Source organism: Dipodomys ordii, unplaced genomic scaffold (genome assembly GCF_000151885.1).
Source record: "Dipodomys ordii isolate 6190 unplaced genomic scaffold, Dord_2.0 Scaffold13, whole genome shotgun sequence".
Taxonomy (NCBI): domain Eukaryota; kingdom Metazoa; phylum Chordata; class Mammalia; order Rodentia; family Heteromyidae; genus Dipodomys; species Dipodomys ordii.
The window spans coordinates 5,860,132-5,930,230 of record NW_012267229.1 but is presented as its reverse complement, the minus strand read 5'-3'; the positions used below and the strand labels follow the sequence as shown (position 1 = coordinate 5,930,230).

Sequence of the window (70,099 nt, the reverse complement as noted above, 5' to 3'; positions counted from 1 at the left end):
TCGCTCTTCTCTGTTCTGAAATTCTTTTCTTCTCTTTCTTTTTTTGTTATTTCTCACCTCTGGTTTTTCTCTGAGTGTTCGTCTTTTTGTTGTTGTCGGTCTCTTGGGGAGATTAAGCGTTGGAACTCGAACTCTCTTTTTGGTTGGAGAGAGCTGTGGCGTTTCCCTACTGCCCCGTCGCCATCTTGGTCCCCCCTCCTCCGAGTGTCAACTCTTAAATAAGACATTCATATATGTTCCATATGCACGTGATGTGTTGTAATCCAAGGTAATTTTACACATCTTTAATTTAATGAATTAAATGAGCTTTCATAGTAGGGAATTTTCTCCGTGTGATGTCCCTGTCTTTTACATCTTGGGCAGCCTTTGGTCTTGGTGGGGCTGATAAAACACATTGGAAATGAGGATAAGCACTGATTTCCAGCCTGGACCTGGATGTTTAGAGACCTTACATTTCTGCTTTGTATGTTGTAGCCCTGCCAGTACCTTGGAAATGAGTTGAAATCAATTTGCTACAGGATGAGCAGTAAGAGTTACCTGTCTCCCAAACACAGGAGAGAGCCCACCAAGGTTATCAGAGGTGTGCACCTGATCTGTAGATGGCCACATGTATACAAGGGAGTCAGCTGAGACCAGAAGAACTATCCAGAGCTGAGCCATAAATTTAGAAGCAGTAATACCTACTTGTCATCCACTCGCCATTTTTGATAACCCCCTGCTTTGGGGCTGTGCCAGTTCATGAAGATTTTTACAGCTTCTCAATGCCTTTTGGTTCATTTTAAGTTAATTTACTTTTTCCCTATGGAAATCACTGTTTTTATGCTACATTTTTGTTAAATTCTTATTAGTTTTGTGGTTTTTAATGAGAATTTATTTACAAGTATATTTTCTGTGGCATCAAGCAAGCAAAATGATTTCTGGCCATTCTTGTTTTATTCCTTAAGCTAACTAACTGGTAGAAAAGAGTGGAAACAAGTAAAGAATGGGGAGAAAAACGAAAAGTAAACGCAAAAGTAACTAAATCACTAACACATGGTGGAACTCACAGTATCAGAAGATATCAAGATGATAGAAATAAGTTCAAATATAACTTTTCTTTAAGCAATTCATAAATTAAAATGATCACAAACTGGGTAAAATAGCAACAAATATATGTTGTATACAGGAATTGCTTTAAAGTACAAATATACACAGATCAGAAAAATACTGCTAAAATTTGAGAGTGATATTAACATCATAAATGTTTGACTAATAAAGATGTGTTGTATACATAATGAATAAATGAAAGAATCCCCATTGTACAACTATTTAAAGATTTTTTATGCATAAAAAAGAATTCATAAAATTGACCAATTAAGACAAGTTAGCAGTTCTACCCAATTTTTCCTAGAGAGAATCACAAGAAATGAATAACATCTCTTTGGGGAGTGAAACTTGAAGTTGAAAAGCAGGAAGTTTGCGTTTTATTTCATTCTTTCCTAAACTGGATTTTCTAGTCATACTGATAATTGGTTTTGCTTTTTTAATGTTCTGATTTTGGCGGGAGCTGAGATTATATATTCTGTTATGCTTCAGCTTGGATATGGTTTGAGTGAGTTCCTAACATTTTCTGTTCTGGAAGCTTGGTCGTTCCATAGTGTAGTGATGGAGATGGGCAAACTTTAAAGATCTGGAAACTACCACTGTGATATGTGTCTTTTTCTGAAATTACAGTCACCTCAAGTACAGAAGTTTGCAATGTTATTTTTTAAGATGACATTATAAAACGCAGGATCTGGAGTCCAGCTGACTTGTCTTCAGACTTCAGCTCCGCGTTTCCTAGAGTGACCTGAGTCACTTGCTGATATCCCTGGGCAGGTATGTTCCCTCGCGTCAGCGAAAGGATGGTAAGGAGACCTACATCCAAACACAGTGTGCGGGTAAAAGACAATGGGAACATGGATCTGGGGTTAAGGAAGATGGTGCTCAGTGATTGTGAAGTATCTGGTAGGTACTCAAAGCATGGCAGACCCTTCTAAGAGCATGGCCATCCCTTTCCTTGCACATACTCTGACACACACCTCAACATCCTATCTTGTTAAAAATGGAAGGAATTTTAAAACTTTGCTTCTTAGCAGAAATATGATAGACATTCACAAATTCTTCTATACTGATAAAAATCTACCAATCTTTTCAATGTGTTGAAATTTTCTCTATTCAAAATGTAATCCTCTATAAAATTGATGCATTACCTTTTGTACTTTACTCAAACATGTACTGACTTTGATTTTATAACTATCTTCTTATTTCGAAGTCAAGCTTTAGACTTCTTCACATAGGTATGAAAATTTCGTAGGCCTTCCACATTGTGCTTCTGAACCTTAATAAATTCAAATAAAAATCTCTGGCTAACATTGTTATCATTTCACTTATGTCTTATTGTTAAGACTATAGAACATTGAATTCTATGTGTCTCAAAATATATTTAACCAGTTTTATTATTATGTGATATTATTATATCCATATTTCCCTACTTTATGGCATTGCAATATATAATCTTTAATATAAATCTCTTTGTAATATGATAGGATTATTACTTTAGGACAAATTCCTTGAATGGAATTCAGCATAAATGGAATGAGTGAAATGAATCACTTCATTAGAGTGTGTGAATATCAATAATTGTTCGAACACATATGACTTATTTTTCAAAATATTTGAAACAACGCTCTGATGGAGCAAGTGATTTAAAGTCACATTTTAAATACAAGACTCTTTATTAATTTACTTTATTGTTGTTAAAAAGGTGATGTGCAGAGGGATTACAATGACATGAGTCAGGTGATGAGTGCTGTTTCCTCTCATACAGTGTCTTCTGTTCCCTCCTGCTCTCCTAGTCCTTCCCTCTTGTCTCCAGCTATGAGTTGTATAGTTCACTTTCATCAATGTCCAGTGAACTCCACTGCTGCATTTTTCACCCTCCCCTTTTGAAGATGTTCACTCGATTACACCATACATAAAGTATAGAAGGTAGAATCATCAAAAACTAAAAAAGGAAAGAAAGATAAAGAGGTCTCTTGCTTCTACTGCACTGTTGGTGTGAGTGTAAACTAATACAACCACTCTGGACAGCAGTCTGGCGGTTTCTTACAACACTAAACATAGACCTTCCCTGGAGGATACAATAAGGACCCCTGCACATCCATGTTCATTGCCACACTATTCACAATAGCCTTACAGAACTCTTGTGGGGAATTTTTATTTCTGTAGGGTATCAAAGATCAAACAGATCAGTAGGAGCTGGAATAATTCATGCTATCCTATCCTCAAATATTTCTAGTTTTCTCATTGACACAAATATTGTCATATATATGCACATACTGGAAAAAATGAGAGGTAAACTGTGGTATTCTGATGCACCTTTCCCTGTACTTGTGTTGTCCTGACCCTTCACACGTAGTTAAATCCCTTTCCTCAAAAGTATCATTTGTCCCCCTTTCAAATGACATTCACTTGAAATGAGAAAACACAGTAGGATATTGTTATTTACTTGTTCCCAGCTTGAAAGCATCCCATTTTCAGTCTTCTCCAATAAATTCACACCTTAGGTCAATACACAAGCTTACATCCAAGACAAATATGTTGGTTTTATTTTGTTATTTTAGTCTATCCAAGAAACAAACTCTAGAAGAGTTATGAGAATAATTACAAAGTGGTAAAGTATGTTTTCAATAGACAAATTTTACCACTCCACATTACACTTTTTAAAAAAGGACAATAATGAAAATATATATTTTTTAAAACACATAAAAATACCAAGGATAGTTGCAATGGCCCATACCTATAATCTGGGAGGTAGATATTCCAATCTGAGACCAGTTCAAGCAAAATAATTTAGTGTAACTCCATCTAAACAATCAAGACAAATGTGATGGTAGTGTATTCCTGTGATCCCAGGCATGTTGGAAAGATGCACTAACAGGAGTTATTTCTTGCTCTAGGAATGTGTTAACCCTGTTGAAGATCAGGGGGCAGTAAGGACCCAGATATCAAAGCATCAGAAAAGAGATATTGCTCATTTCTAATCCCAGAATTCAGGAGGCAATAGAAATAGGATAATTGTAAGTGTAAAGCTATTCTAGGATATATGGGGAAGCCCTTTTTCAATAAAAGAATAAAAAAACTGACCAAAATAAATAAAGAAAACAAAGAAAAAAATTAAATAGAGGTACCCAATTAATACACTGGATACATGCTTTTTTTCAATTTAAGGAAACACAGAATTTGCTTCAAATGTTTCAAACTAAACAATATTATATTTCTGTGATACAAATAATATGTTACGAGTAATAGAACATCTGTAGCTCCTAGAAAATAAAACACAATTAGGGATAGCATGAGTGATGTAGTCATTATATTTATGTTGAGTTTGTTTCTAGGTCATTCAAACTGTCATCTGTATATGAATAACAGTGAAATTCTTATAAACAGAAATACCCAGGAGGCAAGAAAAGTCACAACACTCCAAAACCACATATTTGGGGGCATCATAACCTTGAGGGGAAAAAATAGGTTTTTCATAAGTGTAAAAGGTCAATTTTGGAAAGGGTAAATGTTTTATTCAATGCCATTTGTTATGAAAATTTGTTGAAAATTAGATGTCCTCAAGAATGAAATGGAAAAAGTATGTCTTCAGAATGCAACACCAAACCCAACATGAGCATTTTTGCTATTATAGCTAAAACTGGCTTTTGTCTTTGATGGTCTCAGCATAGTCCAAGGAATAACATTCTTCTCTACTAAACTGAAGGACTGTGTGAAAAGTGGTTAGTTGTGATTTTTCTCTCCACCAGGAAAAGTACTTATCACCTATATCAGATTCTATATTTCATCTCCTTTGGCTATTTGGGAAGCTTTTCCCATTTCCTCATTATATATCCCTTAACTTTTAATAACTGTTTTTTAGACACCCTATAATTTGATGTGTGTGCCATCCTGGGGCTTGAACTCAGGGCCTAGACACTATCCCTGAGCTTTTTTATTATCTTTAAGGCTCGCGATCTACCAATGGAGCCACAGCTCCATTTCTGACTTTTTGGTGGTATTGGAAAGAAGAGTCTCATGGGCTTTTCCTGTATGGGCAGGCTTTGAACCATGATCCTCAGATCTCAGTCTTCTGAATAGCTAGAATTATAGGTGTGAGACCCCAGTGCCTGGCATCAACCTGTATTTCTACTCTTGCCTACTCACATCTTATGAATCTTAAGAAGCAGAAGCATTTACCAGAATTAATAACTCCTCCCAAGATTGATAACTGCAAGTATAAATACTATATATTCCAAAGAAAAGTAGAAAATAGTGAAAAAAACACCACAACTCAGAAAATGGAAAATATCCAAAAAAATGGCCACGTTACATTTACACATTTGTTTACATCATTACTAATGATTACCTTATAAGCAGTTAAGTGGTAGCAAGTTTTTATTTTTAAACTTTCACCCCTTTGTTTCATCTTTAAGTCAAAATGTTGGTTAGTATCAAAATAATTGGTCTGTAGAGATAAATGGACTAAGAAATTTAAGAAATATAAGTGCACCAAGCAGCACCAGGCTCTTCAGAAAGGCAAGGTAGACACAAGGGTGAACTAGGCATAAAGCATTTTATAATGACCAATTCAATCCCTAGGAACTTCAGGGTAAACTAGAAAGAACAAAACAACAAGATGTAGATCAAATTCATTGTGGGAAAATGTGACATAATCCTTCTGGGGGCAACCTGCAAAGTGGAATAGAATACACCTCACAAGGGACCTAGAAAGACAGATGAGAGCAGGAATGGTTCACCAGCTTCCTTATCTCATGTGTCAAGAGTTGTTACAGGGTTTTCATGACTTTGAGATTATCCATGCTTCAGAATGGTTGAAGGGTTCCTGGAAAGCAACTAACGAAAGGCAGCAGAGAAGGCCCAGGAGGGAAAGTAAGAGAGAAGTGCTTCACTCACACAGCCGAAGGTGTTCAAGAAGAGATGAGCGAAGGTGCAAGAAGGGTGGATACCAACTCACAGAGGCATGTACACCTCACTTAAACCTGTATGCTCTAGAAATCACGAGCACCGACCCACACACACCCTTTTAGACACTAGTTAGAGAAAGGGCCTCTCATCCAAGGGGAAGCCACAGACAGAAAGGATGGAGAGTAGAGGAAGCCAGGGCATCAGGACCAAGCTCTCACTGTGATTCAAACACAGACCAACATCTGGGGGTAGAGGGAGGTGTCTTTCTCTGTGTGTGTTTGGTATTCAGCTGCTGCTTATTATAACTTGTGAGCTTTCACAGAGTAAGGCCCTCTGCTTGCCATTTGTCCATGCATAAATTAAGTAACTTTATTGCTTTAGGTGCTCTGTGTTTTACGTTCTTTAGGGAGAACCCTTGGGATCTTTTTTCTGCTCACAATTTGGTTTAGTTGGGTTCTTCCCCATCCTGGAGACATTCACTTAACAGGTGTGCATGGGTAGATTACTATCTCAATCTTTTTGGAAATGGACACTACAGAATAATAGGAAGGATAAGGCATTTTTATGCCCTCTATATGGCAGAGCAAACTCATCCACCACCAAGGAGAGATGCAAACAGGGCAGGGAGGGCGGAAGGGATATGAGTAGTTGAGGTGATAAAAAGAAGGGTGTTTCTCTTCCAGAAATTGCCATCAACCGGGCAGCAATAGCTTCTACTATACACTTTGTGATAATTTTGCTGAGGTTAAAACCTTCCAACCAAGTGTTTATACAAAAACCACAGTAACAACTTTCTTCTAGCAGCTAAAGAAAAGAGAAGTTAACTCTAAGGAGGTGGAGATAATTGAAAACATCTATGAAGCACATTTGTTCATCTTTACAGACAACAGTCTTCAAACTGTCTAAAGCTTCCCTATGAGAATTCTCCTTTACCATAACTGGAGAACTAGCGAAGCCAATGTGCTCATTGCTCTGGCAATTGGACTATGTTATATAACAACTTTTCAGCTCTGAAATTAGAAATGAGCACATAGAAGCCAATGGGAACATATTTGTTTAATTGCATTAATCATTGTTCTGGTTTACTACTAGGTTGGAGCCATTCAGAATTCAACGCTTTCACACAGGAAAGCCAGATGACAAAGTTTGAAAACTTGGATGGAATGCCATGGATTTGACTAATAATGACAGAAGGAAGACAGCAAAGGACTACAAAGGAACTAATTTCAGTGGAATAACAGATCAAAAGCCTTACCATGGGTCTTCATTTCTTTCCAATAGAACTAGGAAGCTCCCCACCCCCACCCCCACAAAAAAAGAGCTATGAAGCCCTCTTCCATGCTTTCAGTAGACTGAGTAAACTGGTCTCATTATCCATCTACAGATAAACTTCCTGCTTTCACATAAATCAAACATCCCCTTCATACTTTCAGAGTCTCATAGAAATCTCTCCAAAGTTCCAACCTGGCTTACCTTAAAGGAAGCACCCTGGACCAGTTGTGACCCCACCTCTAATTACTCATTCTTGCTTGGCATGGAGTCCTTATTATACTCTCATTAACATAAAGGAAAAGTTCTTGTTGCCTGGCAAAAACATTAATATTCATAGTGAACAACATTCAGTATGACTATTGATTGAAATTCTGCTTCTAAGTTTTCTCCTGTGCTCTTGGATCTTCTCACTTTTATGACTAAGGAAATTCATTTCTCCTTCTAATTCTGCCTTATTTCTTGTTTCATGGACTTCTCTAACATACACAGTTGATTTGTCTAAATTGTCTTGAATTCATTACCTTCATTTTTTGTTTCTAGGCATTAGCATTAACATTCTTCCTTTCGCTAACAAGATGATGCCTTGTGTTGCCTCTTCTGCTCTCAAGACTGATAGTTCCATATATTTCCCACTTTCCTTTTGAAATGTATAATTGTTATTTAAGGTAACTTTGTGATGCAATGAGACACAGAGCTTTTTGCTCCAATCTAGTAAAAATGTTACAATGACTTTCTTTCATGACTGAATAGTATTTCTCTGTATGCATGTACTTCATTTTCTTCATTCATTTATCAGGTGGAACTTTAAGTTGTTTATACCTCCTTATTTTTTCTGTACAGAGATTTGATATCAGAGTCTCAGTCTGGCTAGGCAGGCACCCTACCACTAAGCCATACTTCTTGCACTAGTTACTTTTGAGGTAAGGTATTGCTTCCTGCCCAAGAACATACCTAGACTGCAATGTAGCTAGGATAATGGGCAGATGTTACTACACCCAGCTATGAGCTGACAAGGGATTGCAGTAGAGCTGGCCTGGATCTTCTATAGTTTCAATCTCAGCCTCCTGGGTAACCAAGATTGGGAGCTTGAGCTCCTAGCACTTGAAAGGTTTTTATTTTTTATGTTTATTTTTTCTGCTTCTCAAAGACTGTGACCAATAAACGTGGGAGTGCAGCTATCTCTTAAGCATGCTAATTTTATTTAGACATATATATATATATATATATATATATGTATATATACAGGAGTAGGAGTACTAGACCATAGAATAATTGTGTTTCTAACTTTATGAGAAAACTCAATTGAACTGCTGTATGCCGGTGATAGGCAAGGGGTCCTTTATTGGCACATTTTTACTGTTAGTTGTTGTTATCTTCAGGGATTTGTTTTTTTGATAATAGCCAGTTTGGGATTTTCTCAGTCTTTTGTATTTCCATATGTATTTTCAGGTCAGCTTGTCAATTTCTGCAGAAAACACACTGATAAGGATGTGCTGTATCTGTACATCATATGTTAAGAATATTGCATCTTTCAAGCTATTAACATGGGCTTTCTTAGTATTCATTTGGCCATCATTTTTTCCAGGTGATTATTTTTTTTTCTTTTTCTTTTTTTTTATTAGAGTGAAAATACCATATAGAGGGGTTACAATTACATGGGCAAGATAGTGAGTACATTTCTTATCAAGCATTGTTGCCTCCTCCTTTGTTTCCCCTTCCCATCCCTTCCCCTCTCCACTCTCCGACTCCTAAACCCCCACCACCACTAACCCCCCTCCCACCCCACCCCCCACCTCACCAAAGTTGTAAAGTTCATTTTTCGACATAATGATTTGTACATCTCATTGTTGCAATGGGTCCACCTGTATCCCTATTTAAACAGTTTGTTTTTTCCCTTCCCCTCCACAAATTATACCGACATCAAATACAGTGAAAGCAGAGCTTATACCCTAGGGGAGGTACATACAAAGCAACAAAGAAATCATCTTATAAATATGTTAGAAACAATTGCAAGAAAGAAAAAAATTTGAATCCTATCTTGGGGTTCATTTCGCCTAACATCAACTTGTCTGACAGTTTCTGTTTGTCTCAGACATGTACTGGTTATTGCAAATAAGGGAAACCATGGGACCTATATTTCTTTGGGCCTGGCTTACTTCCCTCAATATAATTTTTTCCAAGTCTTTCCATTTCCTAACAAATTGGGCAATGTCATTCTTTCTGATGGAGGCATAGAATTCCATCATATATATCTACCACATTGCCCAGGCCCTGAGTTCAAAATTCTAAACAGTAAAATATTTTAAAAGCAAAAATAATAAAAAGTAAAATAAGGATGGAGTTGGTGTAGCGCAGAAACAGACAATAGAACAAGGTAAGAACAATGCACTTAACTGAGTGAGTTAAATGTTTTTAAATGACTGGAAGCAACCAGGTAACATAACAAGGGGTTTTGTTTGCTTGTTTTCTGTGCAATGATAAATTCATGTTAAATATTTATTTAATTTCAAAGGTAATTACAATGCAGACTTTTCCTGAACTTGGTGGTTAAGTGATCCATTTGAAATAATTACATTGATTATTGTCAACTTTTCATTTTATTTTAAATGTATCTTCTCTGGTAATAGCAACAATTACAACAGACTTGCACTGAATATATCTCCTTAGCATGATTCTGCTTCCTATTCCTCATTTGACACTGATTACCTCTGTGACCTTAAACAAATCTCTTAGCGTTTCTTACAATTTCATTTACTGAATAATGAGAGGATTGGACTAGCTTTCTTTAGTTTTTATCGCTTTTGACTGCTGGAGATAACTCTTACTTTCTATCCGAGCCAAATACACCATTTAACTTTATGAACTTGGACTTAAAAGAAATTGGCATGAGACAGGGGCCATGTCTGGCTGGAAAGGTAGCAACAAGAAGCCCGTGAATCATCATAAGAAACATACCAAGGAAATGGGTAGGATTAATAACGCTTTCAAGTAAAAGCAGGAAGAAGAAAATAAACTTGAGAAGCTAAAAGTGAATACCACAGGAAAACCCTCCCACCCCCACCCCCCACCCCAGCCGCAGGTGAAACTAAGAAATCTGGCAAAAAGTAAGCTGCTCCTGTGTCACTGATGATGGTGACCCTTGATTCCATTCCAATCAAACAATTGGATTTTTTGTCATAACATCTCCTGTAGGAAGAATGAAATGCTTTCTGGGAGTCTAGGTACATCAAGATGAACTTTTACAAAATAAACAGAAGAGGAGCTTAGCACAGAATTAAAAAAAAATGTCAAGTCCATGAAGCAATTGTTTTATTGACTAGTCGTGTGAAATGGAAGCCATGTCATGGTTCTTACTGTCAGAATTGGACAGGGTAATAGGAAAAGGACTAAAAAGATGCAAAACTAATCAGTCTACATTTCTAGAGTACTTTCCATTTTGGATTTAGTTCTGTGCTTATTTGACAACACACGCATGTTTTCTACTTGTGAGAAAAGATGTAGCAAAACGTCTAACCAATCTCCCAATCCATGATTATACTCAGCTGCTCCCAAATACATTTTCAGAAATAGCATCCCAGCATGGGCTGGGATGTAGCTCAGTGGCAAAGTGCTTGCCTAGCAAGGGCAACATCCTGGGTTCAATCCTCAGTATTGAAAAAGAAAAGACAAAAAAATGTAAAAAAAAAAAAAGAAATAGCAGAAAATAAAATGTAAAAAATAGCTGTCATTAAACTGAGACAAGTGTCATGAAGTATAAAAATACTGTGCTTGGACTTATTCTAAATTCAACTGAACTGAGTGGGCCTTTAAACAAATCCAATTACTGATTTGAATATTTGTTACATTTAAATTATTATAGCTACAAAAAGAAGCATTGGATAAGGATGTACTTAATAACAATATCTAATCAGCTTGAGGGTAGTCAGCCACTTGTTTATTCATGAAGATTTAATTTAAAAAAACAATTGTGTGTATACTTTTCCTAGGCATATTCCTTCATTCTGGTCTATGTAGCATATAAGTCATTTTAGAAATATACTAGTTGATTTCAGTTGCTGTGCCAGAGAATTCTAAATAAGACAGAAAAGATTCCACTTTTCTATAATTGCAAGAAGTGTACAATGACCATTAATTTCTTGATTTCATGCTAAATTGTCTAATCAACAACATGGACATTTATCCTGCATATGTATAGGATAGAAAGCTGGGAAGGAATAACTATCATTTAATATAAGTTTTTTATATAAATTTTTTGTAGGTAAATATGGCAAGCCAACTGTAATTTCTACTTGGACCATATTTACATTACATGGAAGGAATAAATACCAAAGATTTACTGAAGTAAAAGTGCCAGATGTTGATGAATATTTGGTAGGACCCCAAAAGGATGTTGTAATGAGTTGCTTTTGGCTGGAAGGGGCGCATCTCAAAAATGACTTAAAAATATGGTTAAGACCAAGTTAATTCCAGTTTCCTGAAGCCCTAAGTTCTTAGAGTTTGCTCTGCTAATCTTAGCTGATTATCAGACTGGCTCTTATCTAGCCAGAAGATGGTTGTGCCCTTCCTTACACTACAGCCTGCTACATTATTCCTATCAATCCATGGATACATGATCATAATTTCCATAATTAGTACACTCATTCTTCACACAATTCCTATTTTCCTTGTTGGTGAAAACACAAAATGTTTTCCGATCTAGTAATGTTGTTCCACATAAGATTTTTTTCTGTCTAATCATATTAAAATAGTAGATATAAATAAGTCAATGAAAGTCAAGTATTATCACTATTAATTAGCATCACCTAATACACATCTCCCCTGGGAGAAAGTAAAGAAGAGGAGAAAAAGAGATTCTTCTTCACTGGAAGACAGTGGTTCTTAGTAGAACAGCTGGGTCATGCTGGCTTCTCCTGATGGATTTATCAACTTATTGTGTCTGCGCACTGAACAAGTAGGAAAAAAGCAGGTATTTTAGTAATCACTGATGTGCTCATTTCAGTATGGTTGGTGCCCATGCTTGTCTAGGCTCTGCTTAACTATAACTCAAAGGCATTGCCCTTAGGAGCCTCCAAGTCATGCTTTCTCCCAATTTTTTTATTGTTCCATTGTTAGGCCAGTTCACAGCTTGTGCTCAACTAATCACAAAGATTTCTTCTGGAAATTCAGAAATTCTTGAGCTCTTGCTGTTTCCCTCTGAAGGAAAGGAAGGAGTGGTTGATTGGCTTGTTTACCCACATCTTCCTGGCTCACCTCTTTCAGTAGGCTGACTCCAGAAATCTTCATATGAGAAATGCATAGTCTGGAATATATACCCACTTCAAAAGTTTCCTGCACAGACCTCAGTGCACCTTGGTTGAGAACCAGTTGGTTTTACTGGTATGTTAAGTTAGGGCTTCAGAGTCGAGAAGCCAAATGCTAACTTCCTCAAATGCTGCCTTTTCTAGACTATGGTTCTCTCTTCTCCCATCCCGTCTCTTGTTTGTACTTCCTGTGGCAGGGTTAGGGTAGGACAGGGACAAGTCAATCATTTTGTTGCAAAGTCTCAGAATCTACCTATGAATCCTCTAGCTTGGGAGATGGTCTTGAGAGAGGAAAAGCACTGGTACCTGTGTGGTATTCTAAGAAATTATGCACACAAAACTTATTTTTTAACTTCTCTTGCTATAGGAGGCCCTTCTCTATTATATGTGTGCTTTATGGAGAGGCTCTTCTTCCAGGTACTCTGCATTTTAAACAAGATCCCCAAGTAATTTCTACATATTTTAACACATTTAAAAATCGTCATTTTTAAAGTTTGATCAGTTTTTGAGGATTCAGCCCCCAGAGAAGCTAATTAAAATTTGAAAGTAAACATACAAGGAAGTCGTATGTACTCTGAGAGGAAAATATGTCCATATATTGAAAGAGATTTGTAACCTCCAGGTAGAATTTATGAAATACCAATCTAAATATGTTCTGGTTATATCCCAAACTTTAAAGACTGAAGAGGAAAACATTGCAAGCTTTAAGGAAGAAATAATAACTTATAAAAAGCTATCTGGCAAGAGATATATCATGTTGATAAGAGCAGAAAAACCATCTCCTGAAGTCAATTTCTCAGATGCCCTCAGCCCTGGGTGCCACCCTTACTATCAGCCTCACAAGAGACCCAGAACTGGAGCTACTCCGGCAGATTCCTGGCCCACAGAAACTAGGGAACTTTGATATGAAGTTTTAGCAATTCGTATTTTCACTTCAAAGACCATGATGAAGAACTGAGAAAGTATGGAAGGAACTTTGCTATTGTTTTTATTATCTGATTCAACAACTATGTTAGAAGCTTTTTTCTCATCATTATTTTAGTCTTGTTGGTGTTGGTTTTTGTATTTTTTTTCTTTTTTGAGATAAAGGTTTTGCTATGATGTCCAGGCTGCTCTTGACTTCTGAGCTCAAGTGATCCTCCTATTTTAGTCTGTGAAGTATCAGGAATTACAGGTTTATGCCATCACACTTAGATCTGTTTTCTTAATTTCAGTCTTCTTATTTGGATATTTCTGCCTAGATCATGAGGTCTTAGCTTTACCTTCAGATTTAATCCCTGCTGTGTGCTTGAAAACTAGTCTTTAAATTCTTGCACAACTATAAATGACTTCATTTTACTCAGATAAATAAATAGTGTATTATTTGAGTATTGCATCTCTGATATCCATTCACCTTCCTTAGCAGTCTTTTTTTCTGCTAACCTCTAGCTTCTCCTGTTCTCCTCCAATAGATGGTTATTCTTTTTTTCTTTTTCTTTCTTTCTTTCTTTTTTTTTTTTGTATGCCAGTCCTGGGGCTTGAACTCAGGGATTGGGAACTATCCCTGGGCTTTTTTTTCCCTCAAAGCTAGAGTTTTGCCACTTGAGCTACAGTTCTACTTCCAGCTTTTTGGTGTTTAATTGGAGATAAGATTCTCCCAGATTTCCTAGCCTGGGATGGTTCCAAACTTCAGCTGCTTGAGTAGTCAAGATTATAGTCATAAACTACTGGCACCTCTTGATTTTTCTTTTATCTAGTTTTAAGTCCCTTTCATGCTACCTTATGGAAACTTTGACCCAGAGGAAGAGCAGATCTTGATCAGAATATAACTATCTCATATTCTGCTATATTCATATAACTGCTATATATTCTCTTTTTTCTTTCCTTTCCTTTCTTTCTCCTTCCTTCTTTCCTTCCTTCCTTTCTTTCTTTTTTCTTTCTTTCTCTCTCTCCCTCTCTCCCTCCCTCCCTCCCTCCTTTCCTCCCTCCCTACCTTCCTTCCTTCCTTCCTTCTTTCCTTCCTTCCTTCCTTCCTTCCTTCTTTCTTTTGCTTTTTTTTGTTGTTGTTGCTCCTGGGGCTTTAGTTTCAGGCTTGAGCACTATCCCTGAGCAGTTTTGATCAAGGCTAGTGCTCCAACACTTTGAGCCATAGCACATCTTCCAACTTTCTGGTGGTTAATCGGGGATAAGACTTTACCTCAATCTTTCAAAAATACCTACAAAAATATGGGCATTTTATTCCCAATTAAATGTGCCATCCTATAATCCATTGGCATGCCATACCAGTTACAAATTTACATTTCTATTTTTTCTAATCTAAATCAATTAATATGATGGTTGCTATGAAATAATCTAGTCCAAAAGTTTCTAGTAGTAAATGCAGCTTATTTCTGATTCTAACAAAAAGTTCATAAAGATATATGAGGGAAATCAATAGAATCTGTCTTATTTGTGAAACATTTTTCGGAATACCTATAACTAGGTAAGAACTATTTAAATTTACACCCCTCTTAAATAATTGTAATCTAAAGATAAATTTATATTTAATACCAGATAAAGATAGACACATGAATTCCAATAGAATTGGGAATTCAAACAATACACAACTCTGCCTCACACTGTGTGTTGATCTATTTGGAGCTAGACAAATATTTAATATCATTTTCCCCATTTTTCCTTTTTGCTAAGTTCTAATGACTTCATTGACAATGTCTTAGGGCAAAATGGTAAAAATTAAGTTAAAGTGTTTCTTTTCTATGAAAAAAAAATCTCTCAACTCTAGTTTAAAGAGTGAATCAAATGGAAAAGATAGAGGGGCGATTCTGATGAAGATGCATTGTATATATAAATGGAAATGTCAAAATGAAACCCCCTTGTACAACTGCTTTTGTGAATCATTAAATCACACTATTTTGTTAATATCAAATACATAAACAAAACAAGTTCAACCAGCCCTTATTCAAAATATTTGCACCAGTCGTTTCCAATTAATCTATATTGTTTAGATGTTACTAATCTCTTCCCTCTTCTCTTCTCACATAACTTTAGGAATTTCCTCCTGGATTAATAAGGTTCATTTTGACACCAACATTGTCTCCAAAATTGAAAATCACCCTTGACATGCTGTCATTCAAAGTGTTCATCTATTGAAGCATTTCACAAAAATCAACAATATTTGTCCAATAGATCCAAAATAGTGTTAATTACATTGTTATGTTTACTGTCTTTGTGGTTTATCATGGCAGGTCGTATGATTTTGATTCACCAAACTGAAGCTCGAGTTACTGAGTGACTTACTCACCAATTGCCAGACCCACCAGGTCAATAAATCAAACTCAAATGTGAGGCTCTGCCTACACTAAGAAGCAGTAATTCAAGAAATGATGCCTTGACTTAGTTAAAATAATTGAAGTTATATAAGAATTTAAGAGAATGAATAGTGTAGTTTGACAATGAATTTGCACTCAATATTTTCAATGCATCAAGGCTTACATATTCAATAAACAGAGCAAGCAAAGGAAATTCTTGAAAAGCTCACTAGACGGACAAAAAAGTGATACATGAAGAAACCAAAGCTTAGTTAAGACACAAAGTGTTGATAGAAATCTAAGCATGTTATTGGTATCTTGATGTTATAGCCTATGACACAGAAATTTTACTTGGAGTATATGTCCCAGAGAAATTCTTGAACTGATGTTCCTAAAGACAATGTAGAGACATGATCCTAACAGTCTTTTTTAAACAGTAGATGCTAAAAATATATCACACACTCATCAATATAGAAACTAATTTGGAGAATAAAATGTTGAAGGGGAAAAAATAAAGCAATATACAACCTTCTACACTTTTCACAAATCTCAAAACATGTACTAAATACATATTATTTACACACGTTTTTGAAAAGTTGAGAGTATGAAGTACAAAATTCTGAACAGACAATACTACTGAGATCAAGAAGGGAATAATGAAAGTGAATAGAAAAACACAGGGTCCAATAGTAAAACCAGGCTTTTCTTATTTTTTTCTTTTCTCTTCCTTCCTTCACTTTTTTCTTCTTTTCTTTTTTGTTTGTTTCCAAACTTATTTTCCTTTAGTCATAGTATACTATGTTTCTTTGCATTTTCCATATATTGTATAGTATTTGTGTGTGATAGTCCTTTAAATGTTTTTTAAATATCTGAGTGGAAGATAAAATAGCTGGATTTGAGGGAACATTACTTTTGATTAGAAGCTAATGCTATTTGAAAAAAATTGATAAGTTTTATATTCACATAAACCAACAAAAGCTGAAGATTTCACCTTTTAAAAAAATGAAAAGGCATGTAGAGGAAGAAGCAGGGTGTTATGGTGCATTTGTAGGCTTTGAAATAAAGCTATTTCCATGATCTATTTGCTCTAGATTTGCAAGCGGGTGTATCTTCTAGAGTGTGGACAAACACAAGACACTTCTGGGAAGGTTTGCAGGAATATACAGCACTTGGAAGTAGATGCCCTTTCCGTTTCACTGGAGAATTGATGGCTTTATTCCATTTCACCTTATGGAAATGCATCCTTGTACATTTGATCATCGCTGACAGTCTGCAGCTTGACTTTCCTAATCAAATCCCGAGCGAGAGCAGACGAAGATCCTGCCCCCCCTCTCCTCCTCCTCGCCTGTGACCCCCAGCCCGGCCACCTTAGGAAACGGGCGGTGGGCGTGGCTAGGCGGGCCCCGCCCCGCCGCGCACCTGATGGTTGCCCTAGCAACCCAGCCTTGCGTGACTGAAGCTCACAATCTGCCAAGTCTCTGCGATCCTATCCCGCCACCCCCACCCACCCTGAGCTCATCATCTGGTGCCGCGCTCACCCTCAGCGGGCCCAGGGCCCATGGACACACACACCCTGTCCTGCTGCCCGCGTGCCAGCCCGCCTGCTCTACCCACAGGGACATCATTCATTTCCCACAAGCTAAGGTGGGCTCCAAAAGCCCAAGGTGGTGGCTGGGATCCGTGCTGGGCAACAGAGGAAGAGAGCCCAGGACTCCCCCAGACATCCTCCTGGGCTGAAGGGCGCCTGTGCCTGGAAATCCGAGGCTCTTGATTGTCCAGACTACTAAAAGGTGAGAGGAGCATCTTCCACGTTACCACCTAGCCTTGCCTTAATAGATTTCTACAGCAGATAAACAGTCGCTTGTGGGTGGAGCCCAAACCCAGGTTTATTTATTCATAGCTAAGTCTCGGGCAAGCATGATCTAGTTTCCTTTTCAACTACCCTCAGGAAGTGGGTTCGCAGATGAAGGAACTGAGGATCCTATTTAGCAGGTGACCTATCATACAACTGGCTTGTGGAAGTAATGATGCAAAAAAGGAAGAATCGCCACAGATTTCTCCCTCCAATCCTACACTCCACTGCCCAAAATTGCCTTCCTCTAGTTTTCTTTCTAATGAATCTACTCTAGCTCTCTCTTAGACCCCACTTAGAATCTGATGATCCCTATGAATATCTCCCCATGGAGGAAAAAAAAAAGATAACTTGAACACAAACACAATAGCACCGATTGCCATATAATTTCAGGATATTCACATTCCAAACATGGACCTTGAGTCAAGACATGTTATTCAATTCCAATATCTTGTGAAATTGTCCCTACAGACAGTGAGTAGAAGTGACCCTGATTCTGGAGGGAGAAAGATACAGCTATGTGTGCATGTGAGGACCTTCCTACTGATTAAACTATATACACCTCATCATTTACAGGGTGCTTCCCAAGTCTGGAGGGCAGGACATTTTCTTTCCTCCTGGGGCATGAGTGTTAGCATTTGGTCACTCTTATAATTAATTGCAATGGATACTACAAAGGACCTCTCTTTAGGTGGTAGGCATACAATCTTTGGTAAACAGAGCCATTGTAGCTTGATTTGACAGTGTCTCACATACTGCCATTTTTTCTCCCTTGGGATACCATTAAAGTGTCTTACTAGGAAGTCTCTGTCCTCACAAATAAGATGGCATTCATTTGGTGTAAGCTATTTAGGAGCTTCTTAGTATATTTTATGTATGTATGGAGTTGACACTGCACCTCAAACCATAAATAGAAGCAGAAGTACATGTCACCAAACCAGGCCACAGAGGCCCAAGTTTTACTTGGAGAGTGTTTATACAAATGGTCTATCTTACAAGCTGCCTTCTCTAGTTTCCTAGTCTACCATATGTTATAAACTAATTGAAGGGTAGAGAGAGGCTACAGCAAGCAGGACAAAACCATTGTTAAATCAAGAAAAAATGCATATACATTTATACCTCACTCAGGAATGGATAGCTATAAGCTAGAACAGGTAAAACATTATTACTAGCATCTTAATGGTGATTATAAAGGTGTTTCACATTTTTATGCTTAAAAATATGTATGTAAAAATGATGGGAGTGGGACTCCTGTCTGGTCTTATGTGTGCTATATTTTAGGAGAATTTGTAGCATTTATCTATTAAGAGTGGATTACATGGGACAGTTGTGTAACAGTGGGGCAGGCTGGAAGACAGTGGAAATGATGCGGCCAAACATGGTAGAATGGGGGTTGATGTCAGGACATGTACTTGAGGTGAAGTTGACAAAATTTGCTGATGAATTTAAAGAGAGAAGGGAAAGACTCTTCTTTGGGACCCCTCTTTAAATGCAGAGTCTCACGACTTTCATGATGTGCCTTTCACTCTCAAATGAACTTGCTGTGTTTTTTTATTCAAGAAATTACTAAAAAAAAAAAAGAGCAAGAAACTCTATAAAGGAAATAAAAGAAACTCTTGTGTTTTCAATCTAAGAAGGCAGACAGATGGATGAACTATTATCAGGAATGGGAAAATGGAGGAGGTCAGGTGATATCAAGAAAACGGCTCTGGTGATTGTTTTCTTTGTTGTACAGAAGCTTTTTAATTTCATGTGATTTCCTGAGTAACTGGAATCTGACTCAGGAAGAGTCAGATTCCAATCCTGCATCAGGAAGTGTTTGGCTTATGTTTTCATGTAATACTTTCAGGCCTTACATTAAGATCATTGATACATTTTCAGCTGAGAGTGTTAGTGCTCACCTGCAATCTCAATCATGGGAGATTGAGGTCAAAGCCTGTTCCTGTGCAAAAAATTAGCACATGCAAGAAATGACTGAAGCAGAAAGGTCTCCAACAAACCAGAGGCCCTGAATTCAAGCTGAAGGACCCAACTACAAACATTCTTTGTTCCATTTTGAATAGCTATTTTTGTAAGTGATGGAGACAGAGATCTAGTTTCAGACTTCTACTTGTGCTTTTCTCAACACCATTTGTCTTTTTCCCTAATATATGTCAAAATAGATTGCTTTCTCAGAAATCCTTTGGCAAAACAGATTCCTATATATGAAAATGGAACCACGTAACTTGAAGGGAGACGTGGTGGTTTAAGATAGATGGGGGAGGGTTATGGAAGAAGCAATATTGATGCACTGTGCTTATATTTGATATGTTGAATTGAAATCCCTTTGTACAACTACTTAAAGATAAGAAACCATAAATGTAAAGTATCAGAAGGCTTTAGCTCTGTGGGCATATGTCCAGATCTTCTGTTCCATTGGTCTTCATGTCCATTTTTGACAGTATGATGCTGCTTTGTTATTATTTTGGTTTTGCCCTCACTGGGTTTGAGCTCAGGGGTCTTGCACATGGCTTGCTTACTCAGGGTGGCTCCTACTACTTGAGCCACAATACTTAATTGCAAATGGAGTCTTGTAGACTTTTCTGCTGGAGTGGCTTTGAACAGAGATCTTCTAGGTCTCAGCCTCCTGAGTAGCCAGGATTACAGGCGTGATTCACCAATGCCAAACTAAAGGTTATGACTCTGGATCTATACCATAGGAAGTCAGGTATTATGATTCCTCTAGCACTGTTGTTTTTTGCTTGGAATTGTTTTGAGAATTTGGAGTCTTTTGTGCTTCCATATGAATTTTAGAATTGATTTTTCTATTTCTGTGAAATAATGATATTGGGGTTTTTGATGAAGATTTGTTTGTCTGTAGAATGTTTTCAATAATATAGCGATGTTCATGATTGATTCTGCTGATCTATTAATGAGAAGTTTTTCCATCTTCTAATGTATTTTGTTTTCTTCTAGTTATATAATTTTCCCTGTACAGGTATTTTACTTTTCAACATTAGGTTTACTTCTGGGATTGATATTCTGATTTCTTCCTTAGCCTGTTCATTATTGGTATATAGGAAAACTACTGATTTTATATGTTGATTCTCTATTCTACTATTTTGCCAAAAGTGTTTATCAGATGTATGAGTTTTCAGTGACTTCTTTAGTGCATTTGATCTTAAGGTCTTTTAAAAGATCATACTTTCTGTTAAAAAAGATAGTTGACTTCTCGTTTCCTTCTTGCATTATTGCTTTGTCCAAAAAAATCAAGCACCCAGGCCAGTACTGGCACCAAAAACAACAAGCAAACAAACAAAAAAAAAAAGAATTGAAACATTATATTCAAAAGCAGGGGAGGGGAGACAAGAAAGATCAATAGAGAAGGTGATTCGACCAAAATGCACTATGCCACAATGGAAATGTCATGATAAAACTGCTTTGTACAATTAATGTACACTAATAAGAAACTGAAAGAAGTGGAGCTGTGCCTAACAGTAGTAGAAGGCTCGCCTTGAGCGAAAAAAGCTCAGGAACAGTGCCCAGGCCCTACGTTTAAGCCCTATGACTGACAAAAAAAAAAGAAGACAAAAAATGAAACTGAAGGCTAAAAAATAAAATGAGAAAAGGAAAGGCTACCCCAGGTATCATGATGTGCAGCCAGGTTTGGGACACTGTTGTTGATGCTCAGGGAGAGAATGTCCAGATTGTTATTTACCAGCTATGTGACATTGGGTCAGACAGGAACTTTTCTATGCTTCCCACGTTCAGATGGAAAGAGTGAGAGCACCTAACTCATATGACTATTGTGAGGATTAAGTGACTTAACAGAAGCTCATTTAGTAAATGGTTACCATCAATACATTAATACAACACTTGGAGGCTTAAAAACATGGCAGTGGACCAGATGTATACTGTGTATGTGTACTATGATAATTTTAACTTCTAAATTAGTCATAGCAAGAAATGAACAACTGTAACTTATAAGGAACTAGGACAATGGAAATGATTTTTTTAATGTTCTGAGTTCTGCTGCTCAGTCTATTACACAAATGAGAATTAAGAGAGTAGATGAGTGGATAATAACGTTTGAACTCTTTGGAGATTCATCAATGGTTACATACATCTGAAATATTATGTCAAAAATTGAGCTGAAAGTAGGCTTAGTCACTTAGGGAGTTCCTGAGGATTAAAAAAAAAATCAAGAACTCTGACAACTGAGTAAAATGTCTCACACTGTAATCCCAGTACTCAGGAGGCAGATTGGGAAGATAAAGTTTAAGGCTAGCCCCAGAGGAAAATGTTAGTGAAATCCCCACATCAATAAACTAGGAATGTTGGTACCAGCCATCCCAGCTATGAGAGGGAGGTAGAGATAGGAGGATCATGGTCCTAGGCCTACTGAGTGAAAAAACCAAGACCCAACTAAAAAGGCCAAAAGTTTTGGAAGTATTGCTTCATTGATACTATGCCTGCCTAGCAAGAGGAAGGCCAGTTCAAATACCAATACCACAAAGTAAGATGGTGAGGGGACTCCTGATGACCGTTCCCAGGCCATTGCACAACCACAGAGAGATGATTAGACAGCCAAGAGACTGAGAAGGAATAGGTGTGGAATGAGACCCAGGCCATGGGGACAGATGCTCTGACTGCCTAAACAGACGTATTTGAAGAAGGAGTATAGAGGGTCAAGATAACACTTTCCTGCCACAGAGAATGAAGGTGAGGGGGGTCCGTTTGTGGGGGAATTCTGTTACAATAAGAGGAGGGGAGACTAAGTCTGGTAAGAAGAAAACCACCTGGCAAACCAATGCTCATTACAGTGGAGGATTGTTTAGAAATATATTGAACTTTATGCCAGCTAAATATTTCTTTATATATAACTCTCATTTTTGAAGTTGGTAGTAACAAGTTATGATAAACATTCTACAGGCAATAAACTCTCTTCCTAGAGGTTTAAAAAATGTCGATACTTAATGATAACAAGGGTGATAAAATTAACCCTGTGTTGTTTGTTTTCCTTTTTTGTGTTGCTGCTGCTGCTGTAGTTTTTGTTTAAGCCCCGGAAACATTTTCAAGAAGCGGATCAAACATGGCTTTAGCAAATAGGAGACTTGAGAACCTGCAGGTCTACAAAGTTCTTCAATGTGTTCGCAACAAAGACAAGAAGCAGATAGAGAAGCTGACCAAACTTGGATACCCTGAACTGATCAATTTCACAGAGCCTATTGATGGACTTAGTGCCCTGCACTTGGCCGCTGTTGCCAATGACATTGACATGGTCACCTTTCTACTTGGGCTTGGCGCTCACCCTGATGTACAAGACCAAATGGGCTGTACGCCGACGATGAGGGCTGCAGAACTGGGCCATGAGTTGTCAATGGAAATGTTAGCCAAGGCAAATGCTGATATGACTATAGTTGACAATGAAGGAAAAGGTAACAGCGCCAGCTTTCTATCTAGCAAAATGCAATTCACTTTGCAGCCAGGAACTAATAAAGCAGATACCTTGATTTTTTTTCAGTTTTAATACTGAATTACACACTGTTTTTATATGAAAGGCTAGATTCTCACTCTTGTGTGTAAGGGTGGTACTGCCTCCTCATAATTGAAGAACAATTTATGTATATCTTAGGGAAAACATTCTTGAGAGTTCGCTCATTGAAAAAGAAAATTAGAAGTGAGTTAATTTGTGTTTGGTGGTTTCTTTTATGTGGCAAGAATGATTAATATCTCCTACATACACTAACATTACCACAACCATCCATTTAAAATATAAAATCTTAGAACACTTAGAAAGTATGAGGTCCCAAACTCAAACCCGAAGACCATCAGAGATGGAGAAACAGATAGATGATAGATGATAGATGATAGATAGATAGATAGATAGATAGATAGATAGATAGATAGATAGATAGATAGATAGATAGATAGATGGATAGATAGATAGAGGTAGGTAGGTAGGTAGTAGATAGATAGATAGATAGATAGATAGATAGATAGATAGATAGATAGATAGATAGATAGATAGATAGATAGATAGATAGATAGATAGATAGATAGATAGATAGATAGATAGATAGAGATATATGATAGAGACAGACAGACAGACAGAAAATTTTATTTGAACAAAAGATTCCACACATTTAGAACCTTGCATAGTACTAGGTTTAGGACTTCAGATGGATTTTATGGAATCTCCCTAGCAGTCTTATATAGAAAAGACTCATATTTGGGAGCCTGTGGTTACTAGCATAAACTCCAACTTTTAGTATCAGTTTTTTCACATATCTGGAAACACAGTGTTTTGAGGATTATTTGGTTGAATAGCTGTACGTCCAAGTCCCATTTCAAGACCATGGTCTGGGTGGTTTTGTTAGGCCTAAGCAGAGTAAGAGTTAAGCCAGCCTCATGAAAATCACCAAGATAACACTAGTAGTGCTTAATATAAATTGGTAGATTTAATCAGTTGTCCCAGGGAATTGCTACAAGTACAAAGCCATTAACATCAACACTAGAGAAATGAATCCCCTTTTACTGCAATAATGTTTGCTGACAGGAGTGAAATCTACTTTCGTAACTGTCTCCAGAGTTGAGACTTGATAGATGACTTGCTTAAAACAAAAGGAGAGGACAAAGAAAAAGAAAATTTATTTAATAGAACCACATAACAAAATAAGCTTCAGATGCATTTAGAGGTCAAATGTACTTGGGTTTTAAAAAAGAAAACAAAGAAAAAGAACAGGCCCTTAAACCTTTGTAGAGTAGAATTTCTCAGTTTATTCCACAGACCATGAAATCACAGGGTTGTTAAGTGCTGTTAAGCACATGAAAAGTTAGTTCTATTATGGAATCTATTTAGCGATCCAACCAATTGTACAATCTTAAGCATATTTTCTTCACATTGTTGGACCAATGATGGTATTATTTCCCATATTTATTTGATCATAAAGTAGGACATTAAAAACACTCCAAGTTTCATAGCATGTTTTGAAAAATTGTGCAGTGTATCAAAGTTTACTTTGTTGAAGTTTGAAACAAACATTTAAGTCACACTCAAAACATATACATATAAAACAGACATGCTCATTGAGAACTTTTATAGCATACAAATCTAAAAAAATGTAAGTTAAAATAGGAAACAAAGTTAAGTACCTACTTGTAATAAATACAAGAGACATTTAGTTAATTTACTAAACCTATCTATGTGAAGGACAGATGACTGGCTTGAGAACATCGCCAGACATAAGCACATGGAAACAAACTGAAAATATAAATTGAGAAAGATGCACAATCTTATTTCACTTATTAGCTGACTCAGCAGAACTCCCAGTTTGCCTGTGTCATACTGTCTCTTTCCCCTTATCAATGACCCTCGCTCACCTTGCAAATCCTTAGCTGATTCTTGCCAAAATGTTCTGCTTATTCCATAGTAATCTCTCTGCTACCAAAATCTTATTTACTGGAGACTGATGTGGCTCATGAACATTTTTTCTAAAGGATAAAACTGGTATTTAAATGCCTACATGGATCTTGGAACGATGTGAGATAGGTTCTATCTCACTAGGTCAAGCTAGGTCAAGATTTTAACTATGAATTGCTTTTGTCATTATTACAAGCAAATCCATTTCATTAGCATATGGCAGTTCTTAATGTTTCTCTGGAACCAGTATCCTTTTCTCAATCTTTAGATTCGGGTTTTTCAATTGAAGCAAGTTTTATTTTATTATATGGTATAATTTTCTGTTATCTTTATTCTTTTCTACTGACAAGTTCCATCTCTCTTTTTTTCCCCTCTCTAGACCATTTGAACTCATCTCAGTTACATTTTTCTTAATGTCTTCCTTCAGGTCTCTGACCATGTTGTTCACAATGTTTGCTCTACTTCTTTTTTTCCTGATTCTTATTTGACTTCCATTCCAGAGTTGTTTTAATTTTTTTTCCTACCATTTCTTTCTTAAGTTCTGCTGGCTGATTTCATCTTTTCCTTCTATTCATCTTCTTTTGTGTTCAGTTCTTTTCTTTCATGGTCTTGGGCTATCCTTGTACTTTTCTATTTTAGTGTCTTTTTCACCCTTCACATGCTGATATGCTTGTCTTATTGTTTGAATGAAGCCTCTTTTTGGAGTGAGAATACTAAAAGGTTAGTTTAGAGTTCATTGTTTACTCAGGATTTTACTTACCAACACTGTGCCCTGGGGTTAAAACAATATCCCTGACATGCAGAAGAGTTTTGACATGAATATATTGAGGGTCTGTATGTTGTAGGTCTTAAGTATGAGAAATGTAATGTTTTCCTCTCTTCAATGTAACCAAATCATTTGTCAAAATAGTAGAGACATTTTCCATCTCTTTGTCTTTTCTTTACACCAAGATTCTGCTCCAGACAAATGAATTCAGAGGGAACCCAGGGTGCCACCAGGAACCCTTGGTAGCACCCACCCTGCAGATTCCAAGAAGGGACTGTAGGAGCATAGTCTGTAAAAATACTAGACCCCGTGGTTGACCAGAACTCCCCAGGCCACATCCTAACTTTGCTATGTCAACAGAGAAATTAAGTATAACTTTGTGCTGAGGAATCGAACCCAGGGCCTCATGCATGCAAGGCAAGCGCTCTACCACTGAGCCACCTTCCCAGTCCTAACATTATCTCTATCAAAGATTTCTCTTTTGCCTTTCTGTCTTGGTTGTTTCAGAGGGGAAACATGGCAGATGTGCCTTTCCCTGCCATCTCTGTAGATATAGATTTAAAAATTATATATTTCTTATATATATTACGTATGCTGTTGATGAAGTAGTTTAAGGGGCTTCTATTTTTCTGCAGGTGTTTTGTTTTACTGCATCTTACCCACTAAGCGGCATTATCGTTGCGCTCTGATTGCCTTGGAGCATGGTGCAGATGTCAACAATGTTACCTATGAAGGAAAACCAGTATTTCTTCGAGCTTGTGAAGAAGCACATGATGTTAAAGATATGTGCATGACATTTTTGGAGAAAGGAGCCAATCCAAATGCTTTCAACTCAGTATGACTATTCCTGTGATTATAAACATTTCTTTATTCTATTATGGTTCTATTGGTATAATCTTTTGCATTTAAATATAGCAAAGTTATCTTGTTAGTTTACAGACTATTCACTTCATGTTGATTCAAAATGCATGGAGATGATTGTATTCTCATTATCTTCCTAGCTTCATGACTTGGCAGTCAATTACCTAATCATGCATACTGTCAAAATGTCATTACAGGAAATAGTAGAAAATAATTACTAATGCCTAAGAATAGTTTACTCTTCTGGAAAGAAAATAGGTACTTCTGCTATCTCTCATGGATGTGTGGTTTCCTCTCAACTGGGTATTTGGTTGCGTTTTCTTACACTTTCACCTCCAGACATCCACAAAATAGATTTTATTTTCACTAGAAAATAAATGTGATCCAATTTTAGCATATATTTTCTTTTTTTCACTTTTGCTCATCCTTCTCTGCAAGAAGCATACTTTTTTAGTATGATATTCTCACAGGATCATGCAGAATGATGTTGACGGTGATTTTAAACTTCCACATTCTAGACATTGAGCATTATAGTATTTACTTCATGTTTCCTCTTTCTTTTTTGACACTAAAAACCCCTTGGAATAGGGTAAAAAATATAAATGGAAAAAATATATATATATATATAAATGGAGATCAGAAATGGAGAACAACTTCTACCTGGGGTGAGGGTAATAGTTGGAGGAGAGAGTGTGAAGATGGAGGAGAGTGAGGGTGGTCCAAATACTTGATGTACACGTGTGAAAAACGGAACAAGGAAGTTTATTAAGTGTTGTTTGGAAAGGGAATAATGGAGAAGAAGGAGGGTGATAAAAGGGATGAGACTTCACCAGGAATAATATATGCATATATGGACATGTTGAAATGAAACCCTTGTGCAGCTCATTGACGCTAATAAGAACATAGAGAACTAAACTTGTAAATGAATTTGTGCCAAATCTGCAGTGCAGGTGCTTTTTGATGATGGCATGTATAACAGCACTGGTGTGTTCCATGCCCAGTCCACAGGTCGTACAGCTTTGATGGAGGCATCGAGAGAAGGGGTGCTGGAACTAGTCCGAGAAATCCTGGAACGAGGAGGCAAAGTGAATGCCTTCGACAATGAGAGACTCCACGCTGCCCATTTTGCTGCCAAAGGAGGCTATTTTGATGTAATAATCTGCTCTTCTGCTTTAAAAATGTGTTGCCAAAACTTTTTTTTCTCAAAAAGTTTATGTATTATGCAGTTGAATGTTCCTCTAAGTTTCCTTAATCCTTCCCATTTTAATATCCTCAAGTAATTCTTAAAATTTAACTTCAACCATATAAATCCCACCTTTAATTCAGTTGTATCTATTTGTGAATATATTCACTCTGAGGTTACTAATAATATTATTCTGTGTAGTTTTGACCAGGACAAATCAAAATTCCTGTCACCTGTTACTTAATTTTATTCCTCCATTACGTATTGGAATCTTAAATGTGGCATGATGGAACTGTGGAGAGGTTGACATCAGACCACATGCATCTCTCCTGGTGCTTTTGTGCATTTAATAATACACTGAATTCTAAATTCTAGCAATTCTGGCATCTTAGCAAAAGATATCTCATTGATTCAGTGCTATTGTAAATCAAAATAAGAAAATGTTATCCTGAATTTTTTAAATTTCTGCATTTCATCTAAAATGCCTTTAAATTTCCTCGAGTTTTAACTTATTGACCTTTATTTTCTCTAAGTCTCTTCCCTGTTGCGATAGGTACTGTGATGGGTAAAGAATTTATTCCCCTGACATTCTTTGCTATATTGTGAAGCTTCTTAAAGTACCTACATGTACCAAAATGATAGTGTTCCAGCTGATTGTAGGATTTTCAGCACTCCGGATCAATAATGGCTGATAGAACTTTGAAGATGGAAACATCCAATGCCTGAGTTATAGTATACACTACGGTTTTGAGTACTGAAAATATGGCTAGGAAACCTAAGGAACTAAACTTTTACTTTTTAAATTTTTATGTCAATTTGAAGTAGCTGGATTTTGCAGAGATTAAATATTCTATTACTAAAAGTACATTACTATTATTCTACAAAATTCACTGTTTATGTTGCAGATTTTGAAGCTTCTTTTTGCCTACAATGGAGACATGGGGATAATTGCAATGAATGGGAACACACCACTTCATTATGCTGCCATGGGTGGTTTTGCGGATTGCTGTAAATACATAGCTCAACGAGGTAAAAATGTCAGCAATTTTGAGCTTAAGGTGTTTATGGTTTACCCATGTCACAGATGAGTGAGGAATTTTAGCCAGACTCTTTAGCCAGTCTCATACCTTTTTCTATAGCCAAACTTCACTCATACATAGAAAGAAAACTGTATGTGTATCTTATGTCCTTTCCCACTGAATCATGAATCTAATGATATAAATGAAGAATATCCATCTCATTCAATCCTTTAGGTTACTTTTAATTTTCTAAGCTCATGACTTAGGAAATTTGATTTGATTCACTTACTTAAAAAGTAAGTCTAACAAAAGGCATGTATTGAAAATCATTTCCTTTGTTCTGAATTTTTAATTATTTTATTTAAAGGCATTGTTAATGCCAAATGCAAAAATATTTTTTTTCTAGAGATCTTGCAGTTATAGCAGAAAATAGCTTGGGGAAAACATAAAATAAAATGAAAAATTTTACAGAAAATTAATAATGCAAGCAGTATTTGTTATTTCAGCTTTTCTTGTAGCTCTGAAGTAGCTATTAGCTTGGAGATATGAACTCTATTATGTACGGTATAGCTTAATGAGTTTCTTAAAATGAAAATATTAGGAGCTAAGCTTAGAAATATGAATCTATTTGTTGCTAGTTAGCTATTTAATGAACCTCAAGGTTACCTCTTTATTAGAGATGGCATTGCATTCTGTTGAATTTTGTCTGCTTTATTCCAGTTCATGGGAAATAGGTAGAAAAATAAAAAGCCCCAAAACTCCTGAATAGAGCAGAGTGTTCTGTTTTGCTATCCTCCACACAGGCAGAGAATCTGAGAAGTCACTGACACTTATCCTATACTATAAACATTAACATGAATAGCACTAACAGGCCCATATACCTAATAGTATAATAACTGACCCATTTTTCTTTCCTAAATATATTTCCCCCCCAAAATATACTATTTAACAAATAAAGAAAAAATACATAAAGTATAATTTTGCCCCCTCCAGTTGTCTCATTGGTCTTGTTTTCAAATAAAATACCAAGAGCAGTTTATCCTGACATTTAACTTTTCACATAGTCTGTTTCTAAAAATTAATACCCTTCCCACATTTAATCAACTTTTTTCAACATTACTGTATTGAATTATTTACTGGGAAAAATACCACCATATATGCATCCTATTATTTATGTATCTCACAGATCAAGTAACAGAAAGCATGTTGAAAAGCAAAGGGCCTGAGCATGGATTATACACAAAGGCCTTGCTCAGTGATGCAGAAAGTATCCATCTTCCTGGAAAAAAATCACAAAATTATTTCTAAATTAAGGTCTGAAAATACTCTGAGCTCTAAAGTGTATTTAGATGTACAAACACATCGCCAGATCCAGCATAAATTCCAGAACAGCAATGTTGTCTGCTACATTTTCAGCTTGAGAGTCTCAAATCCAAAAGACAGAGGTCCCAGAAATCTTTACCAATGCAATGCTTATCTCTGAATAAGCTCCCAGGGTTTATTTTAGCTTCTTCTGTACTCAAATGTAAAGCATTTTGACTCGTTGGAATTTTTTGTTCCCACATTAAGATACCTTTCTGTATTAGGTTCCTCTGTGGGTCCCCATTCCTGCTGCTAGAGCAATTTTACCTTTGTCCTTTGGTTATCTGTAGGGGATTGTCTTCAGGATCCAAAATCCTCCTAATTCCTTCAGTATGTGCATTTAACCTGCCCACTTGTATACTTTAAAATCATCTCTAGATTACTTATCATGCCTACATACATAATAACAAATAAAGGATTAAACTATAGTGCTTGGAGAATAATGACAAGGAAGAAAGTATACAGTTCAGAACAGCTGCAAGTTGTGTTCAGCTACTTTCTATTGTTAGTTGAATCCCTGGGTGTGGAGAGCTGACTGTAATCACAAGGGAAGAGACCCTAAGTCTGAAGTCAAAAGGAAAGAAGATACCTTAGGCTCTTGCAGATCATCAGATCATCGGCTGAAATGTTGAAGTTGTTTATCCATGGAAAAGTTTCTAAGTAGAAGGAAATTAGAAGAAGGGGCAAGCTAAAGCAAGTTCAAATCCTTTTACCTTTATTGTTGGACTGAACATAGAAAGGGTGGATTGCGAAATAGTAGATTAAAAAAAACTCCAGATACTTTAAATATGTCTAACTTATACACAAATTAAAAATCTGGACTCCTCAGATTTCATTAACTCAGATTTCTACTGCTAAGATTGTTCATATGATCTTATCACAAAACAATTAATTAGTACAAATTATTTTAATCTAATGGAGAGACATAAAATATTGCTTATAATTGTATATAGATTTAAAGTCTGCATCATTCAATAAGAAACAATCCTTTAAATATTCTGAACTAATTTGAACCTATATTATTTTTTTCCAAATTCCAGTATGCCCTTTTATTTCTGTTAGGTCTCCTTAGCAATTATCCAATATGTTATTTGAAATGCAGTAGTCCTTTGGTGCCCACGGGTATATGGTCAAGATCTTCTTTTAGTGTGCAAATTAAATGCACATACTGAAGGAATTGGGAGGATTTTGGATGTGTTCAGAATGCCTGCTTAATTCATTTTTCCCATAATGCCACTCAACTCCCACTAAACACAATGCCACCCTTCAATAATACTTTACTTTTGGGGTACTATTTTCTTTGTGGAGGTACATTTTCATAAAATTGAGAGCATATCATGCAACAATTTAAGCATAACTGACAGTAATAGAGGAGTAAGACCTTCCCTAAGCAATATAATACATGTGTGGCATTGATTTTGAAATTTCTTTCTGATTTTTAAACATATCTTATTTTTGACCACACTTGGTCAAAGCCACAAGTAATGAGTCCTGCAATATTTTCCTGTACATTGTTATCTGAAATACCTATCTATAGAGACAAGTGTAACAGATAGAAGTCAACCTAATCATTCTTAATTCAGATATAAGTCAACTTAACATTCTTAATTCACAGAGCTAAAATCTCAGGAGAAATAGTACAATCAAATTCCATAATTATAGTGGCCCAATGTGTTCTCTATGTGCATACAATTTGAAGACAAAGGGTTTTTTTCTGATATAATTTTTTAAACTATATTTTTTTAGTTGTCCTAAGGGGTTGAAGGCATGGCTCAGTGGTAGAGTGACTGCCACTTTGGGATTCTGATCATGAACAGTTTGCTACGCGTCATTTGTTAGGATTGCGAAGAGGTCTTGGCACTGTTCCTAATAGTAACGTTTCCTGTTTTAGGTTGTGACCTGAAATGGAAAAACTTAGAACACAAAACACCAAGAGCTGTGGCAAAAGATGGAGGCTTCAAGGCTGCAAGCAAAGAAATACGCCGAGCAGAGCGAATTGCTAATAAACTGGCTAAACAGGGAGACCAAAATCCCAACCCAGTGTGGGCCCTCAGACTGCACGACTGGTCGATAGAGCACGAGACTTTCCTTCGGGAAGCCTTTGCCATCGTGGACAAAGGCGATGGCACCATCAGCAAAGAAGACTTCGTGCAGACCCTGGAGGAAAGACAAAGCTTTGCGAACGCGGATCAGCTGGCTTTCGTAGCTCAACTGCATGAGAAAATCCGAGGAGGGGGAGTCAGCATTAACGATTTCTTTAAAGGAACCAAATACTTAGGCAAGGCTTACGTCTTGGGATCTTTTGGGCCAAAGAAAAAGAAGAAAGGGATGGGCAAAAAGGGCAAGAAAGGCAAGTTCGTGTTACCCCTCCCAATCTGCGTCATCCCCGAGCAAGCATTCCCAGGGCGGCCAGACGGTGGGCCACCCTATTACATGATCGAAGCCTACCAAAACCTGACGGACTGTGGCCGCTTTACCCGAGACGCCCCGCCAGAGCATCCCATCCAAGATGACTCCGTGTGGTACATTGATGATACCGGGAGGATATATTCAAACATTAATTTCATCACCAAGGCAGGAGATATGGCATCCCTGAAAAAGGCTTTTGAGTCCGGAATACCTGTGGATATGAAAGATAGGTACTACAAGACACCGCTCATGACGGCTTGTGCCAATGGAAACATAGATGTCGTGAAGTTTCTTCTTGAAAAAGGGTACGTGGTTTGGTGGTGCGAGGTTCACTTTTTTTCTTAAGTATTTATTTTTAATGCATTTTAATTTTGTTTTCTCGTAAAGGCGAAGTATCTAGGAGTTGCAGGTTTATAAGCCAAGTAAAGAGTACATTTCCTTTTGGACACTATCACTCCCTCTCTCTCTCCCAGTTTTTCCCTCTCCTCCACATCCACCTGCGGTTTAGTGCATGTTCGACACAGTGTCAAGTGAGTATGGCCGCTGCATTTGTTCACCCTTTTGCCCATGGGCTAAAGACTTAAAGAGAGACTTCTCAGAAGAAGTAAGAATGGCCAATAAACACATAAAGAAAGGTTCAGCATCTCTGGCCCTAAAAGAAATGCAAATCAAAACCACATGGAGATTCCACCTCACCCCAGTTAGAACGGCCATTATCAAAGAAAACAATAAATACTGGCATGGTGCTTTCCATTTTCATGCGTCTTTACACTTTGGGAAATAGAAGAGCAAAAGAAATAACAGCGCTAGAATCTGAGGAGCCCAGGAAAGGGCTTCATCGGTGAAGTCTACAATTAGGGTCCAGGTTAAGAAACATACAGGGCATGTGCACTAGGTAAGGGAGGGACACAAAGGTGAAGGTACACACTTTTTCACTCTGTTTGGGTGTCTTGTCTTCTGTGATGGATAGGACAACTCAGATTGACCTCAGAGGGTGTCCTGGATGGTGTGTGGTCACTTTTTAATCTGCCTCTTCTATTGTAAGGCTACCAACGTATCCTAACCATATCCTAACAAATAGCATGATGACCATAAGGTGACTAAGGACATATCTCAGTCACACTGACATTTGACAATGTCCCATTGTCCTTCTCCTGCTGTCTTTTATAAAAATTTTGCTTATAAAACTAAGAAATGTGCTCAGGTTTAATTCCTTCTGTTGGAGTTGTATAAACTGGGATACATTTCTGAGTATTTCCTCTCCTCAGCTTTCTGCTGGGTGTCACTGGCTTTCACAGGACATATCTCAGAATTTGCTGAAGATCAGAGGAACTAAAATATGTGAAACACATTTTTGCACAGTGATTGTGCACTTGGCAAGATATTTATTTTATGGTTGCTAAAGTACAATGTCAAAGATTCATCTTTGTATATTATGAAAGTATGAAGTAACAAAAGATAACTTGACTTTTTGGACCCAGAAATTCTGCTACAGTTTAAATAATAGAATGCTTAGATTTTTAAATAATAAAGGTTTACTTAAAATATTATAACACGGAATGGTGGACAAATACAGCCATATGATAATCAATTATGTATATGAAAAAGGAACTAGGAAAGTTGCTTAAGACTGGTAAGGGGCAGGCGTCGGTGTGAGTGGGGAGCTGAGCAGCTGGAAGGGAGAACTCTGATTGAGATGTATTGAATGCACAAACATACATGTTAGAATGAAAGCACCTTGTAGAGCTATTTGAAGATAATAACCAATAATAAAAATTAAATGGCAAGACATGCGAGAAAACAGATACACAATGAAAAAAACCTTTTCTTCTCTGTCAGCTCTCATCTTCATGAGATCCAGTTTTATCATTTTTTTTCTTGATTTTAACCTTGGCAAAAATCAGAATCTCTAGGGTCTTGGTGCCTTTTAAAGCTAAATAAAATGTATACTGTCAAATAATGCTGAACCGACAGAGTACAAGAAAAAATGTAGCTTAAAGTTTATTTTGAATGCTTTTAGTTTCTAATTTGACAAGTCAGTAAAATTCTATAAAGCTTTACTTTGCCTTTTTTTAGCCACCTGTGCTTGGAAGCATTGACATTTTTAGTTGTGTGTTTCTCTTATTTTCCAGGGCAAATGTTAATGCGACAGATAATCTCCTGTGGACTCCACTTCATTTTGCCTGCCATGCAGGCCAGCAAGACATTGTTGAACTGCTTGTTAAAAATGGAGCTGCAATAGATGCACCTTCCATCAACAATTCAACTCCTTTAAGTAGAGCCATTGAAAGCTGTAGACTAGATACTGTAAAATACCTACTCGATATGGGTGCTAAATTCCAGTTGGAAAATAGAAAAGGTATGTTTATATACTTGATGTTTCACAATAGAAAGAGAGAATTCATGTTAAATTCCCAACTCATTCAGTTCTGTTTATATAGAACCATATCATTGCTTACCAGTGGAAACACAATCCTTAGGTTCAATGTTACAGTTTATTACCAGTGCTTCCTCAGATTATCAGTATTAAAGGGCCAGTTGCTTTGCCATCTGCCATGGACTGATGCTTTTATAAAATGCATTTAAAATGAAGTATTGGTCTATGTTTAGTTTTTGAAGGAAACTCCAGACTGCTTTCCATAGTGGTTGTATTAGTTTACATTCCCACCAGCAGTGTGGCTCTTTCCCCCCACATCCCCACCAGCATTGTCTGTTGTTAGAATTCAAAATGTTGGCCAGTCTAACTGGAGTAAGATGGTATCTCATGTTTGTTTTAATTTGCATTTCCTTTATGGCCAGGGATGATGAGCATTTCTTCATTTGTTTCTTTGCTATTCTTTACCTCTTCTGAGAAGTCCCTTCTTACCTCCCTTGCCCATTTAGTAATTGGTGTATTAAATTTGGGAAGGGTTAGTTTTTTGAGCTCCTTGTATATATTGAGAATCAGAGGGAAAAGGGTGAAAAAGTGCAGCAGTGGAGTGCACTGGCTGCACAGGACATTGATGAAAGTGAACTATGCAACTCGTGGATGGATATATAGGAGAGAGGGAAGGGGAGAGAGAATGAGGGAACAGATGACACTATCAAAAGGAAATATACTTATTTCCTGATGCATGTAAAGGTAACCCCACTGTATATCACCTCTAAAAAACAATAAATTGGAAAAAATGATATATAGGAAAAAAATTCATAAAACATAAACGGAAAAAAATTCATAAAACATAAACTCAGACTTTTTAATCATTCAATTTGAATAGCAGAAAATTCATCTATTTAAGGTGGTTTAAATTTCTGGATGCATAATTTTTAATAGTTCTTTTATTGTGGATCAATAGCTAAGAGTTATGTGGTTTTGGAATTATACCCATTTGCAATTCTTGTCACTGTTTTGACTTTTAATTTCTAATAATTGGCTGTTTGGAGACAGGAAACCTTTAAGACTCCTCATAAAGCTGAACAAAATAATTCCTGGATTGAGACTTCCTTGTCTATAGGAAGCAAATAGGCTACTCTGGTCATAAATTTGTACAAGAATAAAGTCATTAGAACAAATATTTGAGCTCCTTGTTTGGAGTAGTCATTTTCTTAATTGCTTCCTTTGGCTCTGAAACAATATTTATACCTCTGGCTGCTTCAGGCCCTGCCCTGCAGTCACAGGGAGCATTATAACATCATCAAACCTGCCAATGATGTTTCAGGTAACATGATACTCAGCCATCTGCTCAGATCACTTATGAGCACTAACTGCCCCAGGCCTGGGGAACTGACCTCCTCATATCACAGAAAGGGGAAGGCAAATTATCACTCAAAAGGAAATATACGCAAGGTGGGGAGAAAAAATTCAGTTGGAAATTCAAAAGTTTAGTATTTCTAGTAAGGTAGTATTTTCCATCTACTTTTTAAGTAATGTGAAAAAATTAAAAAAAAATAATTTAAGGGCCAGTAAGTAACACTTTAAATCTTGGGATTATGGAAGTTCTTTTGGCTCACAGTTTCTTTGATTTTTTTTCATTATCTTTAAGTAGTTGTTGGGTTTCAATAGAGAATATTTGATCTGAATCTGTAAACTCATACCATTGGCTTTAATAATCTTCCTGTCTCATGCATAGAACTGATTTGCTGAAGTTTTGTTCTACATAGTATATCATTCAGTGTATGTATTATGACTCAGAATTTGTGTTTCTTTGTTAAATAGGTCATACTGCCATGGATATTGCAAAGGCATATGCTGACTATAGAATCATTGAGATGATTAAAGAAAAGCAAGATAGCCTGGCCAAAACAGGAGAGAGTACAAAACTGAAAATGAAGGTGTCTAAAATGAAGACTGATGGTCCTGACTCCAAGAAAGAAGAGGTAAGTAACAACAACACGACAGAAGACAATGGATGAAAATCAAGAAGAAAACTCAAATTAGAAAGGGTTAGAGAAATGTAGGTAGTAGGATTGGGTAAAGTGATTGCATATAGACAGGTAATAGTAAGCTAGGCAAGAGGAAAAGGAAAAATCAGATTCAAGTTTCTACTATAGGCACCATTATTATTGTAATAAGATCCCATTCTCTGCCTAATCAATAGCCATAGGTCAAGAACGGACTTCTTGAAGACTTGTATGATCTATCACTGATAACACTAATAAGAGTCATGCAAGGCAAACTATCTACACTCAAAGTCGTTAGAATAAACTGTTTATCTCAAATTCTAGCTTACAACTTTTCAATGTGTTTTTTTTCCTGACTTTGAGTAACATATAGAATAAATTTTTGAAAGCAGATACTAGATTTAACAACTTACTGTTTGGATCTTGTTTTCAGGAAACACTTTCATCAGTATATAATATACCAGCCATATCAGAAGAAAAGAAAGTACATAAGGATAATGTGGTTTATCTCAATTCATTGATTACCAGTGGTTATACCAAGAAAGTGGATATCACATTTGTTCCACGAAGGGTAAGTACTTGGAAGGATCTTAGTGGAGTAGATCTCATAAGGTAATTTAAAGTGTTTTCTATGTCAATCACCAAAAAAAAAAAAATACTGTTCAATGGCTATCGCTATTCACTACTATTTTTGTTGGGAGTCCTTCTGAGAGGGACTGCCACTTTCAAACCAGTAAGTCTATTAGTTCCTAATATCTTGTCCCTCTGTCACTATTTCTATATTAATAATTTTCTTTAAGTTTAAAATCTCCTTTTGATTGGTGGCTTTCCCTATAGTTATTATCCCCTGAATTTATAAGTATTTATTTCAGTATTCCTCAGTCCCAATATTCTTCTTCATACTCATTACCACTAACTGAACATGTAAGTTTCATACTAGTCAAGATTAGATATATTAAGCTAGCCTTCTCAAGATCTTCAATTAAATAGGGAGAATCATCTTTAGGAACAAAGAGTTGTCTTTCCAGTTTCTATCTACCCATACTGAATAAGAAGCTAATCTTGCCTGTATCATTGAATTCCAATTCCTTTGCTTCCCTAGTTTGATACTCTAAAAATGAATAGCCACCAAAGCGTAACTGGCTAAAGAAGTAACTAATGAACACTTCTGAGCCTCACATCCAAGATAGCCCTCATCAGAAGAGGTTCATGACCCACTTATGTCGTAGAACAGGGGGGAAACAGTGAAATGTATTTAGAAGGAAATCTGATTGATTTAAGTTAAAACTATTGAAAACCTTTTAAGGCTGGGGATGCTTGCCTAGTGTGTGCTTAAATAGAACAGTGTCTGGAAAATTGTCTGGATACCAATATATTCAGTGCAGTCTTATTCTAACTGCCTGTGTTTGAATGTTTGTTTAAGACTTGGAGTCCTGAAGCCACAACAGCAGAGCTGGTCAAGAAGCGGGAGATGCGGCGAGAGAGGTTTACATATGAGGTGGACTTTGAAGATTTCATGATGCCTTTTCAGAAGAGCATCACAGAGAAGGCAAAAGCACTGGAGAGTGCCCTTAAGATCTAAATTACTGCAGTTGCTTCCTAGAGTAAATGCTTTAAGGTTCAGGGTCCAAACCTTAGATATTTCCATCAAATGCATAGCAATCTCTCCGTTAAGAATTTGTTACCAAATACGTGTTAACAACTTAACAACTATAAAAATTCTGAGCGGTACAGTGAAAATGTGTTTCATTTTGCAATGAATGGCATTCCATTTTAGTCTAAACCCCCATTCATCATCAATAATATAATAGAATGTCTGGCTTATACCATAAGGATACATATAAGCATACATGTAAGCATATAAGTGTCAAATTTTTAAAGATATACTGTATTACATTTATTAAAAGTAATTCTATCTGGGCATGGTGTCATATACTTGTAATAGATAGATGAAAGATGAATAGATGGATCATGGATGACAGACAAATGGATGGATACATAGATGATAGAGAGAGAGATACTTTTTATGATTGAGATTGACAGACAGACAGATGAAGAGAGAGCTTCAGGGAGTTAGTTAATATGGCTGTGGGAACAAGCTGGGAAAGACCTAAATCCACAGAATAGGCCATTTAGACAAAAGATTTCTTTGGCATCCATATGGAGAGTTTCTACTCCTTTAAGAAAATTGCAGTTCTGTGCTTGCCCCAAATACTTCAACATATACTTTCTAAAAATCAAGAACATTCCATTCCATTACCATATTATAATTGTCAAGATTTCTGTTGTTGTTAAAGCAACCAATATAACTTGTCAATATCATAAACCTAACTGTCCTGGAAGCTTAATCACATCCTTAAGAAATTTTACAGTAGAGAAACCTATCAAAGCATCAAAAAGATTTTGTGGAGGAAATTTTGCTGACATAAGAAGGCAGTCTACCAATATCACATCAACAAGTACTTTATAAATAATCCACCCAGTAATATTGAACTTGCAAATAGGTAATGCATAATAGCACTTTTTCTAGGTTTTACAAGGTTTATGAGATTCTGGTTATAAATTATCTGACTTGTACTATTTAAGTTTGCCTTACATGTATTTTCTATTTTTAAACAATGAGCATGTGTTATTTTGTAATAAACAACCAATATTTTATTTTTTTTATTTGGTTTACTATTTTAGGCAAGATCTTGCTAGACAGCCCAAATTAGTCTAAAACTCTCCATAGTCCAGATGAGAGTTCTAGTCAGCCTCCCCAGTGCTGAAATGAAAGGCCTGTGCCCTGTGTCAGTTCAAATTTAACTGTTTAAAACAAACAAACAAAGAAACAAAACACCCAAATCAAGAATACCAAATTGACTTTTATGAGTATCTGCCTTTCTTATTCCTTTTGCAATATTGTCTTAGTAAAATTGTTCCCAATAGAAGACCCAAAGCCAAGAATTCAGAAGCAGGTAATTTGGGGATTGTCCCTAGGGGAGAGCAATGTGGGGTGAGGCAGGGTGACACAGGATGGGGAAGTGAAAGAAGTCAAGCAGCGATAAGATTTCAGATGAAGCCCCAGCTTCCAGGTAGCCATGTGAGAAGGAAGGGTTTGGCTCTAGAACACTAGAAAGAAGATGCCAATGGAAAGGGGGAGGAGAGAAAGTCTGTCCCTGTACTCAAGTCTGAAGTCATGGATGAGCATTACTGGCTGGCAAACATGGAGAAGCTGGGAGTAAGGGGCAGAGCACAGCAAAGGGTACTAAAAATCAACAGCTTGGTGAATTGTGTAAAAAGTAAAGGATCTTCATTTTCAAGGGCTGAACGCCTTTCTTTATTATAAGTAAGGTAATGAGTACATTTCTTGTCACATAGTGTTACCTCCTCCTCCCTCATTTTCTCCCACTGTCCCTCCCCTCTGATGCCCTCCTTCCCCCCTCCCCCCCTCCCGCCCAAGTTGTAAAGTTCATTTCCAACATAGGGTCCTGAGTATCACTGTTGCATTTGTTCTTTGTCTCACCATGTTGCTCATCCCCTTAACCTCCCCAAGTCAGATACACATATATACAAGACACAGGGTACCAAATCAAAACCAGTGGCAACAAGGGAATAAGTCAAAGGGGAAAAAGATGAAGGAAAAAAAGAAATAAAATCACAGAGTTTTAAAAAATACCTCTTGTTTCCATATCTTGGAGTTCATTTCAATTAGCATCATTTTATTATGGTCATAAGGGGAGATAGGTATTGAGCTATTGTGATCCTCTGCTAGGAGTATTCTAGACATGTACTAATTGTTACAAATGAAGGGAACCATGGAGCCTATGTTTCTTTGGGCCTGGCTTACTTAATATGACTTTCTGAAAAGCCTTTTTAAATTATCTTTAAGCAGCTACAGGGCTTTCAAGTCAACATGTCAGTTGGTGAGTACAATGTATCTTGGTTAAATGTCACCCTTTTCATCTTGAATTGTGAGATGGTAACCCCTCTGTACAACGCCTTCATCATAACAATAAAATTCTACTTTAAAGAAAGTAAGAGTTGGGATCTGGGCATGGGTGGCTCACACCTATAATCCTAGGTACTCAGAAGACTGCGAGCTGAGGAGCAAGGTGTGGAGCCAGCCTGGGTAGGAAAGTCTGTAAGACTCTCATCACCAATTAACCAGAAAAAAAAACCTAGAAGCAGAGATGTAGATCAAGTGGTAGAGTGCCAGCTTTGAATGAAAAAGCTAAGGGACATCTCCCAGGCCCTGAGGTCAAGCTCCATCCAGTACCAGTACATACACACACACACACACACATACACACATTTGGAACCTATCAGATATCGAAAGTATATGTGTTTTATAGATTAAAAAGATGAAGTTTATCAAAATTAACAGATTTTGAAAATATCGATTAAGTCACAAAATTAAAATATAAAAAATATGTCTTCCCTTAATACTGTGCTACTAGTCAACATAATCTACAGTTTTCTTGCAATGTGAAGCATTTAAGCATCTCTCCATAATTGCAACATTATAACTGAAATATGATCATTCATCAGATCAGTCCCTTGTATGATAAATCTTAACTCCATCTCATCCGGTATCATCAGAAATAAACAAAAATTGAAAAGAAAAACAAAAGGCGTTGGCTTCAATCTTACTACCCAGAGTCCATTAAAGGCTGACTTGAGAATGTTGAAAGGGATGCCATTGATCAAGATATATGGTGTTCATAAACTGCTTGGTTAAATGGTAACTCCTTTGTGCAACTACTTAAAGATGGTATTAATAAAAATAAGAGTAATAAAGGCTGACGTATACCTTAGAACGGCCTAGAAGGAAGGAGCCTGGGCTGATAGCTGGTAAGGAAAAGAACTCTCATGAGCATCACCTGCTTGAGTGGCAAGGTAGGAAGGTGGCAGATTGTGTTCAGGGCCATCTTCCAGGGAGGAAGAAGCTGTGAACCACTGAGCACAGCATCTGACTACAGAGTGTGTCAGCTGTCTTAGGCAAATCTGAGTAAGGCTACAAAAGCATCTCCTACAAATGTTTACAGATGAAAAATGCTGCAGGCAAAAGTACAAGGTGATTCCTTTACAGAGTGTGCTTTCTCTTTAAGAAGAATATGACTTTTTTCAATTTTTCTAACTAATTCTTGAGAATGAAGGTTGAGCAAGAATGGCACCGAGAACTGCTGGTTTAGAAGGACAGCGATTTCACAAATCCCACTGGCAGTTTCTGTTTCTTCCAGCTTGACTGGAATGTTAGTAATCATTGAACATCATAAGCATGGGGATGGGAAGAAACACTCAGTGCCATGCTCAGGATGCGATCGTGTCTAATTGGTACAAATGAATCAGCCCCGGAGAATGAGTTCACCCATTTTTATTGAATTTGCAATTTAGGAAATTTACTATGCAGGCATGAAGGGCTCCCAAGGGAAGTACTCATCTTGCCTCTTGTATTCAAGGGGAGTGGTATACAAAGAGCTAAAGGAGAAAATTCTATACAGAGGCATAAACTTTAAGTCAATTGTCATCTGAATTGTGTCTATTTTTTCAACTATCTGTAGAGAATGTATGTTTCTATGGATGTTTCTGTAACAATGGGCCCAAGGTGGATTTATAAATGAAAACAGAATAGATGAATAAATTGCTAGAAATCTTCAGTGCTTAGGTACTTGGTGCAAACTACATCGTGACTTTTATCTGGATGACAAAGATAAACTGTAGCTTCTGTCATGTGGAGATTTCTTGCCTTCTAAATAGTCCTCAGTATATGATATTTCCCTTTCATCTTCAGCATGGCAGACTTTGAATTAGAACTAATACGCAAAAAAATATTTCTTTTCCACAGGTTTAGTGCCATGCCAGCTTCTGCTATGTGGCCAGATCTCTGGGTTCTGTTCCTGCTCAGGATGGTACAGCTGCCTTTGTTACTAATCTTTGAGCTGTTCCTTTGTAATCTGGGGGCCTGGCTATCACTTCTATCATGTAGGTAACTACATCTCTGCATTAGCTCTCCTTTAGTGTGGTTTCTTGTTCCCTAGCTGGATCCTACTTTACCACATATCAAACACGGTAACAATTCAGGAGAAATTGGAATTCAAAACCAAGCATGGCCCCTACCCCTGTAATTGAAGAGACTTGAAATACATACTTCTTTGCAAAGTTTAATATGAAAAGTATTTACTACAGTTGGACAGAGAACACAGATAATCACAGAGGTAGCCTGAGATTCCCAGCTTCAGTTTCCTATAGTCTAGTCACTAGGGACAGGGAACACTTAATATTCACATTATACCCGATCAATGTAACTATGAGCACAAGATCATATTTGTTTATTTATTCATTACTATCCATGTAGCTAAACGCAGCTATAAAACCTATATAACAGTACACTTGTGATTATTATATTGAAACATCTAGGGAAAGGCTAACCTGAATTTTAGTCTTTAGAAGAACAAAGAAAGGAAAACAAAGAGAAAGGAAAGAAAGAAAAGGAAGAAGAAAATAAAGAAGAAAACAAGAAAAGGAAGTAAGGAGAATGGAAGGAAAGGAATAAAGATGAAAGAATGGAGGAAGGAAGGGAAGAAAGGTAAAAGGAAGGAAGAGAAGAAAGAAGAAGGAAGGGAAGAAAAAGGAAAGAAAAAAGGAAGGAAAGAGGAAAAGAGGAAAGAGAAAGGAAAAAGAAAGGGAGAAGGAGGAAAAAAAGCTTATTGAATCCAATGCACTAATTGATAAGGTTATTTTCTATATTATCCTTCCTCAACAACAATAATAACATTATCTGGAATGGAGCACAATATCTTTTAATCCTATATACTGCCTCCTAAAATCAATAGCCTAAAATGCTTAATTCTTTTCTGGCTTTTTGTTTAAAAAAATACCAAAATAGAAACAAAATGTTTTCATCTTTATCTAAGCATTTCTAGTTTCTTGCTGGAATTATTGATAAAGCTTAAAGTTAGAGACATATAAACAAATTCCAGAAGCTCACCTAAAATCCTTACCTTTAAACTAAAGCTCATCTATTCAATCATACCCTGCAATAGATATTGAAGACTTACACATTTTCTAGTTATCTCCTAGATCTTTGCTCTGCAATGCTGAAGCCTCTTGATCCTAAAATGGGAAGATAGCAATTAAATCAGTACAAATTTATAATTACAAATTGTGGGAAATGCTGTCATAGAAAAGTACTATGTGCCATTTTAAATTGAGAGTGGAGGAAGACTTCTCAAAAAATATGAAATGAGTTGGGGAGCAATTTATACTTGAGGGAGCAACACAATGGCTCAGAGGTGGAAAAGCAACTGCACTGATGAAGATGAGGAAGAATCCTAGAGAGCCTTCCACAAAGATGGCAGAAAAGGGAAACCAAATGGTGCTCAGGCAGAGGCCATAGTATCTATCCAACAAAAGTGTGCATTTTCCACCCAGAGGAATGATAGAAAAGGTTGTTGTTATTAGAGTTCTTGATTATAGCCATTCTAACTGGGGTGAGGTGGTATCTCAATGTTTTGATTTGCATTTCTTTTATGGCTAGAGAGGTTGAGCATTTCTTCATGTGTCTATTGGTCATCCTTCTTTCCTCTTCAGAGAAGTTTCTCTTTAAGTCTTTAGCCCACTTATTTATTGGGAAGTTGTTTCTTTGAGGATTTGTTGTTGGGGGATTTAAGTTTTTGGGTTCCAGCTATATTTTAGATATGAGACCCTGGTCTATTGTATGACTAGTGAAGATCTTCTCCCAATCCGTGGGCTTTCTATTAATCTTGCTAGTTATGTCCTTTGCTATGTAGAAGCTCTACAATTTCATACAATCCCATTTGTCCAATCTTTCTTTGATTTGTTGTGTTTCTGGGTCTCTATTAAGAAAATTTCGGCCTGTGCCAAGGAGACCTAGGGTTTCTCCTATTCCATCCTGTAATGTTTTCAGAGTGTCTGCTTTGACTCCAAGGTCTTTGCTAGAGGGGCTGTGGACAGAAGGGAACCCTACTGCATTGTTAGTGGGAGTGTAAATTTGTTCAACCACTTTGGAAAGTAGTATGGATGTTCCTCAGAAGACTCCACATAGAGCTTCCCTATGACCTAGCAATCCCACTTTTGGGCATTTACTCAAATGATCACAAACAAGATCATACTAAAGCTACCAGCACAACTATGTTTATTTTAGCATTATTTACCATAGCTAAGATATGGAACCAACCCAGATGCCCCTCAGTAGATGAATGGATCAAGAAAATGTGGTATATATACACAATGGAATTTTATGCCTCCATCAGAATTACATTGCCCCATTTGCTAGGAAATGGAAATAATTAAGTGAAGTAAGCCAGGCCTAAAGAAACATAGGTCCCATGGTTTTCCTTATTTGCAATAACTGGTATATGTCTGAGACAAGCAGAAAAGGTCAGATAAGTTGATATAGGTGAAATGAACCCCAAGATAAGTATTCAAGTGTTTTTTCTTTCATTCAATTGTTTCTAACATATTTATAAGATGATTTCTTTGTTGCTTTGTATGTCTCTCCCCTACGGTATAATCCTGCTTTCACTGTATTTGATGTTGGTATAATTTATGGAGGGGAAGGGAAAAAAACAAATCGTTTAAATAGGGATACAGGTGGACCCACTGCAACAATGAGATGTACAAGTCGTTATGTCGAAAACCGAACTTTACAACTTTGGCCAGGGGCGGAGGGGGGGGTGGAGGGAGGGAGGAAAGGGAGGGGGGAGGATGGGGGATGGGAGGGAGATGGGAAGGGGAAACAAAGGAGGAGACAACAATACTTGATAAGAAATGTACTCATATCTTGCCCATATAATTGTAACCCCTCTGTATGGTATTTTCACAATAAAAAAAAACCCACTATGCGAGAAAGAAAGAAAGAAAGAAAAGAAAGAAAGAAAGAAGAAAGAAAGAAGGAAAGAAAGAGAAAGAAAGAAAGAAAAGAAAGAAAGGAAGAAAAGAAAGAAAGGAAGGAAAGAAAGAAGAAAAGGAAGAAAGAAAAGAAAGAAAGGAAAGGCTGTTGTATGGCAAAATTTCTAAGGGCACTGTTTATATAGCATTCCGGTTACGAAGACCTCCTGGAGTTGTATAATACATCAGCTAAAACAACAAAAAGCAAGTACAAATTTATTATTCTACTCAGTGGAAAATGCTAGCCTGATTCAGCTCCCTTCTCAAAAGCATTTCACTTCTTATGAATCAGTGCTGGGAGGGAATATATTATCAATAAAGTATCAATCTAAAAGCTTTAGAGTTCCGTTGAGAGGCTCCACCAACAAAGTCCCTCTCTGTCATTTACCTTTAAGCACTTGGTACCTTGTCAGTTTTAGCACTGGTCCACAGATACTAAAAAGTTACTTCTCTGGATACTTTAGCATCAAGTAACCAAAATTGACATCACTTCTACTTAGTATCTAGAAAGTGGCAGGCACCTTGGCTGCCTGCTAATGCCATGGGATTAAAAAAAAAGTTCTTCCCTTTTGGTTGGAAAGGTGGCTCAGTGGTAGAGTTCTTGCCTTGAAGGTATGAGGCCCTGGGTTGGATTCCTCAGCACCACATAAACAGAAAAGGCCAGAAGTGGTGCTATGGCTCAAGTGGTAGAGCACTAGCCTTGAGCTGAAGAGCTGAGGGACAGCGCCCAGGCCTAGACTTTAAACCCCACGGCCAGCAAAAAAAAAAAAAAAACTTTCCTTTTTTCATTCTCAAGATCTGATTTAATTGACTAAGAGTGGACCATAAAACTTTTATAAAGTTCCCAGATGGTTATAGTAGTATCCTGGATTGAGAGATCTAGACCTACAATATCATTTCTGGAGGCAAAGTTATTAGCAGGTACTTCTGTTGAATAGATATGGCATGTGGGAAGGATCTGGCATTGCTTTTTATCATATTACACTGGACAATTGAACCTAATCAATCTAACTTCTGTAACCAGAAAGGCTCTTCCCAAGATCCACAGGCACGTCTATACTTTCCACAATCCAAAAATTCTTGCACACCACCAAGTTCTTTGAACTGTTGGTTCTCAACTTTGTATGTGAGAATCCCCTGAAAAGTATATAAGCTCCAGATACTAGTACACAACCAACTAAATCAGAATTTGTATGGGGTCAGTATCTGTATTTTTTTTACTGTTCTCTAGGTACCAGGTAGCTTCTCTGACTGATAAGTGCTGAGTGGAGGTGATGTTCCCCATCCTCAGGCTGGAGTTTTAAACCGCAGGAACTCTGATTCTGCTGGTGATGGTGACTATGTTATCCCAGGAGTTGTGGGGCAGGGTTCAAAGCTGCCCCCGTGAACAAATAGACAGTGGGTTACATGCAATCAAAACTTCAGATTGCTGACTATTCTCACTCCGAGCCTTATTTTACAGTTTTGTGGTAAAAACCTAAAGTAGGTAACTGTTGAACCATTTGTCATGCTATAAAATGCTAAATAGATGGTGTTTTCATATCTCAAGTTAGAATCACTGGGTCTCAGTATCCAAATACTAGCACTTATGTAGCTTTGGGGATTTAATTTTCAAGCCTAGGGTTGCATGACATGTTATCTTTAGAACTCTCTCCTCTGACATTTAATTCTACATAAAATTATTGATCAAGTTTGTAAGTTATATACTTCAAATCACAATAGTTGATGTGCAAGAATCACTAAGAACTTAACATTATTATGCTCATAAAATGAACTTAAATGTTCAAAACATACCTAATCTTTCCAACAAATAAGTATACACAAATTCAGCTCTTGCCAGTTGCAGCTGAGGGAAATGTTAATGGTTTATAAATGTTGAAAAAGTGTTTAGACTTGCAATAAATCCAAAACATATGGGTTTAAAGAAAATCAGAAGCAATAGCATTCTAAAATAATACTGATTTCTTCCTACCTCTCACTATTATTTTATCAAACATGTCTCATCTATAAATACCTGTGTAAATTATGAGTAAAATCTATTTTTACTACTTTACAGAAAATCTTTTGCTGAATATGTAAGATCTTAATTCCCAGTATATTGTGAGCTAAGAAGACAATAGATTTGGCAGCAAAACAGACATATTCCATTAAAAACCAACTCCATAATTTACAACTGACTCCCAGACGATTGGTATACTTAGCTTCCAAAGAGAATGAAACAGACTTTCCATTTTATAATTTTCTGAATCATGTTTTTTCCATTTTTAAAGATAAGCATTAATATTTATGTTATTTCTGTGTTTTCAAAATAATAGCCTAAATGAATGGCTTGTTTGACAGTGACATTTGATTAGATTCACTGTCTGTCTCTCTGTCTCTCTCTGTCTCTGTCTCTGTCTCTCCCTCCTAGTTCAAAACTAGGGTTTGAACTGTGAGCCTTGTGCTTGGTAGGTAGGTGTTGTATCGCTAGAATCTAAGTCCATTTTTTGCTTTTGTTATTTGTAGGGTATCATGTTTTTAGCTGTGACAAGCCTGAATCTGATTCTCATGCTTTTTTTTGGACCACTCTAGTGCACCATACCCAGCTTTGTGGTTGATACAGGGAATGCACTATTTTTTATTTATGTGTTTATTTATTTATTGCCTAAGTTGTCTGGGTCCTCTAGATCTTGTCTCCCTCCCCCCTCCGCAAAAAAAAAAAATCTAGGATTATCAGCATGTACCATCATTCCTGGCTCTAACTTTACTAATATCTGGATGGGTGTGTTTGATTGCTTTACTATGCAAAATATTATTAATCATATTATTTATTTTTGTGCCATTCCTAGGGCTTGAACTCAGAGCTGTCACTGCACTTTTATGCTCAAAGTTAGTGCTCTACTAGTTGAACCACAGTTCCACTTCCAGAATTTGCTGAACAATTGGAGATAAAAGTCTCTTGGACTTTCCTGTCCAGGTTCACTTCAAACCATGATCCTCAGATCTCAGCCTCCTGAGTGCTAAGATTACAGGCATGAGCCACAGATGCCTAGCTATTCAATTTTTAATACTGAAATATTTTGCATAACTATATAAGAAAGAAACTTGCAAATTAGAAAGAAAAGAAAAAATAACCTATGATTTGAACCTTAGAGAAAACCATTGTTGGCCACTTGAAGACTTTACCACATTGCTCTTACCCTACAAATTTTCCATACAGGTCTGATGAAAATATGAAGTAATACATGTTAACTTCTATTATTTGTTTCTAAGTATTGTTTCTATTATTTGTTTCTAATTTATATAAATTCTTACAGGGAATTTTTAAAACAAGAAAATGATTTAAGACTAAAAAAAATTCTCAGGGAAAAGCATCAGATACCCTCATTTTTCATGCTTTCAGTACAAGCCTGTGATTGCTGTTTCTAGCTCACTGAGAAGAATATTCTATGGATGGTCCGTAGCAGCGTAGTTAACATTTTGAAAAATGCAAATGTTTACTCAGTTCCAAGTTGAAGCCCTGAGAGTCACCATGTAATTTATCACTTGCATTTGCAATGTGGGAGCATAGTGATGCGGTACAGCTAGCCTGGTGCTGTAGCAGCCTCAGTCTCTTCTCCCCCAGGAGCTCCAGACATCAGAGCAATATGGACTAGAAGATAATTGCAGTGCAATCATGAATGGATGCTAGGATTTGAGATAACATGGCTTTCATGAGACAAACCCATCCTGGTGTGGGAGACAAATTCAGTGGGGGAAACAAGCTTCCTAATAGGCTTTGCAGTATAGATAGGTGGGGGGAGAGAGAGAGAGAGAGACAGACAGACAGACAGACAGAGACAGAGACAGAGAGACAGAGACAGAGAAGAGACAGACAGACAGACAGAGACAGAGACAGAGAGACAGAGACAGAGAAGAGACAGAGACAGACAGACAGACAGACAGACAGATCAGAGAGAAAATGCGATGCAGCCTGAGATCAAAAGCAATTGCACATGGAAGAAGGATAAAAAGCTATTACCAAAAATGAAAGGGGAGATGTTTGAGCAGGCTTTATTTTGCATAAAGACTCAGGATGTTATACAGAAGTCAATGAGCTGCATGGGCAGGTGTGCATTTAAGTAATAACATCCTCTGTGTGTGGCATACATGCCTGTAATCCAAGCACTCAGGATGCTGAGACAGATCTTGAGTTGAAGGTCTAATCTACATGGTGGGACCCTTGTGGGGAAAGAAAGGACAGGGAGGGGAGGGGAGGACAGAGTAGAAGAGGACAGAGTAGCAGAGGACAGGGGAGGAAAGGAAAGGGGGAAGGAAAGGAGGAGTGGGGAGGAGAATAGAGGAGAGGAGAGGATTCTGGCTATAGAAAACAGGGTAAACTCCAGCCTTTGGCCAGATTAGGAAGGGACAAAGCCTTGAATGAAGGTAGCAGTAATATAATGCATACATTTTATTAAAGACACCAAGAGATTTAAAACACTCCCTACCTCCCCACATGCCACTTGGGGATTAATCTTAGATGATGATCATGCTTGCCAAATGATTAATAATGTAATATCTCAACACAAGTCTGCTATCTCCTGCCAGGCTTTTCATACAAAGCTAATCAAGACAAGTAGGAATATATTCTGATGCTACTCCAAAGGGCTCATTGGAAAAGACCTGAGTGAGACACTTAGCAGATAGTGAAGTCAGAGTGTGTGGAGCACAGATGGTGCTGTGATCTCATCTATAAAGCCCCAGTTGGACTACTCCAGTATTGCTAAACAAGTATGAAAATGTTATGTGAAGTCATTGTGTTTTATCAGAGCTACAAATTGAAGGGGGAATAAATCTATTCTGAACAGTAGCCATTCGTAAAATAGAAATGAGACAGGTATCCAAATGGATAACTAAAGTGGGTAAACAAATTTGCTAGGTGAGCAAATATATTGGGTAATTATAAGGACTTAACACCTGCTAGGGTACCCTGAGTTTGGATATTAATGCTTTTTTTTCCATTTTGGATGTTCCCTCCATGAATTACATAGTTCCCTTAATCTAGATGGCTAATATACAAGAAGCCATATGAATTTTTAAATACAATATTTAGGACGGTCCTTAATCCATGATTTAGCTCCTGGTTTCTGTTTTCTTTACAACAATTACTACTTTCTGAAACTGATTTAAATTGCCTTATGAGGGATCATGACTTTAATGATACTGGAAGCCTTGAAAAGCAAAGTTCAAAACTGCTAAATGAAGGGCTTAAGGTAGGAATCATACTCAGATTAAAACACTAATGTATAACTTTGAAGATTTTAAAAGCTTTTCACTTCCTCTCTTCTCTCTCTTCTGTCCTCGTTTCTTCTCTTCTTTTTCCTCTCTTCTCTTCTTTCTTCTCCTTTCTTCTCATCATTCATTCATTCTTTATGGTGCAATTGTTTGCAAATATGTTTATGTACTACTTTTCTTCCTTTTTTGTCCCAGGACCAGAAAAGCAAACAACTAAATTGGTGAAAATTTTTAAATACAATGTCAGAGAACCTTATACTTAAACTTTCTTTAACATACATTTTGAGGTTGATATGGTTTTGTGGTTAAACTTTCATAGCTAATTAAATTTTCTTAAAATTGATGATTTAAACATTTTATTGCCAGGCACTGAGGCTCATGCCTATAATCCTAGCTACTCAGGAGGATGAGATCTGAGGCTCACAGTTCAAAGCCAGGCCGGGTGTCCATGAGACTCTTTATCTCCAACTAACCACCAGAAAACCAAAGTGGTGCTGTGGCTCAAAGTGGTAGAGTGCTAGCCTTGAGCTGAAGAGCTCAGGCACAGTGCACAGGCCCAGAGTTCAAGCCCTACAACCAGAAAACAAACAAAAACCATTCTATTCATTCAACCTTGATAATGAGGTAACTTTGTGTTGCTAGATACATAACACAAAATAAATCACATAAAAGAGCTATGGAAATTTCTACCAACCATACTGCAAACTGAGTATAGGCATCTGCACTCAGTGTAAAGCTTTTGTGAGAAAAAGAAAGTTGATGAAAATAACATATAAAAACACATAAAATATCAAAGTTTCCATCAGAGTAATAAAAATTATGACACAGAAAACAATCATAAGCAGAGATTATAATTCCACTTACATCCAGAAGGAAAAGAGTCTTTTATAAGTCACAAATAGCCAGAAAACAACCAAGGGTTAGAGGTACCGTTGGTGGGGAGTCCAGTGAAGAGGACACAAAAGTATACAATGGTAAAGAGGCTCTTCTACCTGTATCATTTCAAGAAATCTTTGAAAAAGTGTCATCTGAGCTGGTTTCATAACTCTTCAAAGCTTTTAGTATTCTCTCTGCTTCCTGAACTTGCTCAAGGGTAAAGTCACATGTCTCCTGAGAATGTGAAAAGGAGAAACAAGAGAGTCAGGTAGCTATGACATTGAATCTATGGCAAGGGGAAAAAAACACTTTCTGAGTTTGAGGCCTTTGGGAAAGATACACCTTCAAAAACTTACCTAATTTCTTTTGGATACCAAAAGAACACTAATATTCTAAAGAACTCCTAGACAAAGCATCAAGAAGTGAAACTTCCTCTTATACAAGAGAATACACAGAGTGAGGGAAATTTATAGTTCGATGGACTTAAACAAGTTCAGTTCAGTTCCAGGGACTCAAATGGTCCCCTTTACCATCTGTAGAGAAGACCAAAGTTTAAGTTTTCTGGGCCCTGAATAAAAATTCTCCCTCCCCCATCTCTGTCTTGTTCACTCACTCTCTCTCCCTCCCTTCTTCCCTCCCTGCCATCTTTCTTTTCTTTTCTCTCTCTCTTCAATTTTGTGCCTTCTTTCTTTCCTTTTTCTTTATCTTTATTTTTCCTTCTTTTTGGATCAGGGTTTAGAGAAATTCAGTATGGAATATGGGAACTGTCAAACGACGTTTGGCGGAAATGGCCTTGGAAAATATGACTAAGGGGTGGACACAGAGAAACTAATTAGACAACAACATGAACATTAAAAATCCTACCAAATGGCAAAATTTAGAAGTTCATCCTGCAGGAGGTGGCTAAAAAATATTCTCACTCTGAATGAGAATGTGATTGCCAAGAGTTTGTCTTTAAGCAGTCTAAGATTTAAATTTCCTCCTTTAGGACTCAGAATTTAAATAGGCAAAATGAGGCAGAAGACATTAACACCACTCTCCTCCTATTTCTTATAAGATCACCTTCTCCCAATCATCCAGATTGCAGTTTCAAGATCACATCCTTACATAAGAGTTTCTCTGGCTACTTAGCAATTCGGATTTATATTGTGCACTGAAATGCAACATGTGTGTGTTTCACAGTCAAGTAATTAGAAATCTTCAGGCCCTAAATACTATTGTTCCACAGCAGCTGTTAGATCATCGCATGCTCCCCAAATGCTGTTAGCCTTCTAATTCTTCTTCCTGTCTCTCACCAAGCACCGTAAGCACCAAGCAGGGAGATTTGCCCTGGCTGCAAGAGCATCATCCAACATGCAGAGCAAAAGACAAGGGTCTGGGAGTTGAGGCCTCCTAGAAGCAGCCTTCCCAACCATCAGATAGAGAACACTGGATTAAATATCCCCAAATCTCATCTCTCAGCTGGATTAACCATGAGGTATAGCCGACAAAGGTTCCCATGAGTCCCAAATGGCCTACATCAGTAACTGCTTTATTGTTTTTCTTCCTTCTTTGTCTTCCTTCTTGTCTCCCTTTCTCATGTGGAAGGGGTTCACTTCCCAAACATCTCCTGCTCCTTCCTCATCTAGGGAGACTTCCTCATCTAGGGAGACCCAAACTCCAACAGCATTTTTCTACATAGAAAAATTAACCAAACGTGAAAGAAAGTAGATGAAGATGAATTTGCATCGACAGTAACATGATTAAGCAGCAAGAACACCTGCATTTCAGATCAATAGATAACATCCCTGGGGATGTACAGATGAAACAATGTCTCCCCCAGGCCTTGTGGGAATTCATCTGGCTGGCCTGTGCACAGACAGCAGTAGTACATGTTTGGGAGCAGCCGTAGTAACATTTTTGCAGTGCTGTGAAATATTTACTAGAGGCCAATTTTCATCAGAAATTCACTCCTAAATTACTGCTGTCAATAAACTTGAGTATTGTATCATACCACAATCATATAAATACCAGATTTTACTAATTAGCGAATTCCTAATATAGTTATTCTTGTGCAGCACTTGTTTGATAATGAAACATCCTAAGACACAGAATTTCCCCATACTAAAGGAAAAACAAAAACAACAACAAAAAACAACTCAGGGATTTGTAAGTTTGGGCCCATGAGACTCTTAAAAGTCTGGTGAATGTTAGGCTACATTCTACCCCCAAATGACACCAACATTGGATTCAAAACTTAAACTACAACAGGCAAATACCCACCATTTCACTGGCAGCCTAATCCTTACAGAAGAAACACTTTATAAACACTGAATTCCTGACCATTAAAAGAGCAAACATGCCTCTATGGGACAAGAAAAAGAAATATACACAATGGTCTCACCAGCCTTAAGTTTGCTATTTACTCTTTCTTGAGTTAACGCTGCTGAGTTTAAGCTGGGCCTCTGCCAGGTCTTTCCACACATTCCTCCAACAGCCTTTTTGTTTCCCTCTCCCCAGGAAGCTCTACTTTCTGGAAGAGATAAGTAAAATAGTGTCTGGGAAGAAATCAATCATGCTTGTGTTGGTGAATGATTCTAATACATTTGGCAGGAAAGGTGTGCATCGATGTTAACATTCACCAATGGTAGCAAGCATCCATTGGGAGGAGTTCTTAGCCTATTGCTAAGTTACCTGCAAATGTGTGTAAGTTCATCACCCCTAACTAGACTGTAAAGTTGAGAAGCACAGATGTTGTCTAACTTGCCTCCAAATTCCCACAACATAGCATGTCAATTATCAGGAGTATGAAGGCCCAGTTTCCTTGCCAGGGGTAAGGAGAAAGCGGGGAGATGCAGTGTGAGTTCATCTCCTGCTTGGCTTCCTTCACTTCCCTGTCAGGCTTCCTTATATTTCTGTCCTTCATTCCCTCTTCCCCTGTGTCTAATGAGGGCCCTTTCTTTTTTTCTTTTTTTGGCGGTCAGTTCTGGGTCTTGAACTCTGGGCCTGGGTGCTGTCCCTAAGCTCTTCAGCTCAAGGCAAGTGCTCTACAGCTTGAGCCACAGCGTCACTTCCGGTTTTCTGAGTGGTTAATTAGATATAAGAATCTCATTGAGTTTTCCTGCCCCACCTGGCTTTGAACCAGGATTCTCATATCTCAGCGCCCTGAGTAGCTAGGATTACAGGCATGAGCCACCAGCGCTCCGCAGAAGGCACTTTCTTAATTGTCACCTCACCCTCATTTCATGGTTGGCTTGCAGAAATGGCCAACTTTGCCATGAACCCATACGACTAAATACCAGAGCAGGAAGCAAAGGAGACAAATGTACAAAGAAATGACTGCCTTGTTTTCACAGGATCCTTGATTTCTGTTCAACATTCCATTAATGAAAAGTTTTCAGAAGACTGAATTACCAGAAGTGCTCTGTGAGGTTGGAGAAATTTGAAAGTCACCTTTAATGTGCTCGGGCCATAGGACTAACGGGACTCATTATTACTGCAGATCAACCTTCCCTAGGATGTTCTGCATTAATATAGTAGGCGATGTCTTATGTTACTGAGGAAAGAAACTCTTGCCCTGGCTTTATATAGTGAGCCAACTTACTTGATCTCTCTTAGGGCCATACGTCTAAATAGTCGAAAAACAACCAAATAAGATCTAAAGAGTTTACCTGAGGTCTGGGGCCTACCTCATCCCAACCAAGTGTGGTCCTGGAAGCAGGGTTATCAGCCATGTTTAGCCTAGGTCTTCAGCAGTCACGTGGGCCCTTTGTTCAAGAGGGAATTGCAGACTCCAGCCAACGACAGACATCCTGCGGGCAATAGCAAACCCAGACACTTGTGGTTTGCCTTTTGATGGGTCAATTCTTGATGCTACCCTCAGCCCCATAGGCAGATTCCCATTCCTCTAGGGTGTGTCCAATTAACTTCCTTCTCATGGGCACCCTCACCATCAACTTACTAGGCAATTCCCCATGTTTTTCCTTGTCCTTCCTCAAACTATATAGACTCTTGATTCTGCAAACCCTCCTTTCTTCATTTCCAACCTTCTCCAAGACACCTTTCCCAAAAGTTCCACTCATGACAGACTGATCTTTTTCTCCATTTGCCCACTATTGCAAGATAGAGTCAAGGTTGTTTTTTAAGATGGTAAACTCCTCAAAATCAGGGAGAGACCATACCTTCTAAATACACTGCTTCCTTTATGTGCTCTTGGCCTGAGCACATAACAAAATTAGCTGTTTTCTACCTCATTGTTTTATTTGTTTGTTTTTGTTTTTGTTTTTTGGTGCTGGGCCTTGTGCTTGAACTCATAGACTGGGCAGTATCCCTAACCTTTTTTGCCCAAGGTTCATATTCTACCACTTAAACCACAGCTCTATTTGTTTATTTATTGCTGATTAATTGGAGATAAGAGTCTCATGTACTTTACTGCCCTGGCTGGCTTTGAACTGCAATCCTCAGATCTCAGCCTCCTGAGTAGCTAGGATTACAGGCCTGAGCCACTGGCTGCTGGCATAATTAATATTAAGCTATTCTCACACACCTGTTAGAGTGTTTTACACATAGATTGGAATGAGAAATCTTTTGTATAACTGCCCCTTTAGAATTTACCTCTACAGTTTGAGCTAGCTCTGTTTCAAGTCCTCTGAAACTTTTTGCCAAAAGACTTTCTCCCAAGCACCAGAAAGCCTCCTTGAGCACAAGCACAGTCGACTGGGTAGTCTGGGAAAATAACTGCTGGCATCCCTCAACCAGTGGGCCTCAGGAGCTAGTGGATATAATTCAGTTCTCCATTGCTTTTTCCCAGGTCAACTCTGAGTGTTCCCCACAGGTTTCCCTGGCTTTCCCAGCAAGCCAAGCACTTACTTGATAATGTTTACCTCATGCTGTTTCTCTCCATTTTTCCTCTACCCTGCAGTATTTCCTGGCATCATTTCCCATGTGAATTGCTTCCATTTGAACTGTTGTCTTAGAGTCTGGTTTTTAAGGAAAACTGAACTAAGAATCCATAAAATTCCTGTGGAATGAATGAAAAAGTTATTTTTCATAGTTCCCTTCCTTCTCCTCCTTCTCCGCTTCTTCCTCCTCCTCCTCCCAAAGAAGCCAGAAAAAGGATGGGGTTTGATTCCTCAAGGTGGGAGAATAGAGGGTTCAGCTCCTATGCTCCCATGCGGTACTTCCAACATGGAAGCATGCATCCAGTAGAAGGCTGTGTGGGAACCGATGTAAAAGTACAGAGCACTGTATCCTTAGGAGCAGCCCATCTGGGCAGTTGATGATACCACAGACCAGAATTCACTGGTCCAATTTGGAGTAGGCCCTTTATATCCTGGCAACCCAGGAGCCGCCCCCCAACAATTATTTCATTGTTTTCATAAATCCAAATAAAAGAAAATCTGGAAACTCTCGACGTCTATAGACCTGTTGATAAGTTTGGTGAGCAACATTTGGCTTGCTATGAAATCAAAGAAATGTCCATTTTTCACTTCTTTATTTTGGAATGAATTCTACCTACCAAATGAATTAAGACAAAAGATGTACATTCTCCTTCTTATGTGGATGATATCTAAATTATAAATATATATGTAAATACATGCAAAGTCATTTAAACATATACACAAACACATTAATGGAAGTATGATATGTGTAGGGCAGGATTCCAGTGGTGTAACTCCTTTGAACAACTAGCTTATGGTTTAACCAATGAATACCAAGAAGAAGGTGGAACACGTGTTGGAGAGTGGAGGCTAATAAATGAAGCCAGGAAAGGTAGACAAACACAGTCATAATACTCAATGTAAATGTGTGAAAATGGAACCAGGTTAATTGAGATGGGGGGGGGTTGGGAGAGATGGGGGAGAATGATGAAAAGAGTGACACTAATCGAGACGCATTGTACTCACAAACTGACATGTTGAGTTGCAACATCTTTATATAACTATTTAACGACCATTTCTTTAAATGTCAAAAAACAACATGAAATAGATAAAAGGCACACAGATATTTGGGGATGGGTGGGAAAAAATAAAATTACAGTTGTCCTCTGATCAACTAAAAGGTCAGTTTGAACGTTCCTGGTGGTTGCTTGCATAATTCCAATTCTTGAACACTGGATGCACTATTCATTTTTGGCTTCTGGAGGAAGGCAAGTGCTCAGTGAATTGTGAACAGATTCAATAAGGACTATTTTCATGGTTATGTGCCAAAGTTCTTGCTCTAATTTGCTTGCTTTATCCAATATCTACTTCTGATCTCTTTTGAGAGTTTCTGAACTTCATCACATCTTATTTGTTTCAGGTCAACAAATATTAGCACTTTTTTGCCTTGACAAGGAGATTTCTTTCTTTTTTAAAAATTTTTTTTAAAATTTTATTTTATTGTAAAGATGCTGTGCAGAGGGGTTACAGTTACATGAGTAAGGTAAGGAGTACATTTCTTGTACTCCTTGTTTTGTTCCCACTGTCCCTTCCCTCCCCCACCTCCCCTACTCTCCCCCCTCCTCAGAAGTTGTAAAGTTCATTTCCCACCTAATATCTTGTGAGTATCATTGTTGCAATGGGTCATCCCACGTCCTATTTCAGCATTTTGTGATTCTCCTTCCCCTCCCCAAATTATATATATATATATATATATATATATATATATATATATATATATATACATGATGCAGGGTACCAAAATCAAATACAGCGACAACAGGGGATACACCATAGGGGGAAGGACATACAAAAGAAACAAAAAAAAATCACAAAGCACATTGAAAGTAACAATGACAAAGAAAAACCTCTTGTACTTTCATGCCCCAATGCCTAGGCAACTAACCAGTTCAGCAAAGTCCAGGATCACAAGAAACTGGTCTGTTTTCTGCAGAAGCAAGGAAACCACTGCAAGCTATCCTGCCTTCCTTGATACTGATAAGAAAAGAGACCTTTGTCAGGGCCTTCTCCCTCCTGCTTGTCTCATAGGTAGTCCTGATGCCTGAATCTCATGTAGTCAGCAATGTAAGGCTAAAGGCCAGGCCGGCCCGCAGCAGCTGAAGCAGGGCAGAGCAAGAAAAGTGGAGAAAGACTAAATTTGGATGATGTGGCTGAGTGGCTATACGATCTCACAGAACAGCATTAATTTGTTATTATAGCTAAAATGGTTTGCAATAGCAGAGCCATAATTAGAATAAATGCTGCCCATCTACTCGGCAGAAATCCAAAAGAAAGCTCTATCCTGAGTTCTGCCTGATCTTCTAATGAAAACCATCTTATTGGACATGTAAATTTCTCAGTGATATCTATTATAAAATGCATGGCAAATTTCCTGCTCAGTTCTGCATAATCAGATGAATCTTTTATGAGTGGATAAATCCTCCTATGTACTTGAATAAAAACTTTCCTTCTCAGGAAGCTAGCATGCTAGATAGAGGAAGAAAATACAAAAGTCTCTAGTTTCAGCCAGGCACTGATAGATCACACCTGTAATCTAAGCTACTAGGAGGCTGAGACCTGCGGATTGCGTTTCAAAGCCAGTCAGGGCAGTAAAGTCCATTAGACTCTTATCTGGCTCAAGTGGTAGAGCATTCGACTTGAACTGAAGAGCTGAGGGACAGCACCCAGGCCCAGGGTTCAAGCCCCACAACCAACAATAACAACAAAAAGTCTCTAGTTTCCACATGAAAGATGTTCTTTGTATTATAAATAATAATGGTAAGCAGAATAATGGCCCTTTCCCAAAGATTCCACATCTTAATCCCTGAAATACTATGAATATATCAGCTTACATGGCAAAGGGTTTTAGAGATGTGATTTGTAAACGTGTGCATGATAATAAATACCTGTTAATACATGCCACTGAGATTTGGCATGGACTTTCTGTAGTATCATTGTGATGACACTTGGCTAATATACCAGCTATCAGCTAAGCCGAAGAAAGCGCTGAGCATTTGCATAAGAGAAAGCCATATTGTAGTATAGCAGAGCTCCCCTGAAATTAGGATTGTTTTTAATTGTCTTTTTTCAAAGTAGGAAAGTCAGTGAGACTCTTATCTACAATAGCTGGATGTGAAGCCCTGTTTCAAGTGGTAAAACATTAGCCTTGAGAAACCACACACACACACACACACACACACACACACACACACACACACACATGTTCTTTTAAATTCCAGCTTCCTTCAGGAATGATGTTAAGAGTAAAAACAGCCCTCACCTGTCCCCCAAAGTCCTAGCCACTTGTTCCAAGAGACCAATTCACTGAGGCTCATAGTTAAACCTATCTCCCAGCTTTCCTTCCATCCCTCCCAAAAACGGTGGCATTGATATGGGGAAGGCAGCAGTTTGAGAATACTCTCTCTCTCTCTCTCCAGTTTGGAACAAGCTGTAATAAACCCATGTTCCCATGGTATCTATTTTATGTCATTTTTTTCTTGAGGCAGGAGTTCTATGTATGCAGTGACCACACCCAGAACCACGCCTTTTTGGATGGAAACTCCAGTAACTGTGGGAATTTTATTCTAACTATTCTTTTTTTTTGTCGGTCATGGGGCTTGAACTCTGGGCCTGGGCGCTGTCCCTCAGCTCTTCAGCTCAAGGCGAGCGCTCTACCACTTGAGCTACAGCGCCACTTCCGGTTTTCTGGTGGTTTATTGGAGATAGGAGTCTCACAGTCTCTCCTGCCCCGGCTGGCTTTGAACCGCGATCCTCAGATCTCAGCCTCCTGAGTAGCTAGGATTACAGGCGTGAGCCACCAGCGCCCGGCTCTAACTATTCTCTAACCCGCCTTTCTCGCTATTGATAAGAAAGGGGACCTCGATGAGGGCCTTCTCCTTATTGTCTCTCAGGTAGTCCTGATGCCTGAATCTCATGTGGTCAGCAGTGCAAGGCTGAAGGCCAGCAGCAGCTAAAGCAGGGCAAGACAGGGAAAGGGGGAAAGGCCTAGATTTGGATAATGTGGCTGAGTGGCTAAACCACAGAAGCCTACCTCCAGTCTCCTTTGCCTTTGAGACACAATGAGCGCATGCGCTGTGCAAGACCTGTGTGTCAGGTTTCTGATACTGAAAATTATACCAACACTGACCCGACATGCCTATGTTAGAGTCTGGCCTGGTTGCATCAGAAAGAGAAAGCCATTTCCTGTGGGCTATTGAAGGAAGAAGGATGGAAATGTGAGGGTTCATGTCTACTGGAGTGGAGATGCCTGAGGCCTAGTAGGGGTGATGAGGAGCAGTAGTCTTACCCTTTAACATCAAACAAAAGTTCCTCAGGGACTGAAATGGACAACTTCCATTATCTCTCCTCTCTGTAACTTGACCTATTAGATCCACCATCCTTAGCCTCAAATGTTCCCAAAATCCAGCCAGAATGAACCATTTACTTTTTTAAAAATTAATTCCTAGAACAGTTGTTTGCTTTGGGCTATGTGCACCCCTCAACTGATACAGCCCAGCCCACCTGTGCGTGAGATCCTTTGCAGTATGCCTTCTCTTCCCTATAAGGACAAGGTCTTCACAGTTCACTCAGCATCTCCTGCAGAAGCTGAGAAGTTCCCAGCATGCATCGGGTCTTTCATAACTAGTAGTAGCAAGAAACGAATGCAAACTTACTTTATCATGTGTTCAGTATCACACCCAGGCCTGTAGGAGTATCTGGAAACCTGGTTGAAAGATTAATAACCACAATAGCTCATCTAGGAAGCTTGCTACTGCAGAGGAAGGAAATGAGAGAAAATACAGAGGACACCAGAAAGGAAAAGGAAAGAGCAATTCTAAGTCACCTCTGAAAATCCCCATCTCCGTATAATTTATTCATCTTGGGAGCATTTCTCTACAAACTTCTGATGAAAAAGCAGTCAGCAATCTGGCAAGGTTTTGCATTTTTATCTTATTCTTAAAAATGCATGTTGACATTTCAGCCTCTACTTTAGTTAGACGCGGAAAGCAATAGAGTTTATCAGTAAGAAGGGAAGGTGGAATCTGGTAAGTGGCTCACATCTGTAATCCAAGCTATCTGGAAGGAGGAGCTTGAGATGACAGGGGTTCAGAAACAGCCCAGGCAGAAAAAAAACTAGCCATATTCCCATCGCAATCAACAATCCAAGTATGATATAACATGTCTGCAATCCCAGCTATGCAGAAGAGGTAGATCCAAGGCGGCCTAGCCAAAATAATGCAACACACTGGCTGAACAATAACTAAAGGAAGAAGGTTACAGGTATGGTTCAAGTAGAAGAACATCTATCTAGCAAGCACAAGGTCCTGAGTTCCATCCCCAGCGCTGAATTAAAGAAGGAGAGTAGAATATGATGCCAGGTTGATTCCCCAAAGCAGACACTGAAATAAAGCTTTGAATCCAAATTTCTCATACAGAAGGTGATCCATGAAAGAGTGGCAGGATGTGGAAGTGAGACAGTGAAGGGAACAAAACCAGTTTAGGTACTTTCATGAGCAAACCACATCCGTAGGTCACTGGAACTCAGACCCGTGGAAGCTCAATGTAGAACCCACCTCACAACTGTTCTTTCTGCATGATTAGGATATGGGATGCCTTCCATTCACTCCCATTTTTCATTGGTTGAAGCTTGTTCCCAGGAGCACCTGCATTTTGCCACCCCTGCCTGCTCCACTCATACTGAGCATGCTCTTTCAGCCATGGACCATCTTCAGGCAGAGAAGCCACGTGCTGGCAGGAAGAAGCCATTGACACACCCAGGAATGCCTAATGTTGTAGTAAGTGGAGAGGATATCAATGGTGTCTGCTCCACAGGAAGAAAAATAGGATGGAGGAACTAGGAGAAGGAGGTAAGACAGCAAGAAATAAGGAGCCCCAACCTGGGTAAAGCTGACATTTGAGTAGCATGGATGGGTGTTCCATGAATGGGAAGATTGAGGCAGAGGATCATGAGATTGAAGCCTGTACAGTGAGATTGCATATGTATGTGTGTATAGGGGTGTGTGTGTGTGTGTGTGTGTGTGTGTGTAAAATCATCATCAGAATGAGCTTGTGACTTTAAATGAGCATCATTATTCCACAATACTGTGAAATTTGGGAAATTATGTAATCACTTAATCACAATAAAAAAAAAACCCACCAGAAAACTAGAAATGGCGCGATGGCTCAAGTGGTAGAGCATGAGCCTTGAGCTGAATTGTTCAGGGACAGCTCCCAGGCCTAGAGCTCAAGCCACATGACTGACAAAGAGAGAGAGAGAGAGAGAGAGAGAGAGAGAGAGAGAGAGAGAGAGAGAGACATCTTTCGTGTGATTGTTTCTAACATATTTATAAGATTATGTCTTTGTTGCCTTGTATATCCCTCCCCCATGATACAACCCCTGCTTTCACTATATATGATGTTGGTATATGTGGAGGGGAAGGGAAAAAAACAAATTTTAAAACAGGGATACAGGAAGACCCATTGCAACAATGAGATGTACAAGTCCTTATGTCGAAAACCGAACTTTACAACTTTGGTGGGCGGGCAGGGGGAGGGAAGGAGAAGAGATGGGAAGGGGAAACAAAGCAGGAGGCTACAATGCTTGATAAGAAATGTGCTCAGTATCTTACCCATGTAATTGTAACCCCTCTGTACAGTATTTTCACAATAAAAATATATTTTTAAAAAATCATCATCAGAGTCAAAACTCGTATTTGTCAGGTATCAGTGGTTCATGCCTATAATCTTAACTACTTAAAAAGCTGAGATCTATGTATTGCTGTTTGAAGTCAGCCCAGATACAAAAGTCCATATGACTCTTCATTTCCAATTAGCTGCCAAAAAGCTAGTAGAGCTGTGGCTCAAGTAATAGAGTGCAAGCCTGGAGAGACAAAACTAAAGGATAGCACTCAGGCCCTGTATTGAAGCCCCAGCATCAACACACACACACACACACACACACACACACACACACACACACACACACACACCTCATATTTATCAAATTTCATCTGTAATGTCAGGAGAATTGGAGAATTAACAGAACATATCTTTATAGGGTTACATTCTGGATACATTTAAAATTATAATTCATAAAAGGCTTAATAAAAAGGAACAGTACTTATCATTTAATGTTAAGGGGTTTCATCAAAGGGGAGATCTAAAACTGGATATTCAGCATAAAGATTATATACTTATGCCAGCATTAGGAAAAGTATTAAATATTTTGAAGTCTTAAATGGTCCATTTCTATAGTTACTTTGTTCCACTTCCTTCTAATTTTCTAAGCTTTCCATAGTTTCCACAATTAAGCTGCGTTACTGTTGTAACTTCCTCCTAATATCTTCAGTGAGGTAGGGAATGAGGGGTGAGGAGTAAGATCATTTATCACCACTAATTTGGCTCTGTTGCTAGATTCGGTTTAGGGCTGTGCTCAAGAAGGCCAGCTTCCAGAAGATTCATGTCTTCAACTCTTGTTCTCATTTCCTAAAGAGCCTCTGTCACATTCCATTTCAGCCAGCCAACCAACATATATACTCATTAATATCCCCAGTGGGCTTAGCCACATGCCTTGCATTGCCCTAGGTACTGGATAAAACCAGTAGTTCACCATTCTCCACAGAGGAAGGATTAACATACGAGTTTCCCAATACTATATCTGATATGTTTGCAGAGCAAACAAGGTTTTACTCTGATTTTATGTCTATTGAGGCAACATAAAGAAGTAATGGGGTTCTAAAGCCAGAATACCACCACAGACCTTAAAACTAGATTTCTGTTCAGCTAGAAACTTTCTCCTAATTGTCTCACACCTTCACCTTGATTTTCACCCCAAGGATTTAACAGTGTCTTGCATGCAGAAATAGGTTGCCAGTGAATAAATTGGTCAATATATTATCTGACTCTGCTAGCAGAGCTGTCTTCTTTGTTCTCATTCGAAGGTAACTGTCCTGCTGAGAAGGCTCTCAGGAGTCAGATTCCCACTCTCCCCAAACCCCCAAACACCAACTCAAACTAAACCTGGAGCTCTCCAGACCTCTTCCAGAAAACACCAGGTGTTTTTTTTCCCCTGGAACACTGATGCCCTCTAGTGGTTATCTTGGGCTAAGATTCCTCTGATTTCAACTGCAGCAGCATCTACTAAAAATTGAACAAGCCCTCGGATTTACAAAGAAAAGATAGGTAAATGATCTGTACTTTTGCGTCTCTTGAAATGCACAAAGTAAATTTATGGATAGCTACCTTTTCATATCAACTTCCAAGTTAAGCTTCTAAATACTAGGTTAAATATGGCCTCTAGCCTCCAGGATGATTTGTGGTTTAATAAACATCACAGCCTTTTACATCTTAGAAGGGCTCTCCTTCATCCCAAACACATCTTTAGGCTTGTTTCAGAGTTCCCCTGTCTGCCTTTTTACTCACAGAAACACAAAGGGCTAACCTAATTCTTTGCACAGAGAAAAGCAGATTTCCAGACCCATAATCCAAGGTGCCTTTCCTCACAAAACTAGTCTCCAAGGAACCTCAGCAGGACTGGGAACCATTACTACCTTCTGTGCCTTTGTAAGTAGGTGATCTCAGGGTGCCATGTGACACTTGCTTCGTGGGTCATTTTTATGAATTGATTTGTACAACCCCCAGGGAAGCTTTGCTAATATAAATAGCTTGTATTATGATTCTTATCACCTTCATATGACCCTGGGGAGCTCTAAAGAAAAGCCCATCACTTTCACCTGGCTTTTGGCCTGACCAAGCAATTAGGCCACCAGCCAAGAGAGGCTGAAGGAAGGAAAGAGCCTACATCTACACATCAGATAATATCCACTATGCCCTTGACCAGAAGGAAGAGCCACAGAGGATAGCTCTCTGATGGGGTTAGCACTGAATTCCTCCCAGTGGAACAGACATGATCTTTTCTCTTTTACAGATGAGGAAATCATGTAGCTAAGTAACAAAAGTAAGCCAGAGGATTTGGATTCAAACCCAAGTATAACTCTCCATAAAACCTACTCCTTTTTATTATAACTAAATTTGGCAATACTCGAGTTTGAACTCAGGACCTTATATTTGATAGGCAGGCTCCCTGAACACCTCTAGTATGTCTGCTTTTTTTATTTTTAATTTTTTAAAATAAGGTATCATACTTTTTCCCGCAGGCCTGCTGGATGGTGATTCTCCTATTTATACTTCTTATGTAGCTTGGATCACAACTGCACCACTACATTCAGCTATTTAGTGATTGAGGTAAGGTCTCACTAGTTTTCCTCCCCCTGGCTGGCTTCAAACTTTGATCCTTGAGGGCTTGATCTTGGGGCCTGGGCACAGTTCCTGAGCCTTATTTTGCTCAATGCTAAAGCTCTACCACTTGAGCCACAGCTCCACTTCTGGGGATTTTTTGTGTATGTGTGTGCTTAATTAGTTAAGAATCTTGTAGATTTTCCTGCCTAGGCTAGCTTTGAACTGCAATCCTCAGATTTCAGTCTTATGAGTACCCAGGATTACAGGCCTGAGTCACCAGCACATGGCTCATCTTAGCTTCTTTGTGTGTGTGTGTGTGTGTGTCCATCATGGGGCTTGAACTCTGGGCCTGGGCACTGTCCCTCAACTCTTCACCTCAAGGCTAGTGCTCTACCCCTTGAACCAAAGTGCCACTTCCAGCTTTCTGAGTGGTTTATTGGAGATAAGTGTCTCACGAACTTTCTTGCCCAAGCTGTCTTTGAACCATAATCCTTAGATCTCAGCCTCCCGAGTAGCTAGGATTACTGGTGTGTGCCATCCCACCTAGCTTCATCTTAGCTCTTAAAGAGCAAGAATTAAAGCTTGCACCACCATAACCCAGTTTTAACACTCACTCTTTAACCAGCCTCTGCCTCTTACCTCAATTGGCTCTGGGTTTCAGGCTTTTAACTCACAGATTATGTAAATGATGCCACTCAGGACCTGCACAGTGGACAACCTACACATGCATAAAGGGTGGCTCAGATCAGCTTCTGTCTTGTTTATTTATTTATTTTTTGGTTGGTCATGGGGCTTGAAGTCTGAGCCTGGGCGCTGTCCCTCAGCTCTTCAGCTCAAGGTGAACACTCTACCACTTGAGCCACAGTGCCACTTCTAGTTTTCTAGGAGTTTATTGGAAATAAGAGTCTCGGATTTTCCTTCCCAGGCTGGCTTTGATGATCCTCAGTTCCCAGCCTCCTGAGTAGCTAGGAATACAGCGTGAGCTGTGGGTGCCCAGTCAGCTTCTGTCTTAAAACCTTCACATGTCCAAGAGTTCCATCCTGGCTTACCATCTAGAGCCTTCTACTTCCTCAAGTGTGGTCTCTGGGCCTGCGGCATCCACACTCAATAGGGGCTTTACAGATGTGATGTTCATCTCTTCACCTCTTCTAGTAAATCCAGGTGTCCAAGGAAGCAGCCTAGAGACGGATTCTCAGCTTTGATGAGCACTCAGATTACTCAGGGATCTTGTTACATGCACATTCTGAGGAGGTGATAAGATTTTGCCTTAACCGCACTTGGAATAATATGGCTGTAGACAAGTAATACTCAAACTTGAGCCTGTCCTCCAACCATCTTGGAGGACTTGCTCATAAACGCCTACTCCAAAAGATTCTGATACAGAGGGACGGAGATCGGGTTGTGGAATGTGAACATCTAACAATCTCCCAGGAGATGCTGGTGCTGCAGGGACAGGACCTCACATTGAACACAACTGTTCTAGCCTATCAGAACCTTCTTTAATTAGAGATCAATCCTACCTGTGAATGACACTTTTCTTCTGTCCATAGCTCTACTCGGATCCTTGTAGCTTGGCATTTTAGAGCTAAAGGGAACACTAGAGACTACTTGGGTCAGATGAGGAAGTATGGGCAAGGGTCTCGCCCAAAGCCAGGCATCAACCAAGAGGCAAAGCTAAGCATCAAGCATTCCGACTCTCTGTGCTGGCCTGCTTATTCTGCATTCTGCTGTCGTCTCCGGCTCTGTATACTGTCTGGCCTCCAGCAACTGCAGTATTTTTGGCAAGCTCTCCATCTGAGACCAGCTTTGCAGGTGCTAGAATTCCTGTCCTAGTGGTCTCCTACCTAAAGCTCTGTGGATAGAAGGTCTTTGGAAAAGCCTAGTAGCCATGCTGGCCCATGTGATAGAGAGAAAACAGGAAATGCAGCAGCAAGCACTCAGAGCCAGACAAATGATTCAGCACTGACGCCCTGAGAGCTCAAGGATGAACTGAGACAGACCAACAACACTGCCACCCAGACTCCCCTGGCAACTCTGAAAAGGTCTCTTAACCTTTCTGATACTTTGGTTGAAGAAAAACAATACTTACAGAAACACATGAGGTTTCAAAGAAGAACTTGGGGTGGGGTTGTATGAGTTCCTACTGTATGACACCTCACGATGCTTTGATCCTTTAAAAAGGCAAATATTTATTATGACCTTCAAGTCACTGAGGAAAATGAAAGTGTGTATGTGCTCTCGCTAGGTTTGAAACTGATAAGTCATCATGTGAAAAGCCAGACTCAAGGCTGCCCACTTCTCATGGGAAGAGCTGTAATAAGTATAGAAAGATTCCCAATTTGGTTCCTGTTCAAGATGGAAAGATACCCGAAGGGGGTAGGTTTGTAACCATTTCTGCAAGCTGCCAAGGGGAAACAAACATGCCAAATACAAATACTTGGGAAATGAAGGAAGCACAGATAGGGAAAAAGAGAGTCAGAGCTACAACGAGGAAGCAGCCAGTAGAGGGAGTACAAGCAAGACAAGCAGGTATGCTGGGCAATCAGAGCTCAATGCTACTGAACAGCTCTGGAGCTAGTGTAGGGCACAGGACCTTTCTGCTGTCCTACTGAGGGAGGAAGGGGGGAGGGAGGAAAGGAGATAGGGAAAGAAAGAACTGGGATGTTTTTATATCAATTCCTATCACACATTTGTGGAGAGCTTCTCCAAGGAGACATGAATCCAACATCATCTCAGCCTTCCACATAAGGCAAAATAGCTTGGGAGGTGGGAATCAGGCCTTGGCAAAGAAGTTCAGATGCTGGCAGCCAGACCCTCACCCACCACGCCCACTGCACTGACAAAGTTCAGGTAAAAAAGATGTAAACACAGTTCCTCCACAGCTACTCCTGTAGAGTGGTATGATAACAGAAAGAGATTGCAAGCTCTGGGTTTAAGTTGTTTTCATCAAGCATGCTTTTTTTTTGTAAGTCTGTTTTATTTGGTTGGTGTTTCTATTGTCTTGCTGGCAAAGGTTGGGACACAAGACTGCAATATAATGGGTTGTCTGGTTCAGGATGAAATGCCAAGAGAGATGTCGAGTGGTCCTTGGAACGTAGCAATTACCAGCATGGGTGAAGAGGAAGCAGTTACCCCTGCCATGGGGATGCAGGATCCAAACAACCCTCCAAAGCTACCACTCTTGAGCAGTGGTGACAACAGCTTGAGACCACAGAGGAGGGGGTGGAGTGAGGCACCGAGGGGAAGGCAGAGACAACCGGTTTCTAAAGATTCAGATTCAGGAAACCCCAGGAGAAGCCATGCCAGGGAGGTTTTTGAAATGCGTGCAAAATGGGCTGAAAGGAAAAGCGGTCAAATTATAGCCGAGATTTATTCTTTGGAGTAAGTGTAAAACTGAGATCGATAAAGTTAACAACAAGGGTCTGTAACGTCTACCTGGGCCATGCAGGCCCTGTGCAGACTCCTCCCTACCTCTTGGCTAAGATTCCACCCAATATCTGTTACCTAGGTAACTGGCACACCTGGAAGCAGTCACCTCCCCCTCCTGCTAGGTCACATCCTGGGCTGCCTCTGGTCACATGCCTCCCATCTGACCTTAGGAGGATCCCAGACCCTGAGGTCACATCCAGATCCAGTGTGGCCACACCTTCCCCCACTTGGCCACACCTCTTCCTGTCCCTGGTCTAGATAAGTCCTGGCCCAGGGGTGGGTAGTCCCTTTTTCAGCCATGCCTCTCCACCATGCATGGCCGGAGCAGCGGGCAGCAGTTTGGTAAATAAACTTCTTTTCCTGCCTAAATAGCACATGGTGTTCTCTTCATTGGCTATCTAATGAAACCTACCTACTTAATATACCTTAC

At 38.5% G+C, this 70,099-nt stretch overlaps 1 protein-coding gene across 1 annotated transcript; it reads left to right on the top strand.

Moving 5' to 3' along the window:
• Window positions 1–22,773: 22,773 nt before the first annotated feature.
• Window positions 22,774–38,666, top strand: Ankef1 (ankyrin repeat and EF-hand domain containing 1). Its single transcript, XM_013010635.1, has 9 exons — window positions 22,774–23,119; window positions 26,506–26,705; window positions 27,733–27,882; window positions 28,820–28,943; window positions 32,187–33,009; window positions 34,837–35,063; window positions 36,900–37,060; window positions 37,518–37,655; window positions 38,508–38,666. The coding sequence occupies exons 1-9, from the start codon at window positions 22,774–22,776 to the stop codon at window positions 38,664–38,666; spliced, it is 2,328 nt and encodes a 775-aa protein (XP_012866089.1).
• Window positions 38,667–70,099: the final 31,433 nt, after the last annotated feature.

Coding starts and splice junctions, on each gene's coding strand:
- Ankef1 (XM_013010635.1), top strand. CDS start 22,774: ATGGCTTTAGCAAATAGGAGACTTGAGAACCTGCAGGTCTACAAAGTT. Junction 28,944..32,186: donor TAAATACATAGCTCAACGAG/GTAAAAATGTCA, acceptor TTCCTGTTTTAG/GTTGTGACCTGAAATGGAAA. Junction 37,061..37,517: donor CTGACTCCAAGAAAGAAGAG/GTAAGTAACAAC, acceptor TCTTGTTTTCAG/GAAACACTTTCATCAGTATA.